This window comes from Manacus vitellinus, unplaced genomic scaffold (assembly GCF_001715985.3).
Source record: "Manacus vitellinus isolate BGI_N305 unplaced genomic scaffold, ASM171598v3 scaffold_26_pilon, whole genome shotgun sequence".
Classification (NCBI taxonomy): Eukaryota; Metazoa; Chordata; class Aves; order Passeriformes; family Pipridae; genus Manacus; species Manacus vitellinus.
In genome coordinates, this window is record NW_021939960.1 from 3,979,386 (window position 1) to 4,051,474 (window position 72,089).

The 72,089-nt window shown below is 45.3% G+C and overlaps 2 protein-coding genes and 1 long non-coding RNA gene across 4 annotated transcripts in view; 1 reads left to right on the top strand and 2 right to left on the bottom strand.

Moving 5' to 3' along the window:
- Positions 1–9,397, top strand: part of RBM38 (RNA binding motif protein 38) — a 13,755-nt gene extending 4,358 nt beyond the window's left edge. The window contains exon 3 of the mRNA XM_018073958.1: positions 7,971–9,397. Within this exon, the coding sequence (XP_017929447.1) occupies positions 7,971–8,271 (301 nt within the window). The 3' untranslated portion in view covers positions 8,272–9,397. The remainder of the gene's footprint in view (positions 1–7,970) is intronic.
- A 17,637-nt stretch (positions 9,398–27,034) lies between these two features.
- LOC108639953 lies at positions 27,035–41,876 on the bottom strand. The gene is made up of 3 exons (XR_003915864.1): positions 41,808–41,876; positions 37,082–37,222; positions 27,035–28,433 (listed from the first exon to the last, which is right to left on the bottom strand). It is a non-coding gene; the product is annotated as an uncharacterized LOC108639953 (long non-coding RNA).
- Positions 41,877–66,104: 24,228 nt separating this feature from the next.
- CTCFL (CCCTC-binding factor like) overlaps positions 66,105–72,089 on the bottom strand; it is an 11,005-nt gene continuing 5,020 nt past the window's right edge. The window contains exons 5-9 of one of the 2 annotated variants that reach the window (XM_018073982.2): positions 71,760–71,880; positions 70,794–70,943; positions 69,832–69,992; positions 68,231–68,351; positions 66,105–66,487 (exon numbers count right to left, since the gene is read on the bottom strand). In XM_018073982.2, coding sequence (XP_017929471.2) covers positions 66,456–66,487; positions 68,231–68,351; positions 69,832–69,992; positions 70,794–70,943; positions 71,760–71,880 — 585 coding nt within the window. In that variant the 3' untranslated portion in view covers positions 66,105–66,455. Of the gene's footprint in view, positions 66,488–68,219; positions 68,352–69,831; positions 69,993–70,793; positions 70,944–71,759; positions 71,881–72,089 lie in introns of both variants that reach the window. The other variant, XM_018073983.2, reaches the window with a different exon arrangement.

A 72,089-nucleotide genomic window follows, 5' to 3' on the forward strand; every position in this document is an offset into this window, starting at 1 on the left:
CTGGGGATGGAGCACCTGGCACCTGATGTTATCCTGTACAAGTAACATGAAAGCTTTGCGGGGATTTCCTAAAAGAATGTTCAAATCCAGTTTCCAAACAGCTTCAGCTGCTAGTGCTTGGGCATGGTGGCTGCTTCTCAGACCAAATGCTTGCCAGGAGGAAAGAGATCCTTTATTTATTTATTTAGTGGGTTTTAAGCATAGGCACATATTTATAAGCAGATCAGATGGCTATGTGAATCAGCTTGGATGTCTGCTTCAAGATGGCAAGTACTAGTGTCAAGCCCAAGGGCTTGGTGTACCGTTTGTTTTGGGTTTAGGTGCAGTTTGCTCATGTCCTGCTTGTAGAACAATACAAAAGGAAAGCTTGGTCTGATACACTGACCTTACACTTGGCTGTGTAAATGGTGTGCCAGGCTCAGGACAGTCGTAGACCTGTTGCAAGGGACAGACTCTGGGTGAAGGCTCTGAGCCATTCCTGTGCAGTCAGAGCACAGGTGTGTGATGGAGAGGCTGAGCTGGCTCTAATTTTGTCTTTATGGCACACAGCTCAGGTTGTGCCATCTTCGCTGTGTGATTCCACTGCCTTCAGTGGATCTGCTTGTCACCCTCCCCAGCACAAGAGCAGCCTCCTTAGCAGCAGTGACCCGAGTCCTTTCCCCTTGGTGCAGGAGCTGGGGAGTGGCAGATCCAAAATTCTCCTCTGCTGCACTGGCTGGTGCCAGTAGTCCCAGCGTGGCAGATTGATGGACGCATCTGAATTTTCGGAGCAGTCCAGCTTGTACTCGAGCTCGTCTTTCCTCTGTGCAGCTGTTGGCATACTGGTCCCTAACTCGTAGTGTTAAGCACATGCCCAGTAATTCGAATGATGAATGCAGCCCTGGGCATCCTGCCTCCGAGCTGAGGGCACCAGCCAGGGAACCAGACAGTTGTTGTGCTGATAATTTGGTAGCAAGGACACCGGGTCACTTCTAAATATGACATACGTGAAGAACTTGTTCCCCACAGATGGGAGCAAGCTACATACCAGAGCTAAATATACTGTATGATCACAAAAGATGGAAAGTCATGGACCTCGGAGTTAAAACTGAGTCTCCTGTTTCTCAGTTTCCAAGTGCTGTAAACAGGATTGTGCTGTCCCCTGCAGTTTCCCTGTCTCCAGCTTTGAGCATTTCAGCTCTCCCGTGTCAGAGCTGAGCTGCTGCTGGCTCTGCTCTGGCCAAAGCAGCAGAGGCTGGGAAAGCCATGCTGGATCCAGGCTCACACATCCCCCTGTGATTCCAGCTTGCAGGAAGGTGTGGAGGGAGACATCTCACACGTCCTAGGCCAGCAAAGGCACAAACGGCAGCAGAGGTCACAAACTCTTAAAATGGAATTTCTTTCTTGACTGAGAAATTACTTAATTACTTGTTTTATCAGCGTAGGCCTTCTTTTATCAAAAATAGATATTTCATTGCTTCTTCCATAGCTGAAGCATTCTACTTCAAAATACTTCATCTCTCCAAGAAAGGGTTTTTGATAAATCAAATGTGTGGATGGTTTTAATTAAAGGTCAGTGGAAGGGATCATGTGTGTAAAGAAAGAAAGTCTGTTGAAAATGGAACCAATTGAAAGTAGTCACTGTAGTGTATATTATGCCAAAACTTGTCAGGTACTTCAGAAGACTTTAGAAATGTTTCTGCCATTGATTTTCTCTAAACTGCAGAAGAAAACTGGAGAGATCAGTTAAAGGCAGAATTGCTGGGGCTTCCTGGGTTAATCTTTCAGAGCCTCTGTTTTTCCCTAGAATCCCACCAGGTTCCTCACACCAATGCTGAAGGACTCAGGCTCCTGTCGTGCACTGGTGTGAAACAGTCTCTGTTTCTTCTGTTGGTTCATTTCTGGTTTGGCTGTGCTGATAACTCCAAAGGGGAGGGCTTTTTCCTTCTCTGGATAGCTGACTAGTTGCGGATAAACTTCCTTGTGGCTTTTTCCTTGGTGCCAGATGGCTCTTGTTTCAGGCAGATGTTATCTCCTGCTACCTGAGTGTTTTTCAGCCTGCTTCTCCAAAACTATTTTTGGTCTGGCCCAGCATGCCTTTGTTTGGGATTATGGCTCTTTTTTTTTCCTTTTTCCTTTGGGTGTGGGGGAAGCAAGATGCAGAGGATAAAGCTGAAAATTGTTGAGCCTGGCTATAACTCGTAGTGGAGCTCAACATGTTGATCTCAGACTCTTGGTTGAGCTGAGAAAAAGGATTAGATCTTTGTGAGGTGTACTTTCATCTTTGGTCTGCAGCCTCTTTTTTATTTCTTTCATTCTTTTTCCCCACTGATTGCAGTCTAGGATGGTCTGTTCTGACATGTTATCCCTTTGTGATTGCCACTGGTGTGGTGATGTCTGATCCCAGCAGGGAAGTAGGAAATACAGTCATGCACCTCTTTGCACAAGCTGCTGTGTAAATTTTCTCAAAGGGCCAGAGAAAGATGAGTAGAAGACAGACAGGCAAATTAGTTACAAGATGAGCAGAAATTGTGTTGATTGGTTTGCTATTCTGTGTTTGTGTCATATTGCAGCAGGTGAGGATAAATACCATGGAGCTTCAGAGTTCATCCTTGTCTGACTTTGAGCTGGCTGGGATAGCTGGCTGATGAGGCAGAACCCTTGACATTTCAGTGCATCAGCTTTAATAGGGACATTCCAGGATTTGGAGGTTTTTCAGTGGTTGAAGCCCAGCCTCTGTCAGTGAATGGTGAGGGAAGATGGAGTGGTCAGGACACAACAAATGTCCTGGTTTGCACCAAAGCATTGGTAGATAAACTCTGTGATCTCCTGCTGGAGCCAGAGTCCTTGTTGGCAGCCAGGGCCCCCCACCCTGGCCATGCTCCAGCCTGAGGCCCCTCCTCATCATGTCTGGATTGAGAACAGGACCTGAATTTCTCACATTTCTACAGCCTGTCATTGTGGCTGGGGCCCACGTGATACCTATTGCCAAGCCTGCCTCGGCTCCACGCAGGTTTACTTGAGGTGAGTGCTTTCTGGCTTGGGAGTGTCCTTGAGGAACGATTTCTTGGAGTGTGAATTACCTTAGGATGTGTGCCTGCATCACCAGCTCCGAGGTGGTGTCATGGCACTGCTAATACGAGTGTGGGGTGTGCTTCCAGAAGCAGCTTTTAAACTCATGAACCACTTCAAAATATATCTTCTGATCTGTCATCCAGGCTGTGGTTGGAGGTGTAACATCACCGGGGTAGCTTTCACATTGCTGTTGTGGACAGCTGTGGCTGTGCAGTACCACCAGCACCGCCTGCCATCACATGCTGTGGCAGTGTGGGTGTCCCTGTAGCAGCTAATGGGTCAGCTCTAATGGAAATGGAGGCCAAATTCCTGGGGTCAAATGCCAGAATTTGTGCCTTCACTGGCAGACACAAAGGGCTCTGTTTCTTTTATTCTTCAAGGAATAAAAGGCTGGTCGTGGCGGTGGCATTTGTGTCCTGATCTCTGTGAGGCTGCCAAGAGCCCCATGCCCCTCCTTGTTTCCCAAGTGTTTTTGTGATGCTGTGTCCCTCCTGACAGAGGGCTGCAGCTGTCTCCCACCTCTCCAGAAGTGACAAAACCAGCTCCCAGCAGGGCTGGCAGGGATCAAGGGGGTCAGGAACTCCCACTTGTTGCTCTCCCAAACTCATGCAGCTTGCAGGAGCTGCTCATGGCTCATGCATAGGAAGTCCTGCACAATGGGAGAGAGCTGACAAAGTGCAGCTGAAGCACATTTTAGGTGTAAATGTGATATAAAATAATCAAATATATTAAGTGACTCTGAGATGAGAGCAGCTGACAAGGGCTCGTTCCTCTTCCTTGTCATTTGGGATGAGGTGTGGAGCACATGGCCATCTGACTTGTCACTTCTTCCTGGCTGCCTACCCCTGCAGAGCCACCCCTGCTCTGCAGCTCATTCTGGCAGCCCTGCAGCTGTGGTGGGGAGAACTGGGTGACAGCAGGTTTCAGAAAGCTGATTTTTTTCAGCAGGCAGTGCCTCCCCAGAGCCAAGGGCGCTGGCACCGCAAACCTCACCTGATGTGTTTGGACATCTCCACCCAGGACTGCACCAAAACAGGCTCCTTTTGTTCTGTCCTCCATATTTTGCACAGCAAAAGCAGAATGGAGCCTGCGTCCCCTCTGCCAATGGCTCTGTGACCATCTCATTTGTTCTGTCTCACCCCTGGCTGCTGGGGTGGCGTGGTGTGGTGCCACGGAGTTCGGAGCGTGGGCTGGTGTGGCGACCACGACGGCCCTCCTGAGTCCCTCCTGTGCCTCTAGGCTTAGGTTTGACCGTGCTCGTTGTGTTGGGTGGCCTTTGCCCATGATTAATTGTCATGCCGTAAGCATCTCGTGCCTCTGCTCTTCACGGGATGACTTTGACGTGTGGTGGCCGTGGCTGATCACTTGGTTGACGTTTTATAATCACACCCTGTGTGTTTTTGATGAAGTTCTCTTCTGGCTGGCAGGGCCCATCGTGGGGGATGGAGGAAAACTGCAGGGAGGGAGGGAAAGGCATCTTAAAACACAGATGTGACTCATCCTGTAGAAATTCAGAGACAAGTTTGCTGATTTCTAGAAAGAGAACTCCAAAACAGCTTGCTGCTTTTTTTTCCTTATTATTCCTGAAAGATCATCTTCGGAAATAATGGAAGGGGGGGAAAATATTTTAAGGTTTTCTGTGGATGCTAAATGTAGCCAGTAGAGAACTTCATTGTATTGCACTGGTTTGTTTTGTTTGTAGCTGCAAGTCATCAAAGTGACCTTACCTTGGGTTGTGTGTTTTGTTTTGATCGATGAGTTGCCATCTGTCCACCTAATTCAGAAATCAAAACTGCATAATATCTTGATTGAAGTTTCTAGCTAAATTATTAAAATCCCACAGACCAAAAGAACCTTCCCTTTTACATTTACATTCCCTTTAGAAGCAGATTCTGGAGCTGCTGAGTGTGATTTTCTAGTGCAGTAAGCTATTGTGTGTGATGTGTGCTTGTGTATGCATTGGACTGGGATGTATTTCTGGAAACAGGGTACAGGAGTACTTACTGTCTTCCAAACTAATGGTGCTTTTCATTCCAAGTAGCATTGGAGAGCTGGAATTTTTCCTTGCTGAGGGGGAAAAAGCAGTGCAGGATGTTGTGGATTTGCTGTCTGTGAGCCCATCGTGGAGCTCCATGCAGGAAAGCAAAGCCAACATGCAGAGTTTCTCAGGGATGAGCTGGGAATGTCCACTCAGCCACATCCCCCACATGGGCTGTGCCAGCTCTGAAGAGCAGTTGGGTGGCAGCAAGGGACATCAAGGGGTTACCTGTGGAGCTGCTCAAACAGGACGATGCTCAGGCTGGATCGCTCCATGTCTCTCGGACTGTCCTCCCAGTTATTTGGCAGGGGCAGGCTGAATGCCTCTGAGGGGGAAAAGTGCAGGCCCCTCCTCTGCTCCTGCTGGTGGGTGGGTTTTAATGAGTCCTGAGGATTGTGTATTTTTTTTTTTTTTGTTACATTTGTGAAGTGGTTTTAACTTTATGGAGCCCTGGAGTACCAGGAAGCCTGGTAGTGGGACATGATGTGCAGGGAGAGGCAACAGGCAGCCAGAGGATCCATCACCAGTCTGGGATGCAGGCTGTTGTCTGAGCTGCTGATCTGCAGGGGATAGAGCAGGAGAGCAGCATTGCACCTCTGCCTTATTTAAAACAAAATGAAAGAGAACAATTCCCCAGAGATGAGACAGGAGGAACCTCTGGGTGGGACTAACCCTGCTCCTCAGAAGAGGTGGCTGCTGCTGCCTCATGTGAGTGTGTGACATTAAGTGCCCTTGGGCTGAACTGGTGCATAAGCTCCAGCTCTGACTCAACTGTGCCAGCCTCAGTTTAGATCAGAGCTGAACAAAAACGGATTCAATGAACTTCTGCTGCCTCATCTCATTCTTGTTACCCAGAGGGTGATACTGGGTATGGTGCCTTCGTGGACTGAAGGGCTGTGAGATCCCTCTCTCTGTGCCAGGGATGGCTCTGGCCTTGGGAGATGGTCTTGCACTTAATGAGCCAAAGGTTGAGGTGCTTCTTGCCATTCTCCATCCTCCCTGGTGCCCTTGTCTAATTGAAGGACCCTGATTTCAGGGGCAGTGTTGCTATGTGGGGAGAGAACAGTTATTCTCTTGTCATGCAAATGGACTCAAGAAAAAAAAACCTGCATATGACAGTGGGAAAATGAGAGAAAACTCAGTTCAGATGAGCACTTGTTTGTGAGAAGCCTTTCTCCTGCCTGAGGAGCAGGTTAAACCATCAGGTGCTGGTTGTAAAGCAAATGGGAACAGCCCTGCAAGTGCTGGATAGAAGTGACCAGCTCCAGATGGATCCCAGCACGTTGTAGGTGGTGGCCAAGACTTAGGATGCTTGGGTGGAATGAAGGTGGTCATGTACAGCCCTGTGCCTTGTGAAGAGCCCGTGGGAGGCTTTTAAAAGTGGTTATGTTTGAAAATGTGCTGTCACACACATCCACACAAAAATCCCCAAAATATTTGAATCTGCATAAGCTCTCTGCAGAGTTTTGCTTGGGGTTTTTTTTTGTTTACCAGAACGAGTTGGGTTTGGGAGCAGAGTGGCACAAGCTCTCCAGAGGATGGCTTTGGTTTGTGCTGTGGCCTTACGTGGCTCAGCAAGCAGTGGCCAAAGGGACCTTATCCACAGGGTGCCCTTTTTGGTGCTTGTGGCTCTGATCTCCCACAGTGGGCCTGTGCCAATAGCTGGTGACAGTCCTCACCCCCCATTTCTTAAACAAGCCCCAGATGTGTCACTCTACACACAGCAGAGCTCTGCTGCAGTGGGCTATGTGGGCAGGGGCTGCTCACACTCTGTAGTCCATGTGCAATTCCCCATTTTTGTCTGGCCCATGGCAATTTGTGTGGATGGACCTAAACCTTCAGGTTTGTGCAGTTTTTGCTCTTGTTTGAGGCCTGACTTGATGTGAGCCCTTTGGAAAAAACATCCCTTTCATTTTGCTGGTTTTTTTTTTTTTTTTTTTTTCCTCCTCATTAGCAGTTTCTAGTACATTAGTGGGCACTCCTGCATTAATCATCTCCAGGATCTTTCTGCCTATGGACTTTAATTGACTGTGGTGTTCTTAAGTTCCTCTCAGCAGCAGCATGGCTGCCTCAGGGCAGGGGCAAAGTGGCTGGGAGAAGCAGTGCTTTAGGACCTGCATGGAAAGGGCAGCAGAGATGTGTCAGGTCATGGGCACAGGAGTGTCACTGCTGGGCCAGGGGCTGCTGGAACGGACACTCCTGGGGAGTGTTGCTGAGGGGAAGAAAACCAGCATTAATATCTCATGTTTTACAACAAACACCCTGTAGCATTGCCCTAAACATCCAGTGTTATGGAAACATGGACCTAAATGTGTGGTAACTGATAACAGCTCCCAAGCTGGAGGGCCTGGGGCTGTGCCAGGGGACGGTGGTCATCCCTGGTGGGCAAGTGGAGAGCAGTGGGGTGTCCCTGGTGCTGGGAAGTGTCCCACAGGGGCTGTGGGTCCTCACAACCCTACACCCAGGTTGGGGTGGTGGGACCTGGAGGATATGGGAGGCAGCAAGGCTGGCAGGGACAGGCAAGGGTGTGTGAGTGCCAGGTAGATCCAGCAAGCCAGTTGAGCAGGGGCTGTGTCATGGTCATCCAGGAAGATTATTTTGGGATCCAGCAACCTGGATAATGGGAGATACAAGCCGTGGGGACCAGGGTGTGTGTATTTGTTGCAGTCCATGCTTCACATTGCACTACTTCCACCCTTGGGGTCTAGGAGTGTTTTGCTTTTCATCCCCCGCCCCGAGCAGCACCCCTCGCTCGAGGGCAGCACTGCTGGGCAGCACCGTTTGTGTGGCTGATACACGTGAATTTGGGGGGGAGGAGGGGACGTGCAGGCTGGAGGGAGCCCAGCCCCTCGCTGACTCTGTCCCTTTGCCTCCACAGACTCACGCCTCACTATGTTTACCCCCAAGCTATCATCCAGCCCAGCGTGGTGATCCCTACCCCTGTGCAGTCCATCACGTCTCCCTACATCGACTACACCGCCGCCAGCCAAGCCTATTCCCAGTACACCACAGCTGCCTACGACCAGTACCCCTACGCTGCCTCCCCCGCTGCCGGGTTTGTGGGATATGGCTACACGGGCACAGTGCAGCCCCCCATCACCGCCAGCAACCCCGCAGCACCCGCCACGGCCTTCGTGCAGTACCAGCCCCAGCAGCTGCAGCCTGACCGCATGCAGTGAGGGCCCTGCCTGGGACAATCGTACCGTGGAAGGATACGACTAGGACAACAAAAGCAACGACAACAACAACAAAAAAAACAATAAAAGAAACAAAACCGACAAAAAAAAAATCACCCCGTCCCTTTATCTCCCTTATGTAGGTGCATATCGATACCTAAGCTATTTATAGTGTTGAGGGCGAACCCAAACCCTTGCAGTCTGACTGTGCTTATGAAAATGGACTTCTGGTAAGTTTTTTTTCTTTTTTTTTTTTTTTTTCCTTCAATCTGGACAGATACTGTCTTGAAGATGTTCTAAAAGTGACTGAAATGTTTCACAGGAAAACTACAGATTCTTGCACACATCGCGGTCTGCTTCCATCACCTGTGGTCTTCTTTCCACCCTCCCCTTCCCCGTCAGCCCTTCCTTCCTCATCAAACCTGCAATCCTCTTATTTACTGGTGAGGTACAGAGGTACTTGGAGAACATGGAGAAAAAGCAATCTTATTTTTTGGTTGTACAAAAACTTTGTAATACTCAGAGATGCCTTACAGAAAAAAAAAAAGCAAAAGAAAAACTATTTTTTAATATTTATTGCGATTTTATTCGCATGAGCTGTGAATTGCAGACAGAAGAATAGTAGTAAGTATCTGCCTTGTTTAATTCTCATTTTACTAAATTATTGTATGTAGGTAAAAGTTCTTAAGTAATTGCTGAATCACTTCAACATGCAAAAGGGAATATTGGCTTGAAGGAGAGCAGAATATTCCTTTAGTCAACGCACTGTACTATTTTCTTATCGTAATTGTTACTCTTAAGATTATCTCAAATTTAGGTATATTTTTAAATGCAAAAAACCAACCAAGAATACTGAACATTTTGTCTACTTTGGTAGATCTTTTGTTACAATGCTGCAACCTATGGAGACATTTACAGTATTTATGTAAAAGAGATTTGGGGCTGTTGGCCAGCGAGTTTTAGAAGAGTGGAGCAAAAGAGGAAAAAGGTGTTATGTCACTGAACAAATGGGTAAATGTAACCTTTTTATGCCTGTAATCCAACAGCCAAATAAAGGAAGAGAACAGGCGATGTAAGTTAAGTGCATTTCTACAAAGACAGCAATAAACTATTTTAACTTTTAAAATTACTCAGTGCTCTATGATACCATGTTTGCTTGGCTGAAGTGCATTAGGGAGTACTTCCCGACTGACCTGATCTGGCTACACTGGGCCTTCACCATGAGTGTGCTGGAGTAGGCCAGGAGTGTGTGTCCTGGGGCAAGAGCCCCTGCTGGCATCCTGACAGGCACTGCCTGGGTGCCACTGTCCCTGCAGTGTGTCCCATGCGTCCTTACTTGCTCTGCCTGTCCCAAGTCACCTCAGGGTTTTTGAGCTCCCAGAGCTGTGGGTCCCCAGTGCTGGTATGGGGCACTTTCTCACTGTGCAGAGCAGAGGGTGGGAAGTGCTGCCATCCTGGTGCAGCTCCAGTGGAAGCAGGGACAGCTGGGGTCAGATCACACCCCATAATCCTCAGAACACCACCTTCCTAATTGTTCAGTCTAAGAGTTGTTTTCCAAAGCTGAATTTATCCAAAAGTGAGTGGTCTGCCAAAGCCTTGTTAAGGATGGGTTGCTGAAGGCCTCTCTGATGCTGCAGCAGTGAGACTGGCAGGGTGCTCACATCCCTGAGCCTCCTTTGCCTTAGTGAGGTGGCTGCATTGGACTTTCCCAACCAACTTGGTTTTCAGATTTTCACAATTACAAAACTTCAAGAATCAGTTTTTAGAAGTAAATAAAATTATTCTATTTGATCACACCAGTTATCTGGTTCATGTCTGTGAAGGTCAGGGCAGGACTGGTGCCAGGAGGTGTCATGTCTTTGGCACCCGTGTATGCTGCTGTTAAAGGTGATGGTGCCTAAAGCCATCCTGGGGGAAGAGGGTGCCATAGGATGAAAGCAGAGGCAGTTCAGCATTGTTTTTGATCAACCACCCTGGTGAACTGGAAGGCACACGGTGGGCATGTCTAATGTCATCAGTGGGCCTCAGAGTAAACAGCCCATCTGGATGAATGGAAACAGCTCCTTCCTCCCTTGCTTGTATTGCGTGAGAATGCAGATCCTGATGGGGCTCTGTCCATCCTGCCCAGGGTTTTGCTTACAACCATATGGGTGACATTTATTTCCTTTTTAAGTAATTACTTTCTGGATCTGCTGTGGGGCTGCCAAAGGAGTAAGAGCCGAGCGCCGCATCCAGCGCGGTGCTGGCGGGGAGCTCAGCCTGGCCCGAGACCTGCCTTTGAAGTGCTATTGGGGCTGGAGATTATTCAGCAATTCTTCTTCCTCCCTGTCATAAATCTTTCTGAAGAAGAGGGATGGGAGGATTTTGGAGCTGGATGGAGGTGCTGGGAGCCACTGGCGAGCACTTGGCCCCAGCCCAGCAGCGTTGGGGTGCCCGTCCTCAGGCAGGGGTGCCTGGCACTGCTGAACATCAGCTTTTGCCTTCACTGGGGACCCACATCTTCCCCAGTCAATAGGGACACACCAAAGCTGCTGAAAATCAATTTGCTGTTGAAAAAAAACATGTGTGCAGTGCAGTCTGAAGTGCAAAGGGTGATGATTTTCCATTTAGCTGTCTAATTTCCTGAACGGTGGCCAAACTACCAGGAAGTGAGGGCGCAGGCGGCGCTACCAGCACCCAGCCTGCCACTGCCGAATGCCATTCCTGGATCCTGGATCTCACTTTTGCTCCGGGCTCATCTCGAGAAATGGCCACATCAAAACAACAGCCCAACCTGCCGCCTTCCTGTGTGTGAGAACCCGGCTGCCAAAGTGCGGCCGGGCAGAACAATGAGCTCCGCCGGGTGGGAGAGGGGCTGTGGCGGGTGGTGAGGGAAGGCTGTGGCTCCTAAAAAGGAGCCCAAGCACTTCCTTGTCCCGGTGCTAGACTGGGAAAGTGGGAAGAGCTCAAAGGGTCTCTGTGTTAACAGTTACCTGAGTTAAACGCAGTGTATGAGCAGTGGGGTGTGGATGAGAGGTGGTGACTGCCTGGCTCCTGACTGGTAAGGGTAGCACAAGGCAAGTGCTTAAATCACTTTGAAATTGCTTAAAGGTGTAATTTTTTTCTTTTTTTTTTATGCATTGCTTGATGGATCATCCTCTTTCACCTGCACCATGTGCCTGCCTTATGTTGTCCTGGCATGAAAGAAGTTCACCCCAGGCACCTCTGCTCTGCTGCAACCAGACAGAAGCCAAGGGATGGCACGAGCTGGGGGGTCACAGTGCTTGTTTTAAGAACTTTGGTGCAACAACGTGCAGCCACAGGGATGTGGGAAGGAGTGGAGAGGGCTGGGTGGTTTTGGCAGGGCACTGCCAGCAGCACCATCTGCTTGGCACAGGTTTTGGGGGTGGGACTGGCCTTGTGGGGCCAGACCTTGTCCTGGGCACATCCCCATGGCCATGCTGGTGGCTGACACAGCCCGGGCCACCTCCCACCAGCTGTGCCCACATGCTGAGTCATTTGCATGACAAATTCAAATATTTTTTATAGGAAACGGTCACACCAGAGCTGTCAGGGTGAGCTTTGGCTTGCATGGGCAGCCCCTCTGCTGTCATGAGGAAATATCACCATAAATACTGGGGCTGGGGTCCTGGTCACCATCTGGACCAGCCCAGCCACAGTCCGGCATCATCTCCCGGCATCCCCTCCCTTCTCACCCCACAGCAGCAAGCCCTGTATACCCAGACTGCCTGAGGAGCTTTGGCTGGTGCCAGACCCTCCCCACCTGCCCACTGTGGGAAGGGGATGGCTAGGGTGAGATTTCTGCCCTTCTCAGGCACTGCCTCTCCCTGGGGTGTCCCCTGTCACAGAGGCACAGCCGAGGGCTCTGCTGCCAACAGCTGCCTGAACCTGCTCATGATGAGGAGCAGGGGTTACCCAGCACTACCCCCGCTGCCCCATGTTATCTGGTGACACCTGGGGAGCCCCAAGGGCTCCCATCAAGTTCTAGAGCTTCGAAGTGGCACCCCCAACCAGTGGCCATCCCCAAGAGGGAGCACTGGGGGCACTGCAGGGCACAATGGGCACCCCCATGCACTCACTGCACCCCCATGGCCCAGCTCCCACAGCCCCAGTACCAAACCTTTACAGCTGAGAGGAAAAGGCTGAGCACAGGATTTATTTGCATAGTAACTGGGCTGCTGTTGGCACTTGCCCTTTAAAATAGAGTTCATAGCAAAATGTTTTTACCCCCTCGCATACAGGGAATGCTAACAGCATCCCTTTCTTTTTTTTCTCTCTCTTCTGGCTGAAACTTGTTTTTCCCTCCTTTGTGCCTCTCTGAATCCTGCCAGCATAGAGATTCCCTTGTTCAGAGAGTAAAAAAAGAAAGGGGGGGGGGGGGGGGAAGAAAAATAGAAAAAGAAAAACTTAAGCCTGGGATTAAAAACCATCACTAAAATAGTTTGAATAACAAAGTCAACTGACTCGCCGGGAGCCCGGTGAATGCCTGTCACGTATCTCCCGGGCAGGGTCATGTGTTTCACTAGATAGTTCCTGGAAAAGCTTCTGCTCAGCCCGATAGACCTGCGGCTGCTGATACAGCTGTGCCCGTGCCGGCCCCTCTCCTGGAGGGCTGCGGGAAACTTCCTGAAGGGGGGGATAAATTGGGGGAATAAAGAAATCTCCCTTGGGTACCAGAGGCATTGGGTCTTCTTGTGACCCGAATAACAAACAGCTGTAAATGGTGATCCCGGCTTCTCCAGCATCAGTTGTCCCAGCACCCACACCCGGGGGCAGCAGCCCCCTCCACCCTTACTGATGTCCTTAGCAAGGGAATTTATGCTGGGTTGTTGGGTTTTTTTACCTCCACAAATTTTTGCTTAGTTTTAGCTGCATAAATAATCAAAAAGTGGGACCTTGCATGAGGCAAAAGCAGAGGATTTGTAAATTTGCAAAGCCCCCTTGGCCTTGTCAGACACATTGTGTGGGACCATGCAAGCAGGAGTGTGTTACTGGGGGGATTTGTACCTAAAACCAGACCCAAATAACTTGTTTTATCCTTTTGCTGACTCCAGTAGTACAAACTTGGAAACACAGAGGTGTGACAGGGCACAGCAACAGGGACGATGGCTCAGATAAGGGCACACGGTGTGCGAGGGCAATTAAAGACTCAGATTTATTAGCTGTGTCTGTGCTCAGGAGGCTGATAGCGGTGATGAAGCTGTTGGAGATGGAAAGGTTAGTGATGGAAAGGTTAGAGATGGAGACACAGAGATGGAGAAGTCAGAGATTGTTGTCAGGAATTGAATCGATGAGACCCCAAAATCCCAGGAGCCACATAAAGCTGGAGACCATGGCCTTTTGTAAATCAGCCAGGAATATGTCTTGGTTTGAAAATAGCACTGAGCATCTTATTACATGTTTAACACTCAAAAGATCTTTTAAAATCAGACTCAGCTCACTTGAGTGGCTCCCATTCAATCTCTACCTCTGGATAAACACGGGGGGGTCAGCGACAGCCGTTTGCGGTCTCTGGTAGCATCAGCTGCTGTGTTTGCATGAGCTGCTGACATGTGAGCACGTTAAACAAAGCTTGAGCTGTGCAAAATGAAAGTGAAATGAAATAAATAGATCGTACCATTAGTTTTCCATCAGCTGGCTTTAAAATTAGCAGGTTTTAGACAAAAACACAGTAGAACAAGCCCTCAGGGGAAGAAAAACCATCCAAAACCCACATCCTACCTTATTTTCAACAGTGTACACTACTCTGTATTTCATGCCACTTTAGTAAGGTAAACCAATCTGGTTTCCTTTTTCAAGTGAATTTTATGTGTACAAAAACATTTATATTACATACATTATAAATCTGATTAGAAACACGTATCTATGAACAAACACATGTTTTTTATCAATAGCCGTGTGCATTCATATATATGTGTGTGTGAAAGAATACATATGAATGCCTTATTTCAACTGATATTTTAACTTTTATTTCACAAATCCCAGCTGCTGAAGATGCCAGGTGAATTGCAGATTGGAAGATAATTTAAATTGAGGAGCATAACATAACAGCAGTGCAACAAAATTTAATGGCTGGTAGCACGAGCTCGCCTGGGGCAAAACCATGTCCTGGACTGAGCTCAGGTTTCAGAGGGCTGGGAAAAACAGTAAAAAGATCCTATGGTGATGTGAGAGCCATGGCTGGAGATGGGCACTCACAGTCCAGGGCATCCCCCATCCTCTTGCCCACTGCTGCCATACACGCTCAGGCACTTGGCCTGTGGGTGTCTGTCTCTGTCTGTCTGTCTGTCTTTCTGCATTCCCATATGTTCTCTTCAATCAGCCAACCATGGGCACTTCAGCCTCAGTCTGCTCAGTCCAGAACACAGATATTTTGGGCATCTGCAATCTGGATGAAAGCACCAGGCCTGCCAGCAGCTCTGTATGGGCTTGAATGGAAAAAAATATTAAAAATATCCCATCGAGTTGGGTAAAAGGCTGCCAGGGCACTGCCAGCACCTGCCCCGGCCCCTGTCCCATGGGCAGGGAGCAGCCCCAGCCCCAGCACTGCTCTGCAGTTGCCAGCCGAGACAGAGCCTGCAGGAAGGAGAATAAATTGAATCCAATAAATTGAATCCAAATGTTTATACCCACTGTCTGGGTCATGTGCCTAGGGAAGCTGAAGAATGCAGGAATATTTTCTTGTAGCTGTCGAATAAACTGTTAGAAATGGTTTATGTGCAGAACATCCCAGTGTGGTGCTGCAGGAGGCTGGGGCTGAAACCTGCTCAGCCCAATGGACGGATGGATGGATGGAGGGAGGGATAGAGGGAGGGAGGGAGGGAGGGATGGAGGAATGGATACACACAGGAGTTGGACCCATGTTCAGAGATTGGACCAAGAGCTCTGTGCACAGGCAGTGGGTTTGGGGACAGGTGTGGGGTCTCTGTGCAACTGAGGCACTGCAGATTGTGGGAACAGTGAGGGCCTTGGATTTCCCCTCTCCTCTTATGCACACACGTGCACATGCACACACACAGAGTTAACTCTTTCCATCCTCATCAGACATGCTGAGCTCTGTATGTGCAAGACCCCGAGCTCCAGCACAGCCCCAGCTCCCATGGGTGTCTGCAGCATGTCCTGGATGCTGCAGGTCAATGTGCTGAGATGCTTTAAAAAACCCTCACCCCAACCCACCAAGCCTGTGCCCACTTAGAGGTCCCAGCATGGTGGTTACAACAGGCTTACTCATTTCTCCAGTGAGTAAGACTGAAAGGGGAGCCCCACGGGTGTGGGACCGGGGGCTGATAAGGAGCAGCTCCCTAATCTCCAGCCCCAGCAGCCCAGAGGACAAGGGTGATAACTCACACGAACCCTCAGCTTGCAGCAGTGGGGGTGCTGCTGTCTGTTTGAGTGTTTGCAGAGTTGCACCTCCTCACCTCAGGAGGGCTTGTCTATGGTGTTCCATCCCAGACCAGCACTCCCTCACCCTCCAGTGGGAGCTGGTGGTGGTGGCAATCCCAGGGCACACACCCTGGGCCACTTGCTTGCCTGTGCACGTGATGCCCCGTGTTCCTGGGACACAACCATGGGGAAAAGAGACTACAGGAGGCAGCAGCAGCAGCATCTGATCAATCCCCCTGTTTAGAAAGATCCAAAGTTTAGAAATTGGAGGTAGGGAAGGTCCTCATGGTCTGGGTGACACCAGGAAGCCAGGAGCACAGCGAAGTCTAGCACTCCCCTGATTCAGACCTGGGCTGGGATTTTGGCTCAGATACCTGGTTTTTATCTTGGGGAGCCACTGAACGGGCTGTCTGGGTCAGGCCTGTGGCTGTTCCTGCCCATCTCCCATGGCACAGACGGGTGCTGTGCCATCAGCACCCAGTGCTGCTGCACCACCGGCCCCACATCACTGCCCCAGCTCACAGGGACCAGCCCCACTGTCCCCTCACGGGCCCCCATGTGCCAACTGCATGATAAGCTCTGCTCCAAAGCACATTTTTGTCAGAGGGTAGCAAGATAAAAATCTTAAAATAGCTCACCATGACATTCATCAGGGTCTGTGCCACCGCATTTCCCACATGCCACCGTCCTCTGTCCTCCCTCCCCAGCTTCAGCCATGAACATTCCTGGGGGAAGGCTGGCTTCCTGAAATACAAAGCAGGACACGTGCAGAGCTGCTCCCATCCTGGAGTATCAGGGTCCCTGGGCAACATGGCACTGAGCATGGCATGGCACTGCCAGCACTGTGGGGAAGACTCTGCCTCTGCTTTTGGGGTGCCCGCAGTCCCACACGCCCCCTCTGCAGGGCCCCCCATCCCCATCCTTGGCTTGCTGCAAGGGAGCACCAAGCCTGCTCAGTCTCTCCGAGCCTTTGGCTCCAACCAAACACCACTTGGCCAAGTCCCCAGCAAGGGAACAAAAGCAGAGAGCCCCAGAGACGGGCCAGGGAGCTGGGGGAGGGCACAGCTCCCTGCACAGCTCCTCTCCAACTCTGGAAACCAATGGGGAATAAACATGAACCACCCCCTCACTGCCTTTGCCATTCCCCACTCCCAGTGCTGCCCAGGGGAAGACTGGGGGAGCTGGTGCCAGCACCTTCTCCTGGAAAGGCCTGTGTCAGCTCCAGCTCCTTGCAGGGTGAACCCGCTTCTTTAACCCCTCTGGTGCCAACTGGCCAGTGCCATGCCCTGGCCATGGTCCCTGGGCTCTCACAGTGCTGCCAAGCGAGTGGCACACAAAGCTTTAGCCTTTCCCAGCTCTTAGGCACATGTTCCAACTCTCCCTTATTTTGTGTTTAGTTTTGGGCAGCCAATATCACGTCATATTTAAAGGCACAGTTTCAATTCATATCTATCTCGATTTTTTTTTTGATGAAAAAACGAGATTAAAAATAGTCATCAGAAAAAACAAACATTCTAATGCCCACACAAATTTTTCCAACAAATGCAAAAATGCCCGTGAGAGCAACTGCTTTTAAGTGTTGAAGAATTGCAGTGGAGACTTTGCAGCGCAGACACTGCACTAAGGAAATGAAGCATTTTATACAGAGAGGAAAACGTGGCCCAGGTGCTACCACACCACAAACCCCAGGTCCTTCCTGCACCCAGTTCACACCTGGCTGGTGGCAGGTGGCCCTGTTGGGATTACTGGGAAAGTCCTGCTGGCATCACCCGGTCATGCCAAGGAAAATCTTGCCATTTGCTCTGCCCTGCAGTCACCACAGAGACACAGCTCTCACCTGCAGTTGGGAGATGGTCATGACTCTCCCCAGCTCAATGTCACCTTCAGTCTTGGTTGGTCACAGTTCAGGTCCAAGCATGGGCTCTCATGGCACACCAGGCTCATTTTTTTATTCATGATACTAATCTTTTTTTCATTTATGAGTAGTAAAAGCAGCTGAGCTCTCTCCAATTAGCTCATGGTCCTTGAATGAGTATTTTTGCTCCCACCTTGTGGTACAGATGATGGTGGGGGCTTTGTCCAGCCTCCCAGAGGCACATGCTGCTTCCTCTGCCATGCCCCACAGGTTCCCACGGGATGGGTGTCAGCAAGGCAGGATGGTGGCATGAGACAAGGAACCCGCCAGCACAGCGGCTCATCCCCTGCCACAAAAGGTACACATGTGAGGGTGGGGCCTCAGGGAATGGCCAAGTGCCTCTGGTTCCCCTGTGTGTCACAGGAGAGAGCCAGGCTGAGGACAGGCGAGTCCTGAGCTCTCAGGGATGTCACCTGCACCCAGGGACCCTGGGGTGCAAGCTGGCCCTGAGCAGAGCCCACATTGACTTGAACTCCACTCTGCGGGCTGAATGGGGCTTTTGGGGAGTTGTTTGGGCTTGTGGAGGGTTTTCCCCAGCCTCTGTGGCCTCGCTGACCTCCCTCAGCAGCACCAGCAAAGCCCGAGGGACCCACATGTTTTGGGGCAGGAGCAGCACAGCTCAGCATCTCCCTGATGTGTTTGGGACGGGACTGTGGGGAAGCCCCATGCAGGAATCAGTGGAATTGACCTTGTGTGACTTTTGCTGTGTGGAAAAATCCAGGTTTCCCTGTCAGCAGCTGGGTCATGCCAGCACCAGCAGCTGCCCAGCGAGGCAGCCAGGCAGCCCCGTAGGAAGGGGCTTTGTGCTGCATTCCCATTTGACCACAGGGCTGCAGAACCAGCAGGAATCTCTCTAGCACAGGGCAATGGCTTGTCTGAACCCCACACCTTTTTTAGAAGCTGATTCACCCCAGGTTAACCAACCCCCTGCATGCCAGAGCTCAGCTGCCCATTGGGCTTTCTCATGGTGTGGGGGCACAGGGATGCTGAGGTCAGGGGAGAGCTTGACTCAGTGGAAAACCACTCTGGAGAGACACAATCTGTCTGGAAAACAAGTTTTTGCTGCAGCTCCGTGTGGGCAGAGTACAGGCAGTGCTGCTGCCTCGCACAGCCTGTGCTGCAGGAGCACATGGCACAGGTTTAGCCGCACTCCCCGCGGGAATGGCAGCGTGTGGCAGCACGGCATCACCACCCGCGTGGGAAAGGCTCGGCTTTGTCCCCTCTGCACCCCTCAGTTCTATGTAAATGCTGACAGGATTTTCTGAGCAGTGTGAAATGCACATCTGCTCATGCAAAGCCGTGGCCAGTGCCGTGGTCGGGAACGGGAGCTCAGCGCTGGCCGGCGCAGGAACCTCGCACGGGTGCCTTCTCTGTATGAACCAGGCTGCCAGCCTGAACTTTTGGCCTGAAAGTGCTTCCTGCTTCCAAAATAGCCACTCTTGCTCCCCTCCTTGCCCAGGGCTGAGCCTCAGCCCTCAGCCTCAGATAGGCAGCGGGGGGAGCTGTGGGTCACCCAGGGAGAGCCCCCCAGACCCTGCAGCATCCTGTGCTCGGCAAGCTCACGGAGATAAGGCTGGAGGATGATCAGCTCATGCTGTCATCAAGACAAAATAAAGCCCGGCTGCTTCCAATACCGTTTTTTTTTCCTTAATTGCTCTGTTTCCATGTGCCTGTGTACGCCCTGCTCTTGCCAGGAAAGCCAAGTACTGATCATTGTCAGATGGTTCACACAGAGGTTTCTGTTTTGTTTTGTTTTTGCAAGGATCCAAGATGATAGGGGGAGGGAGAGAACTTTTGTCCTCTGCTTAAAATAATTCAAGAGCTTTCCACTGTATACAACCAGGCTCAAGTAGACATTTGCATAACAAATGAGCTTCTCCCCAGTTTCAGCCCTGGGTGACCCCTGTGCCTTTTGCAGGAGGTGACTCCATCTCTACCTTCAGCTTTAGGTTCATCTCCATCACCTCCATCTCCTATCCCAGCCTTGGGCATGGTTTACCTCTTAGGAGGGCAGGGCATGTAGAGGGTTGTAAGTTTTTTGCACTTTTGTCAGTCAAGGCTCTGTAAATAGCCTCTGGAACATTTCAGCAGTAAAACGTTTGCTTGGTGACCAACAAATAATTCCAGGCATCTTTTATTTTGCTGTAAAAATGCCACAAAGCAGCTGACTAGTGGAGGTTTCTCTCCAAGCTAAAGCCCATTGACAGCAGGACCAAACACCAACTTTTCTGTTATCAGCAGAAATGCCCTCTCTGTGCTGGGTGTTCTCCCCACGGCGATGCACAAGCACAAGCCTGAGAGCCTGTTGAGGTGCAGAAAAACCAAGCAAAGACCCTGGAAGTTTCACAGGATTTTTGTTTTGCCCCTGAGACGGATTAACACCTTGCTAGTTCAGATGTATAAATTATTCCAGTAGTTCTGCTATTGCTATTCAGACAGATTTCCTTGCAGAGTGTTCCAGAGAGCACCTATGGCCGTGGCTGAGGTCATGATTTCCAGCCCAACAAGCAGATAAAACTGCTGAGAGAGCCCGTGGCCAGAGCTGCTTTGTACAGAACCACATTGCCTCAGCCCCTCTGCTGAGAAACTGGAGGAATTTTCCAGTTCCCATTCTCCTTCTGGGAGGGAGAAAGTGGAGGAGTAAAGCTTACAGTACCTTCTTGTAGCTCTGCAAGGCGTCAGGAGGGTTTTAATGAGAAACTATAAGAGTCCAAACGGCCCATCAATTACACCAGAATATCATACTGGGCAGAAGGGAAGTCCCAGCAATCTTGCAATAGCCTTTTTAGACAATGACTGAAAAAATGTTGCAGTTACTCCTTTTGAAATGAGTTTCTGTATGGGTTAGATTTTTTTTGCATGACATCACTTTGTGGGTACACAATTAAAAAATAAATCCATGATCAGTCAGAAACCATCATCCCTCTACCCCTGCACTTCTTTTAGAGTAAACTCTGAAATCTGGATTTTTTTATATAATTGGAATTATAGAGCAAGACTCCAGAAGCCTTTGTAACATTAAACATTCACCTTATGCACAAGGTCCTTGCCTCTTCTGGCAGGCCCTGAAATCAGTGAGTCCCTTCAGCCCCCACAGCTCCAGGGCACAAGTCCCTCCTCCTGACTGTGCATCCCAGTGGGGGAGACGCTGCTCACAACCCCCCCAGTCCTCCAGGGCAGGGCTGAGGGCTGAGTCTGGCTGGCAGCAGGAATATGGCTCTGCCTGGAGACCAGACAGTAAATGCTTAATATAAGGTTGAGATTCAACCAACCTGAGCTGCTTACTTTCCCACAGCAAACTCAAAAGTATCACAAAGTACCACAGAGAGGTGCCAGGTAAAATCCAGAAGAAATTTTCCTGAGTAATTTTTCTTGCCTCTGTGGAACTGGGACTTTTTTTGATGGACCCCAGCAGGTTAGACCCACGTGTGCCTCTCCTCCATGTGTTCCAGGACTGTTTATTCTCACCTAAAAGGAGCAGGGCTCTCATGCAATCCATGGTGACTTGGCAGCACCAGTCTTGGCCCCGAGAACAGGTTTGAATCACAGCTTTTTTGGCCTAGATTTACAGCAAACACCCTGTGTTCCTGAGCTCCCCTCACCCACCTGCTGCCTGATGGCTTTTTCAAACATCAGCCTGAGATGCTGTTCCCTGTCAGGTGGTATCACCTGACCACAAAACCATCCTCCTTTACATGCAACCCCTCCCCCTGATCTCAGCAGCAGCTCCACTGGGCACTGGCAAGAGACACCAAAGTGCTTCTTAACGCCCAGGCTGGCAGCCTGCACTCTCCAAGAAGGGCAGGACAGGCCCCCCCGGGCTCACTGTGGCTCACAGTCCAACCTGCTTGGCTGCTTTGGGTTTCATTCAACTTGATCAAAGCCTCAGAGACACCATATGGCTCCCAGGGATGTCCCAGGGGTTTGGTTTGCAGCACCGGAGTTATGGCTGGCAGAGGCAGGGGAGCAGCTCCCCCTGTGCTGTTCCTGAGTGTCCAGGGGTCAAAAATAGCTCTGATGGCAACCGGGGTGTCCCCAGCACACATCACTGCCCAAAGTGTGGGGATACGTGGGAGGAAAATACCCAAGAGGATGCTGTGACACTGAGCGGTCACTCGGAGGCCTTGGGAATTGCTCTGGAGCCAAGTAAAACCAAGCACCAAAAAAACTGAGAAGGGCAGCAGGACCAAATTGTCCTCCTGCCTGTTCCCATGCTGGATGGCACAAACAGAAATCCTCATGGCTGCAAAATGTTCCTTGAAACAGCCTGGAGGGCAGAGAGGAGGGTGGTGCTCTGCGGACCCCCCTGGGAGACAAGCCCAGCTCGAGGATCCTCCCGTCCCCAGGGCAGGTGCCAGGCAAGGGCTCCAGCAGAGCTTCTGGGAGCCACACCTGGCTTCCCCCAGCACTGCCTCACTTCTGTGGTCTATTGAAATAATGGCTCCTGAAGGATGCCAGCTCAGGGTGATTGATCTCCCTTGCCAGCCAGCCGTCCCCTGGGTGGTGTTAGGGAAGGACTCCCATTTCAGACATCCCCAGGATACCAAGCTCTGTGTGTGCCACCAGCAAAGCCCAACGCTGTTAACAGCAGCTACAGTCACCTGGTGGTAACTTACAGGCAACACCTATAAAGCTCCCACTATACAGGGTGTTCACAGGCAGCCTTTCTCTACAGCACATGAATTAGGACCCTCTGAGCCATTTTCAAAAATAACTGAAGACCTTAAATGTCCCTTGGAAAATGCATTCCTGTTCCTCACAGTGCTGTCCCAGGGCCAGCTGTGTCCTGGTGCAATGGGGCAGAGAAGCTCTGCCTGGGTTTTTGGAGCACCCTGTAGGTTGTAGTTGGAGGGGCAGGTGGGGATGACACTGGAATCTGCTAGGAAGAGACCATTCCAGAAGCTGCCTTCACTGCCTGCTCTGCTGCTGCATGGGCCCCAGGGATGGAGAGGCCAGTGTAAGTCTGCCCTCAAGCTAAAAGAGCCTACAGCTTCCTTCTCTCTATCTCTCATCCCTCCCTGCCTTCCTTCTCCCAGCTGTTTTGACAAGCTCATTTCCAAGAACCAGTCTCATCCTGGCTCAACCAGGTGCAAACATCACCAGGCTTCTTGTCTTGGGGCACCACCTCAAAACAGAGAGCTGAGAACTGGGGAAACTGAGGCAAGTGCAGCCACCAGAAAAACCCTGCAGGCTATTTTCATATTCTTTGGGAAGGACAGAAGGGACCACTGCACCCTGGACCTTTGGTTTGACCTGGCACGTTCCATGTGCAGCTCCTTGTCCTCATCAGTGCCCCATCTGTGATTTTCAGTGCCATCAGGTGACAAATCCCACAGCACCAGTACATGCTCACCACAGGTACCAGTAGCCGTTTAAACAGTCACCAGCTAAAAAGAGAAAAAAAATCAGCAACAAAAGACCCACAAATAGTTGACTCTGTTCCCAGGCAAATAAAAAGAACGGTTTTGGATCGTCACTGCTGTCCCTTTGTTTACCAAATGCAGTAACAAAAAAAGGCAAGGAAAGAAAAAATATTCCCTGATAGCGACAATTAATTGTGGGCAAAAGCAGGCTGGGACATGCCCAAGGGAAGGAGGGTCAGGCTCCGCTCGTATCTGCTGGTGACGGGAAATAAATGTGCCCAAAAGCACTTAAAAAAAATAAATTGAAAAGACCAGCCCTGATTGCAGCAGTTAGAAGTGATATATTTTTGGCATGGAAACAAAAAGCAAATTCATAGCAGGTTTGGAGCTGATCTTACTGGCTTACATGGGATTTTATACTGAGGTAATTCTATTGTTGGCTGGAGCTACCTGATTTATGCCTGAATAAGGTCCTGATCCTGCAAACATTTACTTATGTAGTTTAGTTTTACCTTTGCTCCGAGGCACCCTGTTAATTTCCCTGCAGTGAGGACAGTGCCTGTCTGCAGAGCTGGGGCCTTTGCAAGAGGAAAATCTGTGTTGTAATGCTTGAAATGAAGAGGAAATCTTGCAGCAAGACATGAACTCCCACAGACACTGCCAGCCCCAGGCATGGACACCCAGGAGCTGAGCAATTGCCTCTGCAGCCCCCCTAACTCACAAGATTCGGGAGGCAGTGGGGGAACACCCTTAGTACAAACCTGCAACTTCATCGAGCTCTCAGTGAGTCTCTGCAACAAGTCGCACATAAGGCAGTGCTGTAACACCTAGTTCATTCTGATGACACCCTCTCCCTCAGGCAGACCCTTCAAACGGGCTTCTAAACATAGCAGAGACCATTTGGACTGGTTGTTTCCACACAAGAAAGTGGTATTTATTGTTTAAAACACCATGTTTGCCCTGTACCCTCCCTATCAGGCAAGGTAAAAGAGAGGGATCCATCCATCAAACACTGTCCTTTGACAATGAAACTGCCGGGTTTGCTTCAAAGTGAGTAGGAGAATAAAAACCTGTTTGGGGTGAGAGGAGGAGGACCAGCAGGGAGAAGCCGTGTGCTCACACAGGAGTGGGGCAGACAGCAGCTTCAGCCCCCCAGCCAGAGAGATGTCCGGCAGAGCTGCTGCTCATGTGCCCATCACATGCTGCTAAAACCAGGCAAATGAAATAAAAAGGGGCTGTGAGTCCTGGAGCAGCTGCTTTCCTCACTGCTGCTGCCAAGCCTCCCCGAGAGCACGGCTATTCCTCGGCGCGGCGGCGAATTAATTTGCTTTACAATGGGGCCGCGGGCTCGGCGGGCAGTTGGGTGTCTGCCGCGGCGGGCACAGAGCTGCACAGCCCGGGGGGAGCGTGGGGAGCCAGGAGAACCACCTGGAGCCAGCCCTGAGGGTGCTCGAGGAGGCTGGAGGGGGTCCCAGAGCAAAGCCCCTTCGGCACATCAGTCCCAGCCCTGAGCCCAGCGATCTCCACCCGGCAAAGCTCAGACGCTGCTTGTGGACCACGGGGCACAAACCGAGGGATCTCCCCCCTCCAGACACACCTGGCAAAGGGTGCCAGCAGCAGATACGAGCTGCCAAGCCTTTCATCCCAGTGTCTCTGCGAGTCAACAGTAGTGGAGAAGAGCTGTGATGAAGGGCACTGTCTGCACCTCAGGGCCAGACCCGTGCCAGCCTGGGTCAATTAGCGGTTCCTTTGGCTGCTCTAACCCAAGTCTGCTGGCTGTGGCCAAGACTGGGAGCATGGGGCAGCAGTGGGTCCAGCCCCTACCTTCAGTCCACATACCCCGGTGCTGGCAGGCACTCTGGAGCACTGGGGCTTCTGTAGAGTGAGCTCCAGGACACTGCACAGGGGGAAAAAGGTCTGGGCAGCCCCACTGTGTGGTCATGGCACTGAGGCTGCAGGATGGGGCTGGAGAACACTCCCAGGGGCACCAGTGCACTTCCAGAGCAGCTCCTCTGAAATGGGATTTGCTTATGCTGTAGCCTGGAAGACTGAGTATTGCCTCCCTAGAAAGATTTAAATATACTTAAAATTAGAAGGAGGAAGTGTTAGCAAAAATTTCATACTTTTGGAAGGCAGCCGGTTCGTTAGCATTACTTTAATGAGGCTCTAACCTCACTGTAATGCTTTTATTAATGCTTGTTGCTTGCTGAGTGCCAACGGCTTGGCTCCTCTCCGACAGCCCGGCTGGTCCACAAAGAGAGTGGTTTAGGGGTCCTTTGAAGCAAAACGTGAGCGCATTTACACCACAGCCAGGACAAACGACAGTTGGTGAGATGAGACAGCCCAAAATTCACCAGATGGTGCCCAGAGCAGGCGATGCAGTGAGAGAGAGAGAGCAGGGTGGGCAGGAGGGGATACAGGAGGGAACAAGCGAAGGGAGAAGACAAAATGTTCGTTATGCCACCAGCCCCACTGACACCATTCCCGTCGGCTGCAGTTGGGTCAGGGTGAGAGCCAGGACAATGAGCAATGACAGGGCATCAAAGCCTCATGTGCTGGAGATTTGGTGACAAGGGAAGACAGGGGGAGCTGCAGGATCCAGGAGGTAGGTCCCAGTAGCTGAGCACTCAGCCTGCTCCCCCCTCTCTACTCCTGCAGATACCTTGTGTGCTTTAAGATCACAGCTGCATCCAGCCCAGATCTCACCAGAGACCCTCTTTGGCCAAATGTGAGTCCTTAATCCAAGCAACTTTCAAACACTCATGGCACCCGTACCCTAAAAGCCCCAGTGTGACTGTGGAGGGATAACCTGTGCCTTTGAGGTGCCCCCCACACCACTGTGGAGCTGGTCTGCCTCAGGGAAACCCAGGAGATGATGGAGTCACTTCTCCAGTTCCTGTGCCCTGCACGTGCCCTTGTCCATGCCCCTGTTGGCTGCAGAAGGGAGGAAGGGACTTTGCCCCCCTCAGCCCTGCCCAGCCAGTGGAGCCCACCTGCTTGCAGGGTGATGCCCAGACATGCTGGGCACACCTCTCAGATGTGGTTGGGGACAGAAGGACAAGGATTACCCCAGCAGCTGCTGGGACACACTCCCCCACACCTCCTGGGAGGCGAGGTGAGCATATGCCGTATGTTTCTCCTCCTGTTCCTAGAAACACTCTGAATAGAGGGATTAAAAATTACCCACTGCAGCCTGAAACAACAGAGCCAGGGTGCCGGCTGATATTCCAGCACAGCGGAGAACATGTGGGCTGCCGCTTCCACGACGAGCAGGAATGGGAACAGCTTGTTGGAGAGTCTCACTGTGACTGTCCGTGGGGCCACCCCTCCCAGAGCCACTGCTCAGCCGGAGCAGAGGCATCAAAGGCACTCCCTGCCACCTCCCTGCTCCAGGCTGGCCAAGAGCCAACGCTATTTCCCAGCAGCACATCCCAGCCTGCGGCACGGCACGTCCATCCACGCTCTCACAGGTGGGTCTGGCCCAGGCTGAGCCGAGGTTTTTCCTGCACACACCAGGTGGGCAAAGCAGCAAAGAGCTGGACTGATGCTGCCTCAGCACGGGCTCACTGGAAAACCCTCCTCACTGCTCAGAGGTGCCTCTGCACCCTGGAACGTGCTGAGAGGGACCTCATGCCAGTCCTGGAATCACAGCACTGAGCCAAGTCCAACCAGGAGATGGGTCTGGAGTCTCACCGCTGTCCGAGGATGATTTCAGAGACAAACAGTGAATCCTCAGCAAAGTTCAGTGCCACATCATAATCTTGGCTCTTCCTTCAACTGAAATAGACTTGTCCTTTTAGTCAACAAAAAGAGGGAATATAATCCAGAGAAAAGAGGAGGAAGCCAGTAAGTTGCCAGGGCACAGAGCGATGGGCTGGGATCAGCTGGGTAAAAATAGGGCAGAGCAGGAATGACCAGGGAGAAAAGCTCCTGTTCTCAATATATTCTGCAGGCAAAACCACCAAACTACAAAGTGACTGAACAAGAAAATTTACAACATATTTTTTTCTCCATGTAACATGACAGATTTGAAGCCAAACATGGAAATTTCTCAGGGTGTTGATGTGCATTTTTCATGTTAAAGTTTCTCTGAAAACTGGCCTGGTTCTTGTGAAGAAAAAAAAAAAAAGAGAGAGAGACAAAAGGAAGAGGATATTTTCAAGTAAAACTAGGTTTGGGTGCAGGCATTTTTAAAGTGACTGCTATAGACAATGGTGAAATTAGTAAAATAAAAACGTTTAGCCAAATATTTTTGGCCAAAATGTGTGGGGTTTTTTGTTGGTTTTTCTTTTGGTTTTTTTTTTTTGCTTTTTTTTAGTAAGACTTTGATCCAATGATCTAAAAATTCATTAGAATTCAGAATAAAGCAGAATCTAGGAATGAAAAGGAAACACAAAATAAAATAGGGCAAAACGGAATGGCAAATGCTGTGCAATTTTCATCTGGAATTTACAGCAGCGTCTAAAGCTCAGTCACACCAGACAGTAAATGCTTGTTCCAAGCACAGTAAAATAATCTCAGAATAAATCTTTTCAGTTTCTACTGGCCCCATCCAAAGCTTTCCCACACTGACAGTGAAACCTTGCAGGTCTGCTGGAGTCCAGGCGTCACTTTGGGCACGTGAGCAATGTCATCCTGGGGCATTGGGGCTGCCAGCCCAAAACACCACACTCTGGTTCCTGTGGTAAAATACAAGACACTTGATATTTTAAATGGATTTTGTCCAGTTCATAAAGCAGAATCGTGCTGTCCTAGTCCAAAACAGGAAAATAAGTTAAAAACTGAGCACAGCTGTAAACAAGGTGCACATTGGCAGGGCTCATCACCCTGGCAAGGGATAATTGTTCTCAAGTTCAATCAAGGTAGAAGGTGGGGATTTGGAAGCATTGCATCCATGGCACACTTCCCTGCTTTGTCACATCACACTAAACACTCGATAAAAGCTCCCTTTGAAGAGGAGCCAAGTCTGTCCTTGCTTGGCTACAGAGATACTGCACTGGCTTTGCTGAGCCACCTTCCAGTTGTGCAGAGCATTTGTAAGAGCTAGAAAAAGGGTAGGAGTGAACAAAAATGTTGCAGTTCAAAGAACAGTACAAAAGACAGAGAAGTAATTAATTATTAGGGTTTGCCTCTGTTTTTTTGCCAGCGGTGGGATATACAGACTGTTGGTAAAATGTATTATTAAGGACCCTGCCTACTCTACGGATTTGAATATGTGTCTTTAAATATCCAAATATCACTTGCTATCTTCAAAATCACGAGATTGGTAAGAAAATCAAGAGATTAAAAAAAATAGTAGTAACAAAGGGTTTTCTTTTGTGTCTTTCGTTCTGAGGTGTTGGTCTGCCAAGCTAATTTCAATAGAAACTCAGTTAAAAGAAAATAAGAAAGGGAAGGTGAGACTTTCCCATGATTATACCAGAAGTTCAGTTTCCCAGGAAAGCGAATCTGTAATGTGATGAGATCACTTCCAGCTGATGAATCCGAAGTTTGTTTTTAGAAGGCTAAAAACAACAAAAAAAATAAGATTAAGAAAAAAAGCAGCACCCAAAAGCAGATCACTTGCACATTGGGTATCTGGGCCCAGCCAGAGCACATGAAGTACGTGCCATCTCCCCTGCTTTCCAGTTAGGGCAAAGTGATATTGGTCTTCCTTAGAGAATTCATACTTGGGCAGAGATGTGAGTGGTGACTGATCTGCTGCCTCCACCACATAAGGAGCTGCCCAATTTTCTCCTTGTGAAAACCCTTCGATTTGTCCTCCGATGTGACCCACACCCCAGCCAAGAGCAGGACTGGCTGGATGGCAGTCCCACTCCAGGGCTTTCCTCCTGGCAGGCACGGAGGAGTTGTTGTCCATCACTCACCAGCCAGGGCACAGGGCACAGGCCCATTTCTGCCTCTCGCATTAGCACGGGCTGATGGAGATATCATCTTCCTCCTGCCTCTGCCAGCAGCCCCACCCCAGAGCCCAGTGCTGCACAAACAGCCTCTGCCCACCAGGTCCCTTTCAGCCCGTGCCCAGTTCCTCCAAGCAGGTGTTGTTTGCTCTCACATCACAGCCCTTGTTTGGAGAGGAGGTGACCACAAAAGCTCAACATCGTTGCTATTGATTCTCAGCCCTGGTTTTGTTGCAATGACCAAGTGAGTGGCAGCAGGTTGGTCCTTCGACTTATTTTCTGCTGGAAGAGGACATCAAATATTTGCTTTCCAAAATATTTGCAGCAGCTCCACTACAATTAACAACATCAACTGAAATGTTTAAAAGGGTAGGGGAGTGCTCCCGTGCCTTCACTCTCCCCCGAGCTTTGCTAAGATGATCCAGAAACTCTTGGGTTTCGTTGCTTTGCCATGGAGTGCATCTCACAGGCAACACATATGATGGGCTTCCCTTTGGTTTCACTGGAAGATGCCTGCAGGACTGGATCAGAGACTCCTGGTTCCTATTCCATACCTTTGCAGCTCTTAGGGAACAGCTTTCACTAACATGATGCAGAGCAGTTAATGGACTCACTAAACCAATGCTATTGCAGCAGAACAACTTAGGCCTTGCATTTCAGGAACAAAACTGCCTGAGGTTATGTGCTAATTACAGACTACTCCTATCATTCTAGTTTACATTGCAGGACACCGTCCAAACCACCAACCAGAGGAAGAGTGTCTTATCTTCGATGTGAGGAAGCTCCAGCTGTGATTGAGCATGGATGTTGCATTCAAGGTGAATTTAGGGGAGGGCTCCACTTTAAATGGGGAAGCCTGAGCCAAGACCTCCTCTGTATGAGCTACACAGTCTGTTCAGTAGCTGGTGTCAGTAGCAGAGTTACCGAGTGAAGTGTCTCCATCTGAGACCTCCATAAATGCACTGAATCCCAGATAAGTTTTCCCTCTCTCAAAACACACTCACATAATGGCCAAATTTCAAGAGTAGACTTGGAATTCTGGAGGCAAATTTCTCCATTGCTGAGATGTGTAAAGACCTTTTTTCTCTGAGGGACTCGCAATGTCTCCAGACGTGGCAGAGGTGGTGGGAGAGGGGTTTTCTTCCAGGCAGGAATCATTGCTCACTGCTGCAATAGATATTCAAAGCCACAACTCAGCATAAGCTTTGCAAAAGGGAGACACCTACACAAACCACGGGATTGCTTGGGACTGAGTGCTGCATCCAAAAACCTGCTAGTGAAACGTCATTTACCTGCAGGGGGAAACATGGGATGGCAGAGAATGGGTCCATCCAACCAGGCAAGTCTGAGATAGAGACTCTGGTGAGTGGGTGCAAGCCATGGCAGTCTCCTCCCCAGCTCTCACTCCTCTTCACCCCCTCTTCTGGATGACTGACAACAGGCAATCATTTAGGAGGGGATTTTAACTCAGTGCAATCGATCACTGAGAGGATCAGACCCACAGAGCTTGCAGGGTGTGACTCAGTGCTAAGTGCCTTTTATTCTGCAATCTTCTAGGCAGAGACTATGCTTTTGGCTTCATGTACTCTGCAGTTTCTCTCTTTTCCTTCTTTTTTTTTTTTTGCCCCTTGTAAAGACTTTGCTATGTCAGAATCTGTCAAACAACTCCTTGTGCCATGTTTTCACAAGAATCCTACTTGCTGGCCACTGCCAAGCTCCCTTTTAAACAATCCTCAGTGAAGCATTGCACTGCCTGTGCTCTGCTCTCTCATGCCATATTTAGACAAAAGCCAGGGAATTCCCTGCCCTCCATGAGGGCTTGAATGAGCGCCTTCTTCTCCCACCTCGACTAAAAATGTATGTGCTCTCACCAGCCAGGCCTTCTACCCAGCTTTATTTTTAATTTATTTCACACTTTGATTATCTACCTAGAAATCAGAAGGGGGGAAGGGGGAAGGAAAACGTAAAGAAAAAAAATTAAACAAGTGAATGTGAACAAAGACACATTCTTAGTCCCACTTGGTGCATTCCCAAAGAGGCCAAAACCCAGCAGCAGTGGAAACAAAACACCCAGGCCCCACACTGACACACGTGGCAACAAAACACCCAAACTCCACCCCACCCACCACCTGACTGCACAGCTGACAACAGCTGGATCATGGCCACAGGTGGCCTTTGGTGCTTTGGCCCAGGGTAGGCAAACAGCAAAGCTGGAGCTGATATTGATGGAGATTTGACAAGGGGGGGTTCTGGCGACGCACGAGGACCCAGAGCCACCTGAGTCACTGGGGCATGGGATTCCCGTGGAGCAAAGGAAACCTCCCATCAGCAGGACACAGGGCAGGGTGTGCAGAGCCAGAGCAGGGAGCTCTGTGATTGCACACACAGCCCTGCACGTTCCCATTCACACTGGCAAAAGCTGGAGTTTGAGGGCTCTTTCCTGACGCTGCAGAAGTCAATGGGGCTGCAGATCCTTCTGGAGCGGCTATTGAAACGCCACATTCCAGAGCACTGTGCTAATCGCTTTCAGCCAGCCCTCCAGCATCACTCCACTCACTGATGTTTAAATTCTTTGCCATACTTTTGTCCACAGCGCATGGGCCCCCCAGATTTTTTGACATGTGGTTCTTCTGCTCACTGCCAAGTCTGCTGGGAGAGGATGTCAGCCTCACAGGACCAAAACAGATGCTGTCCATGCACTAACTCTGTCAGAAAAGCTTCAGATAAAGGCTCGTCTGCCCTCCTACCCTGCTCCACAAACACTAAAAAATATTCATTATATCTGCCCCACGAACCTACTTAGGAGAAAATTTGAATCCCAAAATTGAGAGTCAGAGCATTGTTGAGTAGAGTGCACGTGGCCTGAAACAGGGGATGAAATACTCTGAAAAACAAGGCAGAATTTGCACTAGATTTTTGTTTTCATATACATACATATATATAAAATCTACCACAGCTATCTCAAATATATCCATAATGCTGGTAGTGATGAGGGTGACCCTACTGCAGACTGGATGCAGACAGGCACCTTTTAACTGCTGTCATTTAATTCTGTTCAATGTGGCTTGAGCTGACATCACAACTGAGGCATCACTCAAGCCTTGACTAGCCCAGTGCTCCTGGTGTTATTGCTGCTGCTGGGAGCATTCTGGGGACAGTGAGAGAGGAAAGAAATGATATGGACAGAGCTATAGTGTTATGAAATGCACCCTTAGGATCATATGTTCAAAAGCACTCAGTTCCCATTTAGGAACCTAAATGAAGTTGGCAGGATTTCAGAAGTGCTCAGCATCCATCAGCTCCTACTGAGAACATGCTGAGCTCTTCTTAAAATTGTCAGAGAAAAACAATTCAAAGATAAGAGCCAGCTTGTGGCTTACAACTAACATCATTTTATGGGTCTTCTGAGGAGTTTGGCAAGAGCAAGAATAGCTGCTTTCACAGATATTGTATATGAATCCACATCTCGAAGCATGGGGTCAGCTCTATAAGCAGCCACCTCACTGGCTGCCTCTTGCAAGAGCTCTGAACCCCAAGGAGAATTTTCCACTTTGTGTCAGAATGATTCCTTCATAGCACTTAATAAGTGGGAGTTTGCACCTGATCATGCCAGGAGCAACCACATCAGCAGAGATGAGAAGGACCAGTTTGAGTACCTAACAACTCAGAACATAACCCACAGTGCTGCAGGCAGGGTAACTGTGAAAACATCTGGAGAAGTGTACTAATTTAGTCTTAACTTGTATTAGTTTTTGACATATAATTAGTAGCAGAACTAAATGTCAGTTGGTACCTTTTGTCTTTGAACGCCCAAGAGCTCTTTGTTCTGTGAGTGAGAAAGATGCCTTCTCCCAGGGGTGACACAAACAGTTTGCCTCACACAGTTATGGCTGGGCCAACACCATGGAAACCTTCAACAGACTGAAAGATCTGTCAAATCTCTCCAAACACTTCCAGAGGCATCAATCCAGCAAAGAACTTAATCACTGCAGCAGTATCACTTGCCCTCCTGGAACCACTGATCTATTTGAAAGAGAGGCTGTGAATTCAAATCCTCCCCCTGCTCACAGCTCCTCCAGCCTTGAACCAGATGAGCCTTGGGACCACACCAAAAATACCCCAAAGCACAGCACCTTGTGTCAGGCTTCAGCTCACCCAGGGATATGTTATGATCCTTGAAGGGGGCTAAGAACAAATTCTTCTTATCAAGATCCTGTTTTTTCACAATGTCCTTCATCTTACATTGAGATTCCAGAAGTTATCTTCCAGGTAGGAGTAGCTTGCTTATCCTTACTTGCCAGGTATTTCAAAGGTTACAATGCCTGTCTGCCCCTTAGCTTGTTAGGTTGCTGGATCTAATTCCACAGAAAAACTCCAGAGATTCTTCTAGGAACAGCAGGAGCTGAAGGATCTGATGAATCTTGCTACAAATAGGTCCCTTGACTCACCTTGGTCTGGGAGGTGGGGCTGTAATTCAATCTGCTTTCCTATATGAGATTGCTACATCTCAATCAGAGCTGCCATAGGACACTAACACTCATAGGATTAGGACAATACTTTTTCTTTCTCTTTAGTTTAGGAGAAGTTTTGGGTTTCTTCAAGTCAAAATCCCATCTACTGAAGGTGGAGGCAAATGTACTGATTCCAGAGAAGCCCCTGCTCCTAGCCCAGCTCAAAGACTCAGGAGAGAGATCAAATATTGTGCAATCAAGCACTGCCAGACTTTACAAACTCTGGCCATGTTGATTTGCTTCCTGACATCTCAACATGAAGGCAGAATAACAGAAAAAAGCAAGGCACTATTTTCCATTCTGACTAAAACAAGTAGTTCAAAATATGCATGAATTTGATTTGTCACTCCTCAAACATAACAATTCATTATGATTCATTACTCCTAAGTATCCGAGCTCATTTTCTACAGCTAATTAACCTTGTAGGCAACACTTCACTCAACAGAGGATCACTTTATTCCCACAGGGAAGGCTGCAGTCTCTGCTGCCTTCTACAGAACATGCTTGCCATGGTTTGGTCAAGGGGCCCTGCTGCCCTTTCTCTCCTGAGTGACAGCCTGAGGAGTCTCATTTAGAAAGAAATGGAGAATTCTCCACGTCAGTGAGCAGCATGTGCCCAACCCAAACACAGTCTCTTTGGTAGCACTGAAGGGCCAGTTGACCATTACTGCAGCCACTGGAGGTTAACAAATACTCATCCTTTGCACAGCTGAGCTGTGCTCAACTAGGCAGGAGAGAGGAGGGTGAGAAGGAAGATAAAAGACACTAACACCCCTGGAGCAGCGAGAGGAATGGTGAATAGTGCAGCTCCCTGGGATGATGCCCTGTCCTAGGGAAGGCAGTGGCTCACACAACTGTGTGAAGTTTGGACAAGACCTTTGAGTCTTTCTCTTGGTCCCTTTTATCCCCTGCTCAGATTTAAACATCCTCTCAACTTCTCATGTATATTTAGACCAAAGAAAAAGACCATTAAAATGCCAAGGAGGCTTTCATGTCAATAGTTTTGTTATAATAAACCAGCTCCAATTCTAAACTCTGCTTCTGTGAAATTACTCATTGGACAGAACACTTTAATCCTGAATTACTAATTAAGTGCTGCTGTCACTGTCAGATGATTGCTGTTTTCACAGGTCAACCACAGCAGGAAGGGGAATTTTAACAAAACATTGCCTGACCCCAGGGATTTACAGGCAGCTGCTTCTTTAGGCACCATGGTATAAAGTCACACATTCCTCATTATAGAAGTCTTCATAAAGTACCAGTGACAAGACCTGAGTACTGCTGCTGCTTTTGAAACACTAAATGCCATTTCACTGCTCCCACAGACTGTAGGACAGCGCAGCCCGAGCGTCACCCAGTGAAACCCAAGAGCTGTGTCCATTTTTAGAACCAGCCTGCCTGAAGATATGTTGCATTATCTGGGCAACACGTAAGGGAACAAGATGAACTGCAGCTCCCCCAGCCACTTATTTACCTCCTGTTTAAACAGAGCCTCTGCAGCCTCTCTGCTCCCCTCCCGTGCACCCACTTACTCGGCACCTCGTGCAGGGCTGCCACTCTATTTTTAAGGGCCTGCTGCTGGCTTTCATCTGAAGCTGCCTGATTTTTTTATTTTTTTTTTTTTTAGCTCCTGTACTCTTTAAACCTATTTAAAACATGTTGGTAGATAAAAGTAGTGAGGGGACATATAGCAAATGCATCATGGTTAGCATTGCAAGTGGAGATTAAGGCAAGAGATACAACCCAAACAGAATAAAAAAAACCATCTAAACTCAATGATTAGGGCCAAACAGCAGCTGTCCTTGCTAAGGGAAGCATCTCCCATGTACTCAAAGGGGGGTTATTTGAAGACTTTAGGGTTTGTTCTGGCAGCAAACACTGTGGGGTGCTCACAGTGAGGAGGAACAGCGACTGACAGCTGTGAGGAGTCCTGCCAGTGCACGTGGTCCCTGCAAGGCATTTTGAAATTGTCCAGGGTTTGCCAGGGGGTTCAAGGCTCTGCTGGTTCCAGTTCTGAGCCAACACAAGCAGCAGTGCAGTCAGTGGACTTGCACAGTCACACAGGAGGAGGAAATACTGGTAGGGGAGTCTCCAGCACTGTTCTCTCTGCAGGAAGGTGGAAGGGTGCCAGAAACACACGGCATGAAAATCCACTGTCCTCCCCCATAGCTGCAGTTGTGCCCCAAACCAGGATGCACTTAACACCCTTGAACAGGGAGACTGGCTTCAACCTTGAGCCTAAAACCCCCAGCAACTCTCAGCAGTAACTAGAATGACACTGTTGGGGCCATGAACACTGACAAGCCACTAGATGTAAATAGGGATGATGGTTGACTACACTGATACATTACCAACAATATTGAAAACCACTTCCAAAAGTTCACATTTTGGTAGCTTGGAGATTTTTTTACCCCATGCCTTTGATCTCGAGTTTTCTTGGCTAATATTCAGATGCCAGGCTCTGTCACCACTCTAGAGCTGCCCTGAGCACCCTGTGGATGCTCCTGGAGTTCCTGACACACACACCTGCCTCTGCTGCACTGTGCAGACTGAGCTCAGCTCCATTTCACATTCAGGACATCTCTGAGAACTGGTTGAAACGAGGACTCAGTAACGCTTCCATCAGATGCTGATGGGCCTTTTTGTGCCAGGAAAATGGATGTGTGCAACAACAGCAAAAGTGCCTGGAAGTATCCCAAAGCCTGAGTGAAATGGGGGAATGTTGAGCGGCATCAAACAAAAGGAGAAGTGATTTAATCTCCACAGATGGGGAGAGGGGAGCAGTGTCAGGAAAAGCAGGAGAATGAGATTAGCTGGGCAATAAAACAAAAATGAGCAAGAGGTGGAGCGAACTGTGCTGAGATAAGAGGAGGTGGATTACAGGGTTGGCAGATGGAAGGGGAGCAGGCAGCCAAACAGTGAACAAAAAACAGGTAATAAATCTGGAAAAATTGTCATCAACAATGTTAAATACCATTTCCAACCCATTTTCTCCAAGGAGGTAAGTGGTTATGGCGGGGGGATGTACAGTGAAACCCTGTGCCACTCCCTCAGGGTACGGTGACCCTGCCCTGTGACCTGCAACACTGGCCACTGCAAATGGCCACCAAGGTGTGTTTGGTTGGACTCTAAACTCTTGCAAGACAGCCAGAATGCTTTCTGACACATGGCTAAAGCACTCCTGTAACACAAGCGGTGAAAGAAATTGCTTCTTTCTGGAGGGCCTGACCACCCATTTGACTCAGGCTAATTCAGGAAAGCGACACATCGTCTCATTGCTGCTAAGAGGAGCATTTCCTCAAGCCTTGCTGGAGCACATTAGGCTGGGTATCTCAGTTCCGGATGATAAGGCAGCTTTTATCAAGAAACCCTCATTAATGCAGTTCAACTGGCAACAGGTGATTGATAACAAGCAGACATTTGACTGCTATTTAAGTCATTAAGCCCTTGACCACCGAGTTTTTGGAGGATATAATCTCTAGAATATCTTTGGCTGTGTCATTTTAGAAAAGCCATGTTGCAGCTTTCCAGGTCTGTCATTCCCCCATGAATCCCTCAACCTTCCATCACCACAGGTGGATCAGTGCCTGCTGGCAACATCTATCTCAGTTCTCCCTATCTCAGGAGGATACTTGAAATCATTTATTTGTTGCTGTACTTTGAGGCTGGGAGAGAAACAATATTATCTGGGAACTTAAAAAAAAAAAAAAGGAAAATTAATGGACAAAGATAAGTAATTACCTTATGAGTCTCAGACTTCTTTGGGGTAGGGAGAGCTTTTTGTTCTGCACTGGTGCAGTGCCTGGTCCTGCAGGGTTTCTGTCACGGTGCCATTGCAAGGCAAAGGAACAGCAGTGATGGCTCATATGTCATTGCAAACATCTATGTGGAATAATAAATACCTGCTTTGAGTTCACAAATTCCCACCCAAATGTGGGGCACAGTCAGATTAACCCCATTGCTGCTGAGCTGGGTTACATGTCTGCCCCTTCTTAATTCCCAAAATGGATACCTCTTCTTCCTCTGCCCCTCAAGCTTATTTAATATCTCTATAACCTTCAGCACAACCAGGAAAGGAGACAAGCAGCATGGGGGTGCAGTTTGGGGAGAGGGATGGGATCAAGGGGAAGGCAGGGAAAGCCTTGGTCAGGAGATCATCCAAGAGCCTTCTTGAAAATCCCCATTCATTCTAACTATCAGGAATAACAAGCATTCGACCATGCTGAAATGAGTGCATTTAAGTGTTTGCTTTCCTAGGAAAGCACTGTGATTAGGCAGTTCTTGGATAGACTGTGGGAGTTAAGTGCAGGAAATTCAATACTCTCTGTTATATACCAGAGGTCAGGCTAAGGGTCCCTTCAGATCTAAACCATAAATTTAGCAAACTATTACCAAAAAAGCCCCTCCAAAACCCCCTCCAGTCTTCCATTCAGCTTCTAGAAAACTCTTAAGTAACAAGATCTGATTGTTGAAAATTAGCAAAGAGGCCAAAACCATCCGGACTCTACATCTGACTCCAGTTTTTATGGCACTTATGCTCCCTGCCAAGCCCCAGGCAGCCAGGGAGGCTCTGGAAACAGCATTCCCTGAAGATGCCCAGAGCTGTAGCCAAAGGGCCCAGGGCTCCCTACTCCACAGGCACTTGCTCCTCATCTGACCTCAGAAGTTGCTGTATTTCACACACTGTTCCTCCCTCACCCAAGCTGGGAGGTGGAACAGCTCATCCCGCTGGAAAACATAACTAAAACCATTGTCTAAACACAAACCCTGCACCCTGCACCCATCCAGCACAGAGAAAAGGGGCTTGAATGAATGTTCAGGCTGAAAGTGGCCCAGGAGGGCAGCCTGGGACAGCAGCTCCAGAGGGGAGGTTTTATGGGAGGACATCAGCACACAGCACCAGGCAGAGAGTGCCCAGTGCTTTCTGAGCTGCCCAAATCCAGCCCATGAGGCTGCATAAGCTGTAGCTGAAACAAGTTGTGTCAGGTCCTAGCACCAGGTGTTAGGAGGAGGTGATTTCCACCACGGGATTAGCAGCCCGATATACAGCACACACTCACTGCAAAACTGTGATCATATCAAAGCTCCATCTGTACTCAGGCTGGAGCTCGGAGCTATTAATGACTACTGGGGGAGAGCTAACAATTTTTTCTTACTACCACTTAAATAAGCTTCCTATACCTTGAAAACTAATCATTCTTTTTTCTTTAATGATGTGTACATACACACCATTTTTTTTCAATATAGATAATATATACACATGTAGGGAGAGGGACAGTTGCACAGATTTTAACAGAATATTTAAAGTTCTGTGTTTATACTTTTCTCTAGAGGAGCTCAACTGTTCTCTGCTTGGATGCAAAGACACATACTTGCACTCTAGGTATTTTTGGTCAGAAGGAAAAGATAAATAGATAGTGTATTTCAAACGTCACACTTTCAGCTGGCCTTATCTAACTTTGGTCAAGAATTTAAAGCTTTGCACTGGATGCTAGCACATTTTAAGCTTGAGCTGTAACTCTCTTCTCCTGACAAGAATTTGCTGCTAACCGAGCCTATCTGTGACATGGGAACCAAGGCTGTCAAACTCACTTCACTTATTAGTTATGAAATGGGAAAAAACAGTAATCTGTGGTGTCACATGGAAACATGAGTGCAGCGGTGACACAGCCCTTCATACGGTGTCAGCACTAAAACCAGAGTATAGATTATTTGGAAAGTAATAAACACCAATCTCGTGATTCTACTCTGGGCTGGTTCTATGACAAAAAAGGCAAAAAACCCCCAACCTAAACCATCAAAACAAAAGCAGAAGCTGACAGCCCAAGGCAGTTTGCAGTCCTGTCCCACCAGCCATCCCAGGAAGGCATCCATGCCCTGGACACACATGACTCCCCTGAGCCTCCCACCCCTGAGGTCAGCACAGATGCTCAGAATGGCTCTTTCTAATCTTCAGCACGTCAAACCTTATTAGTTGATTTTATTAAATCTCTCTCCAAACATCTCTGAAGTAACACTTGGTGTTGCTGTATCCCAAAATAGCCGCTCAGTATGAGCTTTTGGCAGCCAGCACAGAGGCTGGATGAGACCCTGGAGAGTTGGATTAAGAAGGAAACTCACAGCCTAACCTGTTTGTCCTTGCGACTGGCACAGCCTCTTTCCAGCCCCAAACTGCCCCCAGACCTCTTTTACCTTAGGAACTCTTCAAGCATCCCTGCTCCTCTGGCTGCCTTGAGCTCCAAACTTGGCACAGGACAAAATCCTGCTCACAAATAACTCCAGTCGTAGAAGATCTGCACTGGGACCCAAACTGTACAGCTGCAGGAACCCTCCACCACTGTGCAGCCCTTGTGACTCTTCCTGTTCAACAGGCCTTATTTCTGCTGTCTGAGAGGTGAGATATCCATGAGACAGAGGCCCCCTGCCACTGTTAATTATTAAAAGCATTTATCACTGACTCTATAGCGATGGGCGGGTGGCAAATCTTTCGCGAGCCATAAAATTTCCATGCAAGAACTTCTCAGGGGAAAGAGCTGGAGGAAATCATAGTACATTTTAAATGCAATATGAATTCTTATCAGTGCCTGTTTTGACACAGTTTTAACCTCTGACTACAGAGGTTTACAATTTAAAAGACATCTGGTAACTGATGATTTTAAAAGACATCTGGCAAACGGTGATTTTTCAAAGCTAGATGTCCACTGCATACATTCAAATGAGCTTGAAAAAAAAGCACAGGCACATCTGGTGTCATGAATTAGAGCTCAGAAAAATCCACATTCTCTGTTGCAACATTGCTGGTTCTGCCAGTGGTGAAGTTGCAGGTGAGTGAAAGCAGCACAGGCCTGACCTGGTGGCTGGAGGGACCAGATAGGCAGGTGCCCTCATGGGCTGAGCAGTCTGGAGCTGGACTGAGGGAACTTTTGCCAGCTCTTCAGCTGCATCCCAGGCTTATGATGCCTCCTGCCTTCCCAAGGGACACCCTCTATTTCTTAATTCCATGCCAATTCTTTTGGGGTGTGCGGTGGCCACTGGATTGGTAAACCTGTAGCCACTGTATTGCTCACTGCTGAGAAGACCAACATCAACAGCAACAGGCCCAGGATACCCAAAACACCCTCTGCCTGCACTGTGTTAGTGCTCCTGCAGAACAGAGCACAAGGGGAACCACAGGGCTTTCAGTTACCATTTACTTTCAGCTGGATATGAGCAATGTGGTAACAAAAATGAGTGGCTGTTCATCCACCAGCACAGCCCCCAAGCTTCTGTGTAGCCTCCCTCCAGGTCTGGGGGTCTTTCTGCTGCTTCCCATCAGATCTATAAGCAATGGTGGTCCTGTGATACAGCAGGTCTATGGCTTGGTCCTCAACCCATCCTTCCTCTTAGGGCCAGGCTAGCAGCCTGGATCACCTTTCCTTATCCCAAATATCACCTTTCTCCACCCATCCCTAGAATTATTTACATCTTTTCCATAGAAGAAAAATGGTCAGATTCAGCCCTGAGTCAAAAGATCCTCATTTGGTCCTGGATGTGTTGAGAGCATGGGTCACACACCAGGGCTGGAGCACAGAAAATCCTGGCTGTGTAAGTACCAGGGAATTCTGCCAAAAAGACCAGGGATTTTTTTCTGTAGTTGGCCCTTGGAGAATGCTTTCTTTGACATGCACACACAAAAAAGTATATAGAAAAAATCCTGTCTTGCAAGCTTATGAAAGCATGGCCATGTGCCACGGAGGCTAATGGGCTCCCCACTAATGCCCCCCATCATACAACTCAAATGGCAGGAACATACTCTAAGAAGTCCTCAGCCCCTCTTGTCTTTTTTTTAATTTATTTTGGTTTGTTTTAAAAAAAGCCATTAGACCCTTGAGAAAGCAGCCATTACAAACTATGGAAGGAGTTTTCCAAAGTGCTGAGCAGCTCCTCACAAAACCAGAAGGAGAGTTTTCCACAGAAAGTTTTCCATGTTATCCTTGCACAGAAGAAAACACTGAGAGGGCAAAACTCTGCCTTTGATGGTGTGGGAAAAAGGTCCAGTCTCAACTGAGCAAGGTGTGAGTTCCCTCTTCCCTTCCATCCCTCCCTATTCACCAGGGTCTATTCTTCTTCTGTTGTATTTGATGGGAATCCTCTGGCTCCAGCAAGGGGAGGCTCAGCCCACAGTTTCCCAGCTGTCACTGTTCTCCAGGGTTCTTGCTATTTGGAGATTTTCCTGCAGTCAGGTTGGCTTAATTCCAACAACTAGGAATGAGCTTCCCGAGACATCCCCTCCCCTTATCGCTCACTGTCTTAAACAAGCTTGACCTTTTGATTGATTTGAACTTTGGACAGCATTAAAACACTTGTTCTAGCAGATGAGGTCGGTCCCTCAGCTTTCTGCTGTGTGTAATGGGGCAGTTAATGCTACAGCAGTTTTAAATCATGGCATATTCCCAACCACGAGGACAGAGAAAGAAACAAAGCTCACCAGAGGTTGTCCCCTGACATCAGACTGGGCCAGGCTTGCGTTTCACAGCTTCAGCTTTCAACTCCTCCCTTCTTCTACTGCATATTGCAAAGAAAAAGAAAGCTTTCAAATACTGTAGAAAAAGTTCTTATCCCTCGATCTTCCTCTCCTCTCTATCATCCCCTCCTGATTTCCTGAAGCCATCCACGCAAAATCCCTGGAAATGCCTCCTGCAAAGGATGGTTGTGTCACTGGTGACCTTGAGCAGAGGTTTCTAATAACCAACAACGACAAACAAAAGGCGTAAGAAAACATTTCTATGGCATTTAAAACAGACTTGGAAGGAAAGATATTTTGCCTAAACAAATAAATATTCCTCAAGCTGCCACAGGCCAGAATTTGTAACATCACGCTATATGTCAGACTTGGAAAATAAAAAAGCCCAACTGGAAATGGATTACAAAGAGCAAGTTGAAAGAAATGCAAAAACCAACCACACGGGGAAAACCACACTGGAGTGAACCCAAATCTTTTCATCATTCTAGAAGTATTTGATGTTAACGTGAAGAGGAATTTATTCTTTTATTAATGCAGGATTTTTTTCTCTGCCATCTATTCAGGACTCAATACAGACAAATAAAAGCGCTGTCAGTGACTTCATTGCTCTCAGTTTTATATAAAGGGGTTGGACACACACTAATGGGCATTTCTTGGAGCCCTGTGACAAACAGGAGTAATGATGGGCCACTTTTTTTCCTGCTTGTAGAAGAATGCTCATGAGTTTAAAAGATCCAATAATGTTTGCTTATTTACAGTTGCAGTTCTAAAAACTACAAAAGGAAGTCTTAGTTGTAGTAGGGGAATTTACAGATAAACCTCAGCACTGAGAAACAGTTTTTCTTCAGTGGTTTGTACTCACAAGCCTCCCCCATGTTGGACATTGTGACATTGCTGTGAGAGGTCATGGCTGTGAATGTGAACTGCTATCTCAGATTGTTAGGACATATCCAAAGGGAAGACCCTGGATTTGACCACTTCTATGGATGATGTGACCACCACCTAAATAGATGGGCTGATGCATCCTCTGTCAAGTAAAACTCTTTTCCTGGTTTATAGATTGATCTTTAGGTGCAATGAATTCCAGTTAAGGTGCATGGAAATTTGGAATAAGCTCATCATAGCATACCACTGTGGCTAATTTCCTAATTATTAATTTCCTGTATTGCCCCAAAGGCCTGCAACTGCCATACTCCTTTACTTCCTGCCAACCTCAGTAAAGAATCCAGCGTTATTTACCCAAAACATGTAATTTTCTCAGGGAAATATGGCTAAACCTCGAGTCTGAGGGGTCTGATGGTCAGGATGCACCAGTGGTCACCTGGAGCAGAGCCAGTGATGCTGTGCCCCTCCAGCCAGGGCTGGGTCACAGCACTGTGCTCTCTGCACATGGTATTCCAAAGCACTCACAGGAAGGACACAGCCCTGCAACACTGACTGCATGGGAATACAAAGGGAGGGAGGAAGGCAGGAGAGCAAGAACATTGCTTTTCAGAGCTCATCATTTAACACTGGCACACAGAAAATCCCCCAGACCCTTGCAGGACCCAGCAGAGAGAGAAGGAAACAAATAATATTTTCTCAATTTAATTTTAAAAACGAGCACACAAATATGAGCGCCCATAAATTTTACATAGCAACATTCCGTCCTTCGGATCTCCCCAATCCACTCCCATCTGGAAAGTTAAACAAAGCTAGTTATCTTGTAAAATATTAATTAAAGTAAGCATTGTATTGGGTCCCATGAATCATTTTGTGCTCAATATTTGCAGTGTCACCATGGTGAGGAGCTGCACCTAGTGACAGTGCATTACTTACAAAGACTAGTGAGCTCAGCTATTGCTACTGGCTTCCCAAACTATAAACCTGTCATCTGGACTATGACAGCTCAGAGATCATAAAATGAGGCTTCAAAGTCAGTCTATCTACAAAATGCACATTGACTGAGATCAAATTGAAGATGGAGCTTTTCACAGAAACCTGAGGCAATAACCTAATGGGTTATAATATGAAGTGTGAAAGCTTTAGTGATTACAAGAGCAAAAAAAAGAAAGTAATTTGAAAGCTCACTGACATGCCCTCTAACAGATTCTGTACAGCCCAGTTTCAAGGCATATCTCTAAATCACTGGGGAAAGTTTCTTACAGATTATATTTCTTGGAAAGGGCTTTGCAGCACGTGCTCCTACATTCCCAGAGATCCAGTGGCCGCTCACAAATATTCAAAGCAGTGTCTCATGTCTGGCAAATATGGAACTGGTTTTACTTTTAGCAAGTTTGGATCCAAGGACTGGCTTTGTGTAAGGTTCCAAATGTGAGTGAGTACTGGGAGCTGATCCATTTACACCCAGCCTCTGCCACCTGGTAGCCAAAGCGTTTTGTACAAAGTGCCTCCCGTGGCCGCTTGGACACTCGTCTGAGTATTTCTATATTAAATCAGTCACAGAAAGAATAATTTAAAACTGTTGAGCGAAACATCTGGACCAGGCACTGCTAAGGCTGTTGTTTTATCAGGGTGGCTCTCCAGGGCTGGTGTTGGGAGGAGGTTTTTGGTACCCTCCCATGTTCTCTCTGGGCTGCAGTAATGAGATTGAGCCATTCCCTGGCACGAAGCATCTGACCAGACAAACCACACAGCAAAGCAAACCTCGCAGGTCCCTCCTCCTCCCCTGCTCTCAGCCCACTGATTATCTCAGATCATCAGTGTTTTGGATGACCGAATAAACAGGATTATCCTCTCCCAGTGCCTGTTAAGTCAAAACTGTATGGCGATCCTATTAGTGGATGGCAGTGGTGTGAGGATATCCAAGCAGGAGATTAGCTTTTGCTTGCTCTGTGGAGCTGAAAACAGCACCGGGAAATTTTTAATCTCCATGAAGGGGACACTAGAGCTCACAGAAAGCAAATCAAATTCATCTTTATTATTCTTCCCAATCAGCTGCCTAGCTCAAAAAAAAAAAAAAATAAAAAATTATCCCGATGGACAAAGTCATAACCTTCTTTCACTGATATGGCACAGGATTTGGGATGCCAATGAAAAACATCTTACATGCATAGCCTTTTTTCCCAAACTGATCCCAGAATGCTTTACAAGCACTGCATGCAAATGGCACGTGGGATTAGCAGCACTTTACAGTGGTCTGCCTCTGTTCCCACTGAGGTTAACGGGAACAGAAGTGGGACTTGCTGTTGAGTAAAATGTGAACCAGGCTGGAACACGGCCAGGACACTGAGATCAAGGCTCACATTCATTTGGAAGCTGCTGCCACAATGGCCCTATTGATCAGGACTTTGGGTTTACGTCTTGTCCAAAACAATGTACCAAGCTACAATAGGACATGAAATGATGCCATTTAAAACCTGTTGGTAATTCACCACTATTTATTTTTCAAGCACTCAAAGACAAAAATATTGAAAGAATGAGCAACGGGGGAAATTCCCATATCTAAATTAAAATCTTTTTACATAAACTATCTAGATTTTAACACAGGGCAGCATGCAAGAAAAGCCAGCCAGCTCCCAACCCTCTCAATACACGCATGCAGAAAAATAAATTCCTTCAAAAGAAGCTTTGAAGAGCATAATTAGGCATGAAAGTAACCATATATTAAATTATACATCTAGTAAAAAAGAGTCGTTAGCCCAACAAATGGGCTGTTAATGATTTCAGGTTTGCCTAAGGCCACAAGCTAATAAACTAGTGATGCTGCTGTTGAAAGCTGCAGCCTGGTGCCACAGTGCTTGCCCATGGGTAAGGGGCTGCAGAAAAATGAAAATCAATGGAAAAAAATCACAATATTTTGGACATAGAAACTACCAAAGCTTCAGATGGATGAAAGCTCTGCTCTCAGGCACCGTGAACTCCATCCCTTGTCCAGACTCCTCATTTCCACTGTGTGCTGGGATTGCAAAACATAGGACTTCCCATTTCCAAGGAGAACCAAACACAGCAGCCAGAACAGCCCCTTCTAAGGCAAGAAAAACTCTCCATGATGTGTCCTGGCACAGAGCATGCCCAGGGGAGCCACATCAGGAGTGTCTCCCTGTCTATCTGAAAGTCACTGCCAGTCCCTGCCTGCCCGGGACACCTCCCTGCCGTTCCTGACCTTGGGAGCTGCTACCTCTCTCCTCTGAGGCCACACTTCGGTGATCCTGGCAGCCATTTATATGGAAAGTAATCCCATAAAAGTGTGCTTGACAGCTTCCTTCACACATTTCTTAGCAACTGGTAATAAAAGGAAAAAAACAGCGGGCCATTTGGTCAGCCAGCTCTCTCCAAAACACTCATACTTACTTTCTGCCTCACAGTTTGAAGAGCTGAGGATGTGGGAACCAAAACTTGCACAAAATAGTCCATTCCAAGGCTAGAAACAGCAGAAGCAGGGAGGAGGGTGCCCACCCACTGCTGTCAGGATGACACGAGAGCTTATATATGAAATGAAAACACAAGCATGTGCACAAACCTCACCTCCACACTAGAAAAGGGACGTTTGTCAATGCAATTTAATACAAATAAAACACTTCACTGACACACAGTGCACTGGGCCCAAAGAACTAGACAAATGAAACATTTTTCAAAGGATGTAATTAGTCAGTAGTCCGAAGCAGACAAAGGAAACAATCCAGTAAATTTAAGAAAGAAGTTGTTCATCTCTCAACCAGCATCTTCACCAGCAAGCTCAAAGCCCTTCAATCCAGCTTCATCACAGGCAAGGGACAATGCCTGAGCTCCCAAAACTTTGCAAGAAGAAATGCCCATCCATGTACATATTGCAGTTGACAGAATAGTCCAAACTTGGAAAGAGACCCTGGAGACTGAGCCAGAATTCTGCTGGGTGCAGAACCCCCCTCACACATCGTTTCTGGGCTGGCCAGGGATGCTCCAAGAGCCCAGCATGGCACTGCCAGGGCTGCCCAACAGCCACCCTGGGAGGGCTCAGCTGCTCCTCCCCTCAGTGCTGAGTTATCTGCCTCTCTCCTCTCTGATTTCTCCTCACCACTTGCATCCTGTGGTGAAATGTGAAAGTGTGGAAACTGCATTTCTCCAGAGGGGCCCCGAGCTGTGTTTTGCCATTTGCTGCCCGGAGAGTTGCTAATGGTTTGATCTGACACAAAGTTCTCACACTTAAAGTAAATAGTATAAACACAGCACCCTACAGGAAGGCCTGAAAGCAAAATGAGAGATTTGTTTGATTTAAGGAAGCCTTTCCTCAAGTATTTTTTAATGCTTTTTAATAGTTAGATGACTTTTTTTTTTTACATAAAAAGACAAAGTATTTTCCTTCTTCAGTGTAATTAAGGTCTAAGATTTATATCTCCACATAAGAAGGAAAAAAAAAAAGAACTGGATCCCGTTTCAGTAGAGACCATGGCAAAAACTCCCACTGGGTGTAGTTACCAACAGAACAAGGCCTGTGTACAAACTTCAGATGTCAGTTTTTCTGGAAACTATTTACCAAATACTGCAAAGAGTTCACAAATATTTTCTTAATTTCTACTTTCCTTACAGTAATATTTGCAGCACAACTTCAGACATGTTGTTGAACTGTTTTTTTGAAATCTACATTACCCTGGTATATAAGTTACATGCATGGTTCCTGACTTTTCATATAAATGCTCTATTTTTTCATATCATTATTACAAAAAGCACATAGCTTGATTTCAGCAGCAGTTGCATAGACTTCAGATTAAATATAGCAGTCATTGACTTTCCCTGAGATTCAGACACTTCTGAAAATAAGCTTTTTGGCACCCACTAAGGAACACACTGAACATCTCCTTTAGTTACAAGCCCTCAAAATAAAAAAGACTCACAAAGTTCTTACATGTATCTCTAAGAATTTGATCTGAGATCTTATTTAACTCTCCTTATAAATATTCAGGGCTGGTCCAGCTCTTGCTGAAGTCAGAATCAGTGCAATCAGTGGGGGCATCTCAGTGCACAACTGGACAAGAAAGATAATTAAATATAAGAATTTAATTATCCCTTTTAACAGCCCCACTTGTCCTTGTGGGTTTGTACAAGAGAGGTCATTTACAGAGCACCTACACGAGATCCTGAATGCCAAAACTTCTCCAGCACACAGCCCTGCCCTTCAGCCACAGTTCCTAATATTTAAAATGACCTTTCCAAATCTGTTTTGTTTTTAATATATTAAAAAATCTTTCCCACTAAAGTGGGCAGATTTTCCAGTGAACTCCACCACTTAACCCTGCAGCATTTTACTATTTCGAGATTGGAGCTTGAGTTTCAAAACTTGTCCTGAACAACAAATATCTGCATGAAGTTATGATGACGTTGTACTGAGCCTAAGAGTCATCCTGGAATAGCAAACAATCCAAGCAACAATATTTGGCTCTGGACAGAAGTTTTCCCAGGAGTTCAGGAGTAATTGCCTCTTGTCCACTAAGGTTACAAGTAATTCTCTCTGGGCTCCTGTGTGTGGCTCCTGATGTCCACATGCTGTGTAATCTGTCAAAATTGAATATTCTGTCATGAATAGCTTGTATTATACCTTTTCTAATACTTTTTAGTTCCAAAGATGACCTTCTGAAGACAGCTAATCCTAAAATAGTTTTACCTTCTGTGCAAATGCAAACAGACTTTGTGAGGTCTCCAGCAATTACCTTCACAAGGAACTACAAGAGATTTCCATTATTTTTTATTAAAACCATTTTGTTTTGCTATAAATAAAAAAGTCCAGCAGGAGTGTTTTATTACCACAGCTGACCACAAGATGGAAATCCTTTTCCGTAAGATGCCTCCTGATTAGGAAAAATACTAATTTAAAAAAAAAAAACATAAACGAGTCTTTTTCCAGGAAAGTCTTGTCAAGGAAGCAAAACAGGTTTCTCATCACATCGACAACCTCTTTGGGAGGCTTCATCAAGCCTTTTGCTGAGAAGGTTTCCCTTTTCCAAGAAGGGCAGTTTCACTCAGAAGTCATTCTGATGGAAATCCCTTGCTGGCTCTAGTCCTTGTGCCAGCAGCTCAGATACACCAAGCAGAGAAAGGCACCATCGACATGTGTTCATTGTTAAATTTGGAAATGTGAAGGATAAAGTAAACTCTTTCCTCATACCATTACAGGTTATTTTTAGAGTTTAAAAGCCCTCTGAGGAACAGTTCCAGCCACCTAAAGCCTGGGATGGCAGAACTCAGGGAGCTCAGCAGGGTTTTATCTAGCCTGCTACACTGTACCCGGCACAACCAAAACCACTGGTCTGGGATCTAAATGCTAAATGTCATTTATTTCTGTTATTGCTTACTTACAAAAATGTGCAGAGACTTGCACTGGGATGCCACTGGGCTTAAACAGAGCCAAAAGGCCATTCCTGTCCCCAGGGGCAGGGGCAGGGTTAGTGAAGAGGGTGGTGGGTCCCTTTCCCACCTCCAAAGCACCGCGGCATCTCCTGCAGCTCCGGAGCAGGGGGGGCTGGGGGGGCTGCTGCAGGACTCTCACTCAGTGCTGCATCCAGCCAACTTGCTTTTGAACAAACTGCTACCAAAGAGATAAAAGAATGGCTTCCATGTTTTCCATTATCTGATCATGTTTTCCACTCTAAATCTAACGGAGACAGCAAGCAGGGAGCTACACTTGGGAGGCAGACAACACATTTGCATCTGTTTTGCTGATTACAGTAGTTGCACATTTTACTTTAAACATCAATGGGTTGCAACTGCTATTCAAATGATATGGAAATTGCTACTTTATACTGAAACATCCCTTAAGCAACAAAGGAAAGGATTAGCACAGGGCTTTTTTTCTTTTCTTCTTTTCATTTTAATAAAACACAGTGGCAGTGGAAAACTCTTTGATGGTTCATGAACAACACCTGTATCTTTTAATATTTTATTCATACTAAGCTAGAGAATATTTGAATCCTTTTGTGTAGCTATTATGACAACAATTTCTAACAAATATCCTTCTCTATCTGAGACACTGAATTAACTTCATTTTCACAAGACTTCTTCCCCACACAAATACACACACACAAGCTATATGAATAATTATTCAAGGTAATTAAGGTACCATTACCAATTTATGATTATTTTCAGATTGAGATGAAGGTAAGAGAATGCCTTAGTGGAGTCTGTCTTGTTTCCACATACCCAAAAACCATTTCTTATATGGTCATTCTCCCTCAAGATTGAATCCTACCCATTTCTAGCAGGATATAGGAGAGTCAGTGCAAATGAGAATCAGACCACAGTCAAATCACAGTGGGAATTTTTCCCACTGAAGCTCTCATAAGTAGAATCAGTTGCATTTCAACAGTTTGCAGGGTTGATCCTTTAACCCCTGCCCAGCTCTCCACTTTTTATGCAATCCTAAAACAGCAACCTTTTAGGGAATTTTAATGGTAAACTTCATTCTGGGCAGAAGAAGTAAGGGATATATAAAGACACCTTATTAGTCTCCCCAAAATCAATTTCTTTTACAGAAGACCAATTAAAAACACTTTTCACATTTGGGATGTTACTGCAAGTTACTGATATGGCAGAGAAACGTGAGCAAATGGGTCTCACTGGCCTCTGACATAACTTACAGGGACCTCCAAAGGAAGAGTTTCAAGAGGACCCTCATCCTTGTCCACTGACTGCTGTCACAGAATCTTCATCATCCCCATCTTGCACTTTAATCTGAACATCTCCTCTCAGCAGAGCTATCCAGAAACTGCCGAGAAAAGTAAAAGCATGTTACCAACAAAATATTTTAAAAAATAATCCCATGCAGACACGTTGACAGCATTAATTTGTAAAACAGGCTGTCTAAAAAAACAGTGTTTCTATTCTGATGTCAAAGCTTTGAGGCTTCAGGGTGCTGAGAGGTGGGAAATTATCAAGTTTTGACCAAATCAGATACATTCCTAGTCTCGGAATTACTTAATTATTTTTAAAACTAAAGCACTGAGCTCAGTCTGTGGGGTTTTGTGTTCCTTAAGTATCTAGAACAGACCCGGTGAGAAACTTTCAAATCTTCATAGGCAGGTTCAGAAGAGACCTGTGAGCAAACACAGCAACTCCTTTCTTTCAATAACAATTTTCAGCACATCACCCATGACAGACAGCAATGCCCCACCTAGAACTGCATCATGCAGGGCACAAATCCTGCTCTTACCCACGTGCCCCTGCAATCCCACTACTTTTGTAAAAAGGACATTACTTTCAAACATTTACCCTGCGTTCATCACACTAAAACCACCACAACAGGGCCAGCTACGATGTATTCACACAGGAGCTCTGATAACCACACTTGCACTTTTGGTTTTGTTAGTCCCCCATGAATATTTATGCACTCTTCCACGATATGTCCCCGGCTTTGCACGGGGCACAGGTTGTCAGCAGCTGAAAGCCATTAGCATCTGACAGCTGCTAAAAAAGCCTGTTGGAAACAAATAGGTGGTGCCGGGCATTGTGGAGCCGGCAGGTGATTATGGCATCATTACAAACTGCAGCTTCTTTGGCAGCTGCACGGACAAGGAGGGCCCTTCGTGCACTGCTCAGACCTGCCTGGCAGAGGGGAGATTTAATTATCACCACTACATAATGGGCAGTTTGTGGAAGACAGAGACCTGACAGGAACAGATAGTGGGCAAACACAGGGCACAGCTCGCAGCCGACGAGGTAATTACAGTCCAAATAAGAGTGTAGGCGCTGGCTGGGAGCAGCAGATGTTGCTGTCCATCAGCATCTCCACACACAACATATGTTCAAATGGTACTTGAAAACAAGGCAGCAGAACGTTATTTGCAGAGCTACAGGATGCCTGAGGTGGGGTGGGGTGTATGTGTGATCAGGGAGGAAAATTGGGCTCTCACAGGGAAAATCCAGGGAATCTCCCGGGAGCAGAGAGGTAGAAGACATCCAGCACACAGGGCAGGGAGAGCATGGAGGGACCAGGGAGGAAGATATTCCTTAGCCTTCAACCCACTAACACCCTCCCCTCCAAAACCTGCTTCATGGATTTGATTCTCAGGGAGGGAGAGTGGAGGATGAGCCAATAAACTGCAACTGTGCTCAGAGGAAGAGAGAAACGAAAGCTGTGCCCTGGGCAGTCAGAGCCCATGATTTTCTACCTCAAGTGGGCAGCCATGGGAAGGTGGACAAAGTTCTCCTCACATTTAACCCCTCAAGTGGAACAGTTTGCACACACGGCAGGTAAAAGATGCTGCTCAGTTTTTGTTCATGTCACGGCATCTTGCTTTCTCAAAAACAAAATAAAGGCATGTGTTGGGGTGGTCAAATGCGACAGAAGAGAGGTACAGTGCAAGACTGCCCTGCTGAGATGCTGGAAATGCTTGTCTTCCTACCCCACTAATGAACACAATTATTCCACTGAAGGCTATTTCGTAAGTTGTTTTTTAAAAAAATTATGTAAAAGCAGGAAATGTCAACATGTGCACATTACTTTCTTTCAAACCATTTTCTTGGCAACTACCCGATCTGTTCTGCCTCATTCTTTCTTCCAAAAGAGAATTAATGCTCATCTTCACAAACTTTACATTTGAAGAAGTTCTGAAATGGCTTTACTTGCACAGCATCACCTTCCAGACTTGTGACGTTGTCGCTTTCACCACATTTCATTCTTCCAGCATTCTTTTTTGCTTCTAAACCTGTTAATAATGACCACTGTAAACAAACTTATGCGCCAGTTTTCAAAAAAAAAAAAAAGGCCATAGTCAATAGCAACATAAATTTGGGTTGTAAATTGCCACACAACACTGTCACATTATAAACAATTATGTACCTGCACAGCTTCAGTGCCTTTGATGCACAGCCAGATTCAGATCTTTTCAATATTTTCTTATTAAAAATAAATTACAGAACAAACTGAGCGAGCTTGAGTGAGGTGGCCTTGATGGGAATGGTGTCCAGGTGTCAGGGTTTCTTTGTCTGATGCCCCTACAGCCTTCCAGATATTGCAGCCTTTCCTCTGGAGACATAAAAAGTCTCAGAGGGTTTTTTTAGTAAAAGCATCATTCCTGGATGATGTCCACCTGAACAGAGAATCATGGCTTTTGATTTTGAAGGGATGGCAGAAAAGATGACTCTGTGTGTATGTTACATGTTGGGAGCTACTTTTCAGTTTTACTCAATCTGGCCTTGCTCTCCCAGCAGATTTTTTTCCCATGTTCTGTGTACATCATTACTATTATAAGCACAATCATGGTGAATGTTTGTGCAAATGATTAGCTCTGAATCTTCGTGGTACTTTATACGTCTCTCTTACTATTTTTAATTTTGCTTGTATTTTTGGAAATGGCGAGCGTGAAAATATACCCACTTTCCTGGAAGCAGATGCACAATATGGCTCTAATTCACAAACCTCAAAGCTAATAAGAACAGCAAACATTTATTGCTTGAATCATCAGTGAGGAACTGACCCCGGTTACCCAGTCCCAGGGCTCACAAAATGCTCATCGCTGCATGTTTGTGCAATGTATTTTTAAAGCATACACTGTCTAAAATATGCACAATTAATATTAACAAAGACCTGTCGTTCTCAGTGCGAGTGGCTGGAACAAGTGCTGCCTTCTGTCTGATGTGCAATGACCTTTTGAAGTATTTTTAGGCACTGTCCTATAAGCAATGCGTCTTGCACAAATTACTTCTGCCCAGATATAAAACAACATTAACCATGAGGAGGAGAGAGCAACATGGAGTGAATCTGAATTTTCTAAAACTGGGAGAAAAAGAAAAGTACCAGCTTTTATGAGAGGATTTATAAACTGAATAACTTTCTCTCTTATTTAATCCTGACATACAGGATCATGGGCCACGGATAAGGACAGTCATAATGGACTGAGGTGTTGTGTGATTGTTCCATTTTTGAGTAAAGGAAGAAGACTGCAGCAATCAGTTCCTTGTAAGAAACAGAATTAACAGAATCCATTATGTATTTAATTAAGAAGTGTTTGTGTCTTCAGGGAGGACAAAGATTAATTTAGGTAACTAATAAAAATTTTCAACCTTCATAACTTTAAGCTAAAAATTAAATTTAGAAGAAACCTGTGTGGAGAAATAGCACTGTGTGTTGGAAGAGACTGCCTCTGAGCCACAGGAGAAGTCAAACTGCACAATGTTCTGTGGTATGTAAGTGGCCCACATAGTTACATATCAATATATATCAATAATGAAACAGTCTAGGAAATTTCAGGAAGGAGTAGGACAAGATCAGTGAAATAAATAAAATAGAAAAATATAAAATCAGACACTTTCACACCTCAACATTTTTGTCCAAGTTGGAAAGGGAATGCAGAGTGAGATTCAGGAAGCCTAGCAACTACTAAACATGTGCAAAATGCACATCCAAAACACCTTCTGCAATCTATTTCTGTGAAAAAGTGCACAGAAAATACTGAGCTACCAACTGCTGCTATTCATGGGCGGGAGGAGAAGCCACCAAACACACCAACCTTCTTCCAGCAGTGGCCAACAGCAAATCTGCAGAGAAGAGCATTTCAGGTGAGGTAAACACAACATGAATCTACCTGGAATACCTGCTCTGTGCTCTGATCAGCACTGCTGGCACTCCCTGAGCCCTCACTAACATTAACAGCAGGGCAGTGGCAGTAATCCTTAAAAATTAAATTTCAGGCAGCAGGAAGGTACAGTACAGGCATTACATACACACATATGCAGCTACCATCTATTCAGTGTTCATTACACAAAAAACAAACCAAAACAACCCTCCCCCTGCACCTCTCTGACCATGCAAACACCACGATATGTTTCAAAAGTGGGATCTTGTTTTTAATCCATAGGTTTTTCAAGTATGAGCTTGGGAAGAAAACACCATCAGGTGCATTTTATCCACTAACAAAAGCAAATGGTTTTGTCTGTGTGGTCACCCCACAGACAAAAATCTCATGGTTGTGTTCAGCCATTCTGTAGCAAATGAAGAGCTACTGGGAAGGCTTTTATCAGCAGATCATATGAGAAACCAAACCAGTGCCAAAATTTAGAGCAGAGAAACAAGATTAAGGGTCTTGTTCCTACCTGCTTACAGTTAGAAAAGTCAAGTGTCAGAGAGTAATCCTCATCCAAAAGATGAAACACATTCTAAGTTGTTTTTTTGGTCAAGATTTCTGAAATAATAATAATAAAAAAAAAGGTGGTGTGGGAAATAAAACTCAATCTAGAATTACTTCTGATGCAGGAAAAAACCCAGGGTGTGACTGCATAAAGGATCACCCACTTTAGGTGACAGTGCCAGCCAATTTCCTTCCCTGTTACATCACCACTTGGTTCCTTATTAAGCTCATGTCTTTAAAAGTCACCCTCAAAGGCCCCATGGCATCAAAATAGCTTGGTTTACTAACATCAAACTATGAAGAAATTTAAAAAAATAAAATTTCCCATTAAATCAGATTAAAAGGTGTAATCTGTGGAAGTTTTTCATTTAAGACTTGGATAATAAATTCTTCTGGTGTAATGGTGCCACCAGCAGATAATAGTTAGAACTGGTTTCAGTTGTAAAACCTAGACAGGAGTACAAATATCTCTATATAGGTTATTTAAGCTTCCAAGAACAAATCCTTTAACTTCAATATTTTGATAAGAACGTGGAGCTAAAAATTGGTTTTAAATGTGAATTATCGGTACATAAAACTTCGGATTCCTAATTCTCTGTGTAAGTCTCTTATGTATTCCTTCATGATTTATAAAGACAGGGAAGTGTTTGGGACAGCGTGGGGGTTTTCCCACAGTAGGAACCGGTGATTTTTCATGCCTGAACAACTGACAAACACTGGAACAGGAACAACAACATTAAACTCTGATAACTGAATTACTGGAACTCTTCAGTTTTGTCTATGGGAACACTGATCTGATAAACACTGAATATCTCAGTGGAGCAACTCCTTTTGTCCATGGAGATCCAGGACTCTTGTCTCTTCAGTTGCAGAGGGAGAACTGAGAGCACATATTTCTCCAGCCACTGCACTGTTGACATTCCCAACGTTACTGTCACCTTTCTACCTATAGCACCTTCTTTACATTACTTCTCATTCATATTTACTTAGCAGGTTTAGGAATTTGGAATATAGTTACACTGGGAAGAAGTCCTTGCCATGCAGGTATGGATTTCCTTTCAGAAAAAGAACTGGGAGTGAGATCACAGTGGCAGCAGTGTCACTGAACTAAACTCAACTGCCCTGAGAAGAGTCACTCCAGACTGAAACACAAATCAAGTAACACGAGAATCAGATCAGCTCTCAGCAAGATCATTTAACACAAGTCTTCCATCGGCTGATTTACAGATATGGAATACAAGAATATTTGTAGGAAACACACATATCCTGCAATTTTTTACAGCCACAGCCTCTCCCTGTGTTGCTCTCAAGTTTAATGGAGCTAATCTGGAGCACTCCTGGCAGCCCTGCAGGGCCCCCAGCACTCAAACCCACAGCTGAAAGTCACTGTCCCCCGTTGTGCATTCACACTATTGCACCTGCATATTTTATTTCACACACAAAAGGTCAAAAGCTTGCCAGCAGGCTGCCTGCCTTCTCAGACACACAATGCCTGCAGAAAAATAACTCCAAGGAGCTGCCTGCTGTAATTTCCTGCAATTTAAGACTATTTATTTTTAAAACTTTTGCTGCCAACCTCCCCATCTGACTGTCACACTCTCGCTGAATTTTACCATCAGAACACAGTAATTTATTAGAGATCAAATCCAACCGGTTATTTGACTGTCTTGGTTTTAAATACTACTCAGCCTTTTTAGGCCTTTTAGCTCTGAATCCTTCGGGCTCTCTATAATTAATGTTCCTTTAGCAGAGGCAGTGAGGGGACTGGTTGTGCACAGTTAACCCTTTGCTGAGACCAACACAAAACCACAGCAAGGGGCTGTGTTGGCAAAGAGGTCACCACGAAGGTTCTGCTGAATTCCTTCTACTTTTTTGCACTTGGAAATTAATCTTTCATACAAGTGGGCTGAGTATAGCCACCACCTACCCACATGATTAGAAACTGGTCTGTGCCTGCCAATGTTAATTAACAGATGGGGGGGGTCACACCCACACATATGGCATTTTGGGAGAGACTGGAACTCCCATAAAGCTTTTGTGGCAGCTGAAGGGATTTAAGATGGGAGAAGGGGAATGATCAAGGATAAGGCTGAATATTTGCAGTGTCAGGTATGTATATGGGGGCTGTAACGGTAGCACAGAAGGAAACACATACATGAGAACCAGGGATAAGCCAGCATGGAGTATTTGAGCCAGACACTGTGCTGGTAGGTGATCATTTCACCTGAGAGAGCACCAGAAGAGAAGAATAAGGATGCCTAGCATTAGGCACACTGATTTCCCCCCCAAATTTGACCCCAAAAAATGAAGCTTTACTGATACTGAGAAAGTGATGCATTAGGGCCTGGATCTACTTGACTGGGGAGCTGGTCTGTGGAAAAGTACCAGCCAGTCCTGGTGGCCAACAAGCTCAACATGAGTGACCAGTGAGCTGCTGTGGCAGAGAGACAACAGGATGCTGGGCTGCATCCATAGGGGCATCACCAGCAGAGATAAAGAAGTTATTATCCCACTCGATTCAGCACTTGTCAGGCCTCACCTGGAACGCTGTTCAGCAGTTTTGGTCCCTGCTATACAAAAAAAATGTGGAAAGGCTGAAGAGGGTCCAGAGAAGGGCCACAAAGATGATCAAAGAACTGGGAAGTTGCCATGTGAGGAAAGGCTGAAAGCACTGGCTTTGCTCAGCCTTGAGAAAAGAAGGCTTAGGGAGACCTCCTCGCCACGTTCCACTATTTGAAGGGTAGCTACAAAGAAGATGGAAACTCCCTTTTTACGAGGAGTCACATGGAAGAGACAAGTGGTAATGGGTACAAATTACTGCTGGGGAGGTTCTGCTTGGACACAAGAGGGAAATTTTTCACAATGAGAACAATTAGGCGTTGGAACAATCTCCCCAGGGAAGTGATGGATTCCCCAAAGTTGGACATGTTTAAAATTCAGCTGGACAGGGTGCTGGGCCATCTTATCAAGACTGTGCTTTTGCCTAGGAAGGTTGGACCAGATGATCCTTGAGGACCTTTCCAACCTGGTATTCTATGGCTCTATGAAAAATATTTATGAGAAAATATTGAATTTATTCCTACATTGAAAGATGATCTCCTGTGCTCTTTAGGTCAATATTATCATAGCCCAGAGGAGGTCAAATAGCAGATATTTGGCAAGAAGTAAAAACCATTGCACAGTAAAAGTAAGCCAATAATGAACATATTTTCCTTTAAATTTTAACATCTTGTTATCATACCTTTTTTCTCCAGCAATGTGACCTATGCCATGAATAGCAAAAAAATATAACCTAGCATAGGAAAACAACAATATTAATCAAGGTCCACTCTCAGATATATATTGTTGCTAGTGAGTATTTCATAGTTAGGAGGGCTGAATTTGACCTCAGAACATTCCAATGATCCGCTGCAAAACAAAATCACAGAAAAATTACTATATCTGATATTTATTTATTAAAAATTCTAACTGCAATTGGAATTCTGAAGGGGCTGCCCTAAGAAAGCTTCGTCCTTTCTGGGTGAACTATTTAAGGCAGTATCCTTGACTGAACTTCCAGCATTTTAGCTAATTTGACCATGTTTGTCTTCCACCCAAAGCACTCCCAGCAAAAATAGCTGCCAGAGCTCCTGTGCAGCAGTTGTCTAAAGAACTCTGTTTTCTGCAGTTCTCTTATGCTGTATTTTAAGCAGATCTTTTCCCAAGTCTCTTATCAAATAGCTTTTAGTAGTGACAGATGTGTCTGGTGTAAGCCTGTTAGTTTCCCACGAGCAGGAGCTTTTGGAGAGACTTTCAAGAGCATATTTGAATTAAAGAAACTAAATCAATCATAAATAAATATCAAGACCTATGGTGGGCACGAATAAGTGACAAAAGGCATAAATAAGACAACCATAATATCAGACTGCTATTGAACAAATACAAAAAATGTAAAATTCTATTCTGAACTACGTGTTTGTTATTCCAAAGGAATTTCAACCAAAGTAATCAGGGAATCATTCCATTTTACAGATTGCATGCATATTCTACTGTACTAAATGGAGTCTGAAACCTACAAACAATTTGTACTCATCTAATTATAAATGTACTAATCTATGTTGGCACAATTTTTCTTATGACTATGTTAGTACCTACTTATTTCTTAGCAGTAAAGACAAGTTTATATTAATACTTGCATGAGAGTTATGTGATGCAAATCACTATGTCTGATACCACAGCCTTTATCAGCGTGGAAAGTCTCAGCAATTTCACTGAATATAAAAGAAACTTGACTGAATAAACTGTAACAGGAGAGCAAAGTTTAATTATTATAACATCTACACTAGCATGTAGTTTAGGGATGGGTACTTGTCTTCCCTATCACACTTGCTTGGAGTTGGTACAGAAAAATCCAGGAAGGAGGAAATAACAGCAGATTGAAAAAGACCAAAGTAGTTTCCAGAAAACGTTATTCTCCCCTTGCCTTTGTCTAAATGTTGGTATAAAGGAACATGCCCCAACATGCAAACCAGCCCCAGAGAGTATTGGAGAGGAACAAGCCTTTGTTTAGAGCAACACCAGGTTACCCTGCACTTCTTCATTCTGTCAGCCTCTGGTAACCATAGAAAACTGATACAGGACACACAGAGCCTGAATGGTGAATGAAAATGTCTGTTCATAAACAGGATCATGTGTAATGCTGGATGCTCACTCACCTCCTCACTAATGGCTGGGGAATCACGATCCTTTATGTGGTTTTGACAGAAAACGAACACTGCAACTTCTTTCAAAAACAAACATTTTGCTTCCAATCCCTTGGACCTCTGCTAAAAAAAAAAAAAAAAAATGGAAGAAAAATTCCCCTATGGGCAAAGAAACAGTCTATTAAAATAGGAAGTGTTCTGTGGTATAGACAACATTCAAACACAGTTGTTTGAGGTAAAAAACCACAACATAATCTTTATATTTGAGTTAGTTCCTGCCATTTCAACTCCCTACTGAGCACGACCTCTGTTTGATGTTTCTCATTCTTCATATAATTAAATTCTAAGAGCCAAGGGCTGACTGATTGATAATGGTGTTACTTATTTTCCCAGTTTTCAATCAGCAATGCAACCACAAAGCTTTTGGATTTTAGTTCTGCTCAGTAAGAAGCATAAGGCTGGCTTGGTTTCGCAACATTACAAAGAAACATGAAATGATGTCATTATTTTTGTACCTTTTATAAGCTTGGAACAGAAAGTTTATCTACACTGCAAAGAACAGGCTGCTGTCAATGATCAATACTGTTTACAATTTCTTTCTAAACGCACAGTCATAAAAAATTGAGTCATATTCAAAAGAAAAGGACATTCTTAACAGCTAAGCACCATGGTAAATGTAAATAAATATACTTATGTGCCCAGTTTGTGCTGATTCCCAGGCTAGATGAGTGTCCCAGGGAGCGTGGGCTAGAAGGGAACAAATTTCATCACTTCCTCACTTCCTTGCTAATGGTCTTTATATCATGCAGCACAAGGACTTACGTAAATTACTTCTTAATTAAGCAAGAGTACACATGTATTTAGGGAAGATATATTTCCTCAAGTCAGAGCACTTAAAAAACAACAAAAAAATTCAGTTTCCAAAAATAAGGATTTGATCATGAATGTCATTATCACAAAATCTTAGAGGGAATTTTTCTGGTTTTGTAAACAGCCACAGAACAGCTTGAATTCTGAAAATTAAAAATTAATCTTTGATCGGTGATTTCAGTGGACATCACACGAAACAGCTTTGCCTATACACATTAAATAGTGGGTAGTTGCTTTCACACCCAGTGCACTCACAAACAGGCCAGAGTACACAAGATTTTGTTCACCTGGAAACACCACTGGGTACCACAGCACCACCCAACCCTGCACAGACCGAGCCACTGATGCTTCTGAAAGTTATATTTATATTTTATTGCATTTTGAGACGTATAAATAACCTCAAACTCCTTATGTTTTCTAGGAAATCCAAATGGTTTCACCTTCCTCTCATCTACAAGTTTAAGAAACTAGGGCCCCAATATCTAAAATTGCTACCTAGCTGTTATAAGGCTCTTAATTTTGAGTTTTACGTCAGAATAGTTGAGTTTTAATTTAACAGCAAGTACTGATAATCTGAGAAATTTTACATCCTTTCATTGCTTCTGATTCCCCACTATGAATTCTCATCCTAATATTTCAGCATTGCTGATTTCTGGGCCTTGTGAAGGGGTGGAATAAAGAGATAATTTTGTGACAGGCCTGCTGCTTGTATCTGTTACTGTTCACTCTCCATCAGAAAAGCTTTTTGTATTAAGTTGTAAAGAAGTCACTGGACAAACATAAAAAAATGAATCAATCACTGTAAGAAAAAGATTCACTTTCAAGTTAAATATTATGAATTATGTATATTCATTCATTCATGCTGCTTATTGATATTTGTTGTGAAGTAACAACAGCTTGTGTATTCATCAAAGGATTTAACACTAAATGGCAATTTTATGTTTAAATCACAATTACTCCTCTGTTTCAGAATGGGGCTATTTCCTGCTCATCTGCCAACAGGAGAAAACACGGCTGGATTAAGAAAAAAAAGAGAACTTTCTCCATTTATATCTCATGAAGGAACTTTCCTGATTTAAAGCACAGGATGAAGTTCACTTCCAAGTATATATTTACCAACAGAGTCACTGCCTGATGCTTTGTGACGGGAGCTGCATCCTCAGGGTGCAATTACAGCAATTATCTGGATGGATCTTCTCATCAGTGACCTTTGACTCATCTCCTACAAACTGTCAGTCTTCATCATCAGATGGGGAAAGCAGAGTATTGTTTCGACTCAATCAGCTGCTCCTGAGAAGGAGAACACCCCACATTAGGGCAGCCTGGCTGCCCACAGTGACCTCCTGCAGCCAGCCTGCGTCTGCCAGGCGAGGGGAGCCCGGCAGGAACAGCAGGTCCCTCCTGGGCTGTTCTGGTAGGATGGAGCCAGCAGCATCTCCACACGCTCCTGCATTCCTTAGGCACTGCAAGGGAAGCAGAAATAAGTCTTTTTGGATTCAAAGTGCTGGGTATTCTCATCATCTTTGTTGGTTTTGTGTCAGTTTTTGGAAGTTTGCCCCCAAAACCCTCTGTCTCACTTCGCATTCAACTGGAATGAACTCGCTGAACCAACTGAACTGACTATAAAATTATACCTATGCAAAGATGGAGCAGTCTTACCTTAACACTGTTATGACATTTATTATCACACAATTTTTACTGAAGTAAAACTCCTGTATAAGTTTTGTCAGAGGGCATGGCCAGGAGGGTACAGCCCATGTGAAATTAAACTATTTAAATTCACAATCAGTAATGCTAAATAATGAAGGGATAAATGACTCAGTTCAAACAGTAAGACATTTAAAATGGAATTGGAAAATACCAACCATAAACAGTTTTATAACTTTCACTTTGCAGTGAAATAACTGATGACTGACTATAACAGAAAAACGAAATATCACTTTTGCCTTAAAGGGAGAAGAGCTTAATTCTCTCAGCACACAGTTCTTCCAGAAAAAGGATGGCAGTTCCAAGGCTTAATTTTAATGACCATTAGCTGCTACCTCCCATTTAATTAGTTGATAATAAAAGCAAGGCTCTTTCTTATCAAAGCAATCAGCAGTGTCACTCCTTTGCATTCCTCCCATTAGCTGCAAATGTTGTTATATGGCCAGGGCAGGGATAAAACCAACAATCTGGGAAAAAACCTCCAAAGCGAAAAATAAACAAAATCATTTCCAGAGGTAACTCAGTCAATTACCAAAGGAGAAAGAAATCGACATTTCATTGTCAAGTGTCAATTCAAAGTGAAAACAGATTGAACCAAAACTGTCCAAAAATGCTTTACCATTTTGAAACACTCACCCCCCCCCCAATGCCAGACAGAGCCCAGCTGTTTCTGTGACTAACTTCAAACAATAGCTGGGCTGTTTGAAAGCTCAGCAACAGGGAATGATGTTTGCCTGAAGACACACTGTATTAATGTAAATTGCTTTCAAATGCACATTCAGTTTCTTAAACAAAACAAAAAGTAGATATAAAACTGTGAGAGTGGAAGTTACTGTTAGAGCCATATATAACCCTGTCAGCCATAATTCAGTCATACATTAGGGACCACATGGAGGGAGCTTGCATTCAGGGGGAAGGACAGCAAAAGGGGCCTCTATTTCTGTAAAAGGAAAGTGTTATTCATTTTACTCTTCCTACTTCAGAAAGGTCTTAAGACTACGGAACCTGTGTCTCCTCTATGAACCTTCCAATTGCCATCAGACAAAAACCTCTGTATTTCCTCCTTATGGGATGCTCTACACTTATGCCCATGGCTGTTGGTCATGCTGCCAGAGTGCCTTCATATCATCTTAAGCACTGACCTTTAAGAAACTATAAATGTTATTTCAGCTTTAATATTCTGATTCTAGTGTCTCTGGAAGTGATTAACAGCACTGGCTTTATGTCTTCAGGTCCTTGCCTATTTGCTCACCACCTTCTGCTAATGTAACTTAATCATTACACGCTGCAACACCCCAGGTTTCTATTTCTAGTTCAGTGAAATTAAACTAGTAATAAGCAGCAGCATACTGTATCATCAGTGGGTTTCATTGCTCCTGAAGGCAAAAGGATTAAATCACAGATTAATTTTGTTCTGTGTATCATCTTTCTCATCTGTACAATGGGGACAACACAGCTATAGTTGAGAGAAAGTGAGGCTTCCTCACAACAACAATTGCATTCCCATCTGTTAATTTTTTGTCAGTTATCTTTGCAGTATAGTTGTGAGATTGTTAAATAACCAAATTTGTGTAGCTAACAAAAAAGTGATCATGGCAAAGATCTTCAGTAGACGGTGCCGACAGACAGCAGACACGTTTGCCTAATCCAGACTTGGTAATCAGCAAAAAGATTTGAAAGACAGGAAAAAGATTAGTTTGGATACAAAGGAGAGGATGGCAGGAACGTTACGATGACAGTTCAAGAACATTTCTTGGAACGTTCACAAAAATGGAAATCAGCTGGAAATCCACCATTTCCTCATCTACTCTACCAGAATAATGCTTAGACGATGAGTAAAGACCATCTCATGGTAAAATCTTACATCACAGCATGAAAGGACCCAGTGTTGTGGTGATGCTGACTGTGCACCCTTCCCACACTGTTGTGTCAACACTTCACTTGGAGAACACATAAAAGAATTCTACTGGGTTTGACAAGTGCACCCTTTATCAAAGGGCCAGATTACTCCTCGTGGCCTGTGTGCACACCTCACCTTAAAGGACTTCTAAAATTTGTCTAACAAATCTGTTGCTTGTTAAAAGTTGTAAAACCTCTTTAGGTAAGGATTTCTTAGATAAGCAGCTGAAATTATCAATAATCAATAACTTTACTGATATGTTAAAATCTGTTATCAGTACCAGAAAATATATTAGCATGCCCCTAATGTATATTAATTGCATGTTAACTGCACCTGCCTTGCACTGGGGGCACACACCTGCCAACTCAGCCAAGTAAAGCAGAGCTGAAGGCAAACACAGCAAAGGCACGTGCAGGGATGAAGGGGTGTCACAGCCAATGGACGTGGAGGGACCGGCCATCCAGCTGAGCCTGTGCCAGCCCCAGTGGGGACAAATTCCCATTCCAGGAGCAACAAGGCAGCCCCATCCCACCCCAGCTGGGATTCACAGAATATGTTGACTTGGAAGGGACCCACAAGGATCATCGAGTCCAACCCTTAGCCCTGCACAGGCCCATCCCCAAGAGTCACACCCTGTGCCTGAGAGTGTCATCCAAACCCTCCTGGAGCTCTGGCAGCCTTGGTGCTGTGCCCGAGGCAGCGATTCCCGGCCCGGCCGTGCCCCCGCACTGCCCCCTGCGGGCACCGCCGGGAACGGCCGCTCCCCAAATCCTCCCGCGGGAACATCCACGGCACCTCCTCGGGGGACAATTTCACCTCGCAGGGGAAACCTGGAAAGCAAGCTTCCCCTTCTTTCCCAAATAACTCAATTATCTGAGAACGCTGTTAGAGAATACTAGAGAATACTTCAGTCTTATCTGTTTCATGACATGAATAATTCCTGTATATTTAGCAACTCCTCCAAAATTACTAAATTAAAATATTTAAAAAATTGGAATCTGTTCAGAATACGTATTGCTTTAAAAGATATTAATACATGCATACTGGTCTAAATATATGAATAATATAATTAAATCTTTGTAAAACATCAATCTGTATAATGACAAAAATATTTGTATTTGCATAGTTATGCAAATACTTTATCATGAAGAACAATCACCATTTGCTGTTATAAAGCACGAGACCACGAGGAATGACTCCTGAAGAGGTCAAACCATTCTTTCTTGATTCCCAAAAGGATGCATTTCCAGCTTCTAACTACTGAAAAAATAATTTTGCAAGTTCAGATATAAATATATCTTTTATTACTACATTCATATTCCACTTCATGTAGTCTGATTCTTATATGTCGCTACAGAATGTGCCAGCTTTGTTATTAACAACTATTAAATTAATAATATATATTCATAAAATTCATCAAGTAATTTAAACAACTCTGCTGCTTAGATTTTATAACATCAATGGAAACAGCACAACAAGAATAAAGTGAAGGATATTATTTAATCAATTATCATGGACAAAAGTATTCTTAAGCCCTGTTAAGAACAAATGAGCTTACTAAAACTTTACCACTGTGAAAACAGAAACAAACCAATAAATATGTACCGTTATAACTCAAATAACTGTACTGGAAAAACAAAGCCAGTGACAAATTTTGATGAATTCAAGCACTCTGACTTCTCAGTGTTTGCCAAAACACTACAAAACTGAACGAGGTTTCTGTCACCTAAATGGTAATTCCTGTCCATGTATTTTTCACAGAAATGCTTTTTCACAAAATTGTGTTTTAGCATCATGAATTCTATTAGAAGATAAAGTGTCTGCAGAAAGGAGGTTCAGTAAATGTTCCTTGCATTAAAAAATCACTGCCTTTCATGTGCTCACCCCAGCAAAGCATAAACCATCTGAAGTTCATGCAGCTCTCAGTGCTATAGAGCTACTGAGGCAGAACTTTGCCTCAGATCAATCTGCAATTCTGTGAGTAAGGCTGGAGAAAAATGAAATGCAAGGTGAAACAAACCTATCCATTTTTTAATAAATTACTCCGAAAATAGCTATTTTTTTCCTCATTCTGTTATCACATTTATGTAATAAACCAGGCAAAGGTTCCCTATCATTTTCACAATTTGGCAGTGGTATTTAGGCTACACAGCAGAAATTGCAGCAAGAAGAAATACGAGCACAGAGAGGCTTCAACAGCTTTCAACCAACACCTTTTCCAACTTTCTAACTGGAGGTAGTTCCACACTTTGAAATGGTCAGTTACAACCACTGAGAACAAGCAAGATCAGTCTGTTTGTGAGTTATTTGTCCATCATGTTGAGAATCCATTTCACAAATTGCTTCTGTTTTGTCTTCTCTCAGAGCTGCTGTTTCTATCCCATCTAAAACAGGAACAATCTCGCTGGCACAGTGTTCATTTTTCATCTTGGAGTGATTTCAGGGCAACTTTGAGAAAAAAAGAATTAAATATTGTGATGATTAACCAGAAAGACAAGTAAATCTTTCAATAAATTTAACAAATATGCAGTTTAATTTAGTGGAGAAAACACTGCCAATATGTACCAACATCTTTTACACTTTATTTGGGGAATGAATCTATCTTAGGTCAAATATTACATTACAAGCCACATTACTGAGTATGGTATTCTCATCAGAGGAAAACTAAGCATTATTTAACTGGAAATTTAATTATCATATGCATCCTTTTTCTTTTTTATTAGCAAAAGCAAATCATTGACAACACCAGTCTCACAAGTTGTCTTTTGTAAAGCCACATATAGGATCCCACAGGCCCCTTCAAGTTGTGCAGGAAGTGGACACTGATATATAAAAACTTGCAAACATCAACTTTGGGGAAAAACCTTCTGAAACAGCACAGAAATTTCTAATATTTGTGTGAGTCAATTTATGAACTGAGTATTTGCATGAAAAACATCTAAAAATACATTATCATAGCTCTAGAAAAATCAAGCTTTCAGATGAAGATATTTGCAAGATATCAAAAAGAAGCTGTTTCCATGTAGGAAAACATTAATAACAGCAAAATCTAATTACTGCAAAAACATAAACACTGCAGCTGTAACACTTCTCTCTAACCATACCATTACAGCCTCACCAGTGAAAACAGAAGTGTCAATGCTAATGTAAACTCAGCTGCTGATATATATTCATTAGATTCAGAAAAGCTCCAACATCTCTTCTTCTCACACTATGTCAGATTTTCTCTCCGTGTCACTGGCCATGAATCAGTGCAGATACAACCTGATACATCAAAAGGTAAGGTTTTGGGACACCTAGGCCAAAGATGTATCTGCATTCTTATCTATTACTCCATAAAAATCACCTGAGGAATCCTATCAAGGAGACTATTATGGCTTTCAAACACCATCTGGGAAGCACAGGGGCAAACGATGGGATATTCTGCTCAGGCAAAGCTACTTTTTGGCCATGGTGGCCCTGTAGGTGACCTTGGAAACGCACAGCCAGCTCTCACCCTGCAACAGTGCAGAGACTGAAGTGACAGAATAAACACTCAGTGCTCCAGAGCTACCCACAAAGAGCAGCACTGAGTAATTATGGGTGATCTTCTGAGTCTACAGATGTGCTGGACCAAGAGCTTCATAAATGGGCCTGCTCATCTTTGCAGTGTGAGAGGCCATTTAAATCAGTAACATTTTATTATTATTTGATCACTACCTGGTCCAAGTATGACAAAAAGGTGGTGAACAATTTCTTTATTAAGATGTACTAGACCTTTTGTGGTTAACAGGCAGTCTGAGCCCTGAAAGCGAAAAGTTTTTAATCCGGTCTGTATTAAAGCAATGTCTTATAAATCATGAGCTCTCAAGAAATCTCACTAGGCCTCAGCTCAAGGATGGGTCTCATTCTCCTTTATAAAGGCAAAGGGAAATTGCAAAAGGGAAAAGAAAACCATTTATGTAAGCACTGCTAAGCAGGGAGTTTAGGAACTCGTTTGGAGCAGGGGAACAGCCCAGAATGGGCACCTGAGCAATGACCCAATACAGATGACAAGAATTTCTGACACACAAAAAACCCTTTTTTGAAGTATTTTTCCACTGTTAGCTTCACTATGAAACAGTAATTAAACAGCAGGGAAGACTCACTGCCTTAACCTTTTAGTCTTGAATCTAATTTACATGATTAAATTCTAACTTACTTGCTGATTACCTTCTGACTTAACACGCTTGGGGTTCTCCTGGATTTTATTTTTCTCCTTGCTTCTTTTTCTGGGTGCAGCAGTTTCTGTCCTCCCCAGTCCACAATTTTCAGCATGCTTACGCATATTTTTCTGTCAGCATAATGAAGAATAAATATATGAATCAGATATTAATCTATGTAAGCAACTTAACACACACAAAACAAATATGGCTCTGACAGAGAAATTTTGGAATGCTAAGTGGAAGACTGACTTAGTTAACAACATTTATAAAACTCCTGAAGATTTTCCAGAATATGTATTAAAATTCTACTTTAAAGGAATGTTGCCATTAGGTGGGTATAAAATAAAATTTATCATTTTCTGGTTCCTGGATAAGCAATAAAGTTTTACATATAAAATCTGTATGTGAAAAAAGGTTACACTTACTTTAAAGTGTGCACAGTTAACTCAAAATGAGAAATATGTTCTCATTGCATATGGTTTTGAAGTGGGCAGGGACACCTTCCACTAGCCCAGGTTGCTCCAAGCCCTGTCCAACCTGGCCTTGGACACTTCCAGGGATGAGGCAGCCACAGCTTCTCTGGGCAACCTGTGCCAGGGCCTCCCCACCCTCACAGTAGATTTTATTTTCTAATTTCCAATCTAAACCTACTGTCAGTTTAAGGCCATTCCCCCTTGTCCTGTCACTACATGCTCTTTTAAATAGTCCCTTGTGCCAATACAATCTGCAATACTTTCTAAAGCTAACTCCACTGAGATCCCTTAAAGGAAGTATCTTACCCTGCCCTTATCTATCTTTGCCCTTACCACATTTAGGGCATTCATAAACTGTGGGCTTAACACTACAGTCCTGGTGCTTCCGAAAGGGAAGAGTGAGGAGCTGCTTCCATCAACAGCTTGTGCTGCAGCACGAGCAAGTGAAGGGCTTCTCACCAGTATGGGTTTGTTTATGTGCAATTCAGCACAAAAATATCTGTAACATTACTACCCAGCTCTGTGACACATGTACAAACAACTCTCACAGGCACCAGAAAAGTGTTAGGGTGTTGCACAGACTCCTTATTTATCCTCCACTGTGAGCAGATGCTGAAGAACACACTGGGATACTGCTCCCCCGTGGAGAAGGTCAGAGGTTTTCCTCCTAACTTTATTAAGGATTGCTGAGAAAATAACCAGACCAGAGTAATGATACATTCCACCATATCAAGGCCAAAGCTCTCCTAAATATCCTAAATGTACTCTTTAAAATACAACTTTCAGTTCAGACTGAATTCATTCTGTGTCACTGCTGAAAATCACATTTCAGGCTCAAATACTGTGTTTTGTTCTTATCAGGACATCACGGAAAGTGATTGCTCTTACTTGATACTTCTAAGCAGTTCATGTACAAAAGATTTATCAAGACTACTTTTCTTGATAAAAAGATTTCATTTTCACTGTTTATTTGTGAACAATTTATCCTGGAAATAAAAATATAACTACACTATTTCAGTCAGACCGCAGGCACAAAAGCTTTTATCCTCTTCAGGTAAATATAACCCCAAAGCCAACCACACCTTGCCAAACCACCAACTGAGTGAAGCAGTATTTTCTCAGGGAATTTAAATACCTGATTACACGTGTAGCTGCACTGAGCACATTTGAATCCTTTTCCTCCTCTGTGAGTCTTCTTGTGCTGAAGGAAAGCGTAGCGTTCGTGAAAAACCGCCTCGCAGGCGCTGCACTTAATGGCCTCCTCCATGTAGGAGTGAAGATTTCGCAAGTGGACACCTGAACAGTTATCCAAAACAATTCATTTTAACACAATTTTGACTAAAAGAAGGACTGTTTACATCCCTGAGTAATGCAAACACAAAAGAACCTTCAGTGCTCTCTCCAGGACACGTAAAATAGCCAAATCAGTTTAAGACAACTAAAGTTGCAGCAAGGTGGTGTAACTTTCCATAGAAATCAATCCTGTTGATTTCAATGAAAATTGCTTAACAAACCACTTTCAAAAATTCCAGTAACCCCCTGCATTAGTCTGTACGCAACAATTCACTGAAAAATGTTACCCAAAGTAGTATTTACAATATAAAAGTGAACACTGCAAAAATACATGAAGAAATGGTATGTATGTAAATAATAATTCCACTTCTACCTTCAAATACTTACCATATTTCAGTTGGATCTTTATTTGAAAACATAAATAGATTCTAAAGGCATTTTGTATGTTTAAGTATTTCTTTAATATAGCTTTTTCATATATTTCTGGAAACTTAAAATTTTATATAGTTACTGGTCAGCTCTATTGCCTCAAACATTTCTTACTGAAATACAGAAGGTCACAGTGGCACAGGTATTGAGCTAAAGAAAAAGCTAAATCTTTGCTACTTTACATTTTAAACAAATTAAAACATCAACCACAAGATGTCACCACATCTCCTTGCAGGAGGAACTTACCTGTAAAACATAAATGCATTTTCCACAGAAACATTTTGTGACCGTATGAAGTCAAATATAACATATTTGGTGAAATTTTACCTTTACTTATCTCTACGTTTCATTTTCAGTTTTTTCCTTCGAACTCACCCAAATCACTTTTTCGGGAAATGAGGGTACTGCAATGTGGACACTGGTGTTTTGGGACGTTTTCTCCGTGCTTCTGTAACATGTGGATTTTCATGGTACCGCTCTGAGTGAATCTGGCCCGGCAAACACAGCATTCATAGCGTTTTTCCCCTATTAAAAAGATATTAAAATAACATGTGCTTAGAAGGCCTAGTCATTTGATACAAGTGCAAATTCCCACAGACCTCAACATGTTCTAACAGCAACAGTCTCCACACCGACCAAAAGTTACTATTAGTTGACAATGCACAAATGGCTAAATAACTTTCCATAAGTTTGGATAACTGATTACAACACAAAATTTGGGCTTCCAGAATCTACAAGTCAAAATTGTCTCAATGAGGGATAAGTGGGGATATTTGGAAGATTTGATTCAAACCACACTGTCACACTCTGAAACAAACTAAAGCATCAATTATAACACACATTATATATCATAACTGAGCTAAGTTAAACCCTGAAATACAGGATAGGTACCAACTGCCTTCTCAGAAGACTTGCACATTACAGAGCTGTGACTGGAACACACTGCTTTCAATGTTTAAGCAATTTAATCCTTTTGACCAGTCTGGGGCCACAGAAATGTCCATGTTTTGAACAGACATTTAAAAATCTCCCATCAGACACACTCCATATAAAATCATATAATCGAGAAATAAAAGTGACAACTTGATCCACAGAAAACAACAGCACATAAAGGAAATATTTTCCTAATATAAAAGAAGTTCAGGAAGAGCAGCAAGACTAACTAATAGCTAGATCTCCAATAGCCAAATCCAGAACATTTAAAGAGAACATGTTTTTCACACGTTTTTACTCAAAATCACAAATGAAAAAAGGACTAATTTAGAGTCTGAAATTATATCATTCTAACCCTATGAATACTAAGGGCCTAAGACCACAGACTTGATCATTGCAGAGTCCTACCTGTATGAGTCAACATGTGCCTTTTCAGTTTATAGGCATCTTTGCTGGCATAACTGCAGAGGTCACAGGGATAGGGACGCTCTCCTGTGTGGGAACGAATGTGTCGTCTCATTTTGCTGGCCTAACATAAAAATCAGAGATTTGCTAAAGCAACACCTACATTAGAGACATAATCAAGTAAAATATAAGAAATTTTACATAATACACCCATTGCAATTTAAAATATTGCATTAATCCCAAAATCAGCACTCTCACATCCATATTCCTCCCCTCCCCATTTTTCCTGCACAATCAGCCTGCTGTGGTTTTGGGCAACACTTTACTCTTTCC